General features: G+C 48.7%; 3 protein-coding genes across 3 annotated transcripts; 2 read left to right on the top strand and 1 right to left on the bottom strand.

Moving 5' to 3' along the window:
* Positions 1-44,395: 44,395 nt before the first annotated feature.
* LOC135829161 (uncharacterized) lies at positions 44,396-45,528 on the bottom strand. Its single transcript, XM_065341567.1, has 3 exons — positions 45,524-45,528; positions 44,676-45,479; positions 44,396-44,576 (listed from the first exon to the last, which is right to left on the bottom strand). The coding sequence occupies exons 1-3, from the start codon at positions 45,526-45,528 to the stop codon at positions 44,396-44,398; spliced, it is 990 nt and encodes a 329-aa protein (XP_065197639.1).
* Positions 45,529-45,553: 25 nt separating this feature from the next.
* Positions 45,554-51,347, top strand: LOC135829731 (uncharacterized). The gene is made up of 3 exons (XM_065342123.1): positions 45,554-45,785; positions 48,141-48,269; positions 49,654-51,347. The coding sequence occupies exons 2-3, from the start codon at positions 48,182-48,184 to the stop codon at positions 50,589-50,591; spliced, it is 1,026 nt and encodes a 341-aa protein (XP_065198195.1). The 5' UTR covers positions 45,554-45,785; positions 48,141-48,181; the 3' UTR covers positions 50,592-51,347.
* An 8,165-nt stretch (positions 51,348-59,512) lies between these two features.
* On the top strand, positions 59,513-64,801 carry LOC135829160 (uncharacterized). Its single transcript, XM_065341566.1, has one exon. The coding sequence runs from the start codon at positions 59,513-59,515 to the stop codon at positions 64,799-64,801; it is 5,289 nt and encodes a 1,762-aa protein (XP_065197638.1).
* Positions 64,802-71,895: the final 7,094 nt, after the last annotated feature.

Here is a 71,895-nt window from a genome sequence, read left to right as displayed (position 1 = left end):
GGACGGTGAACTTTTGACCTTTGACGCCCTACGTAAACATTAGACATCTGTTACATTTACAGTGTGGATCAGGCCCTTTCACGGAGCCGTGCCAGATATGGTACGACTACCTGCCGAGATCTACATGTATTTATAGGAGGATTCCCTTGCCTTTGTCACAAACAACGGACTCTGGACGGTGAACTTTTGACCTTTGAGGCCCTAGCGGTTTTATGCAACAGTTATGCTGAAGGATCAACTAAATAATTATGCTCGGCAATGCTATTTTTCAGAAAGCCGTGATTATGCTCAAAATTATGCGGGAATTATCCGCCGATGACTTGTTATCCAATCGTTTAGAAACTATGAGAGTAATTGTGGAGCGGTCCTGAGCAATATTCCGAATACTATTCTCAAAAAGTTCCAGCCAAATTTGAAATATTTCAAAAACCCTACGCGTCTATAGTTTTGAAATGGACCATGTGGACTGTAAGTAGGTAGTTTAGTTGTTCAAGTGAAGTAAACAGCTTATATTAGCTGTAAGCTAGTTAGAGTGAGTGACTTAGAAACACAAGTCTTATCGGTACATCTCCGATCCTCGTCCCCTCCCTCGTGCACGAATGGAAGAATGGAAGAGGAATTCTCTGTCCAGCTTTTGATCGAGGTGACGGACGCGTCGACGGGCGGATATGCGCCGAACGTCGAGCAGCGGCGCGCGGTAGCATGCAAATAAATGTCGGCTTGACGGAAAGCATTTCATTTTCACGTGCACTTTCGTGCCGTATTCGTGCGCGCGCACGCATCCCGCTGTTCCCCCGTAGATCTACAACGTGTTGCTCATAGTACGTGCGACGAATATGGCATCAAAAGACCTTTCTTGAAAGCTTTCGATGCGGCTGTTTCATCTTGGCCTTGTCTGGATTCCGAAGAAGGACGAGTGCAAGCACATTGTGCATTCAGCCATCGATCTACCATGCTTACCGTACTTGACCAAGCCCAAGGCGCTAGGCTAGGCCTAGGCGGACGAGGAAATCACCACACCCCCCACCAGGTTTGAAGCTGAAGGCTGCAGCGAAGGGAAGGAGAATGGCGAACGGAGAACGAGATTGCTTGCGAAGACAGAGTGAGCTAGGCTATTATTCTGGTGTGTAGTGGTGAAGACGGAGAGATACCCCACCCTTGGCCATCTTCTTCAGGAACATTGACAACATCGGCTGCGGGAAAAGCGACAACAACCTGGCTTTATTTGCCGATCTACGAGATCCCAGAAGGAGACCCGTGAGGTGAGTTCAAGTGTTTGCTGATGAGTAAAGAAGTAGCGTCTCGGCGGCAGTCGGTCCGGTGCATAGCATAGTGTCCGCTGTGCTAGTTAGATGCTAGCAGTGTTTGGGTCTATCTTATCGGGCAGAAGATGTCCACTACTATTTTTTAGTACAGGTGGCATCCTGATAATTCGAACCTCGAAATGCCAGGAAAAAACTTCTAATTTAATAGCCGGACATTCTAATTATCCAAACATGAACCCACAACACAATAATATTATGTACATGTATATCAAAGTGCTCTCATGGTCACGCAGAGTTGTGCTATGGACCTTAGAGTGACTTAGACACAGATTTCACGGATACTGAACTGACCGGCACAGCCTGATCATGCAAACTGAACTGACCAGTACAGTGTACAGTGAACTTCGAATTACACTTTGCTAACTTCGAATTATCAGCACAAATCCCACACATTTTCTATGTAAGTGGAATCCGTGGAACTTCGAATTAACCGGACATGTCTGGTTCGAGGTTCGAATTATCAGAAAAAATCATGTGGGAATCGTATTGACAGAAATCGGTCCTGGAAAAACTTCTAATTAAAAGCGGTATGTTCGAATTAAGCCATATTCGAATTATCAGGATTCCGCCTGTATAAGAAGCGAGTGGAAGTTTGGTTAGGGCCTGCTCAGACTTCGAAATTGTCGATGTCTGACCGGGAAAACGAAGATCGTTCGGGATTAAAAGTGATCGCAATCAAACTGTAGAAGTGGGGAGAATGGGAATTCAAACTCTTTTTGAGCGTCATGTGGCAATCTAACCACGGATCCCGGCAAACTCCTTCTCAATCTCGGCATCACCAACACCTCTCTGAGTGCAATCCTGGGGGGGATACCACAAATGGGATTTCGATCTTTGGGCTGCTCTGTTTGGTGGATCCGATCTTTCCTCCCCGCCCTTCCCCACTGTTTAGGCCTTGGTCACGATACGTCAAGAAATTCTGGCCTGGCCGTTCTTGGGCGCCCGACAGTCCTGTACCAGTCTTGATGTCAGTGTGCATGTACACGATACACTCACGGTTATCTGAAGCATCCGAGCAGCAGCGGCAGCAGAGGGTAAATCAGCATCAGGCATGTGGCTGGGTGCTTAGACGGCGTGCAATTATATAGTGTATGTTTCAGATCTTTTTTTCTTCTCACGATGGCCTGTGACTAACAAGAGATAAAAAGTTCAGATTTACATCACATGGACGGCCGGGATTGGAATGCTCGGCAAAAAGGAATTGCATGATTAGCAGTAGGGCTGAAGCGGTTACAGTTTTCAGGCTATCGGTTAACCGAAATCTTAGCGGTTAACCAAACGGTTATAACCTCACCTGTTTTCATGCACCATTGCTGTACAAGACTGTCTATCCATTGTATAAAAAAAAATAAAAAAAAGAATAGAATGGGATACGGAGCTTGGGTTGGCTGTGACTCAGAGTTTCACGCCTGTGGGGATCATCAGACAGCAATGATTACAAAAACTCAATGAATGTTCTTGACATAGTGTGGTAAGGTGTATCCATGTATATCCGCGGGAGCGTGACCTCATGCACTGCCAAAGCAATTGGATAGTAGATGCATGTTCAGTGCTCCAGAGCTGGTTTAGAGTTTTATTTATTTTTATTTTGTATCATGGGTTCATTGGGCTTAGGACTGCACCGTGACCTTGCCGTTTATTCAACTCAAACTCATCATGAACGTAAGCGAGCATCGCTAACAATGGGGAGAAACCCCGGAGATGAGGGAGATACCCGTCATGCATCCACTGTGCATAGCACTCACAGTATACGCGCATGCTCTCACGCGAATAAAAACAAAAAACAAAAAAACAACAATTTACGAATATTTATGTACAGGGTACATTGAAAAAACAACTGACCATTATTGACCCAACATGCAAACGGTTAACCATTTTGTTGTCCCTGCCCCTTTTGAAGGGTGTGCGCCCTTTTTGGCGCGTGTGTGTGCTGGGTCCGCGTGGTCGTTGTGCGGACCGCAGTTTGACCACTAATTAGCAGTGAGGTGTTGTGTGTGGCATGCTGAGTGGTCTGTTTTGGCGGTGTGCTTGCAGAGGGGCTGGTGGATCTGATCTACCCCCCCCCCCCAACCGTTTAGGAGCCGCATCTGACGCCTGTTATGGGGTGGTGGCGTCCCACGGAAGCGGAAAGGTGGCGCCCTGTATGCGCCCTGTGTGCGAACCGGTGCGATTTGTGTGTGTGTGTGTGTGTGTGTGTGTGTGTGTGGAATGCTGTGTGGTCTGTTTTGGCTGTGTGCTTACAGGGGGCCGACATCAGCATCTAGCAGTAGTCGAGCATGGCAGCCATGTTGGATGTCGTTGCACCACGCCGTCGTCACCGGCCCGTCGTCGCCGCCAGACCAGCCAGTGCCGCGCTGACGATAGTGGCATGTGTGCTGCTGACTGTGGTGCACTGCGCACAGGGATTCACAAACTCAACGCCACTGTATTTCACGGAAGAACGGCTGCCGAATGCCATACCCCCTGCCGGAAGCGTGTAAGTACTAATTTATGTTATGAAGACCTTCGGAAAGAAAGTGTGTGCTCCGAACTTCGGAGCTCGCGCTTCCTGCCGACTGACTTGACACTTGACTGGCTCCCGTATATGGAGGATTTGGCGTCATGGTACAACCTGTATAAGCGAGGCCTAGCTGTTTTGAAATCTTTGAAATCTTTAGCCGTACCGGTGCTGTCGCTGCTGCTGTCGCTGCCGCTGCTGCTGCTGCTGGCGATGTTACTGTCATCGTTGTTTGGTGTTTCCCAGGACATTTTTAGGCCCGAAAATTACGACTATACCGCCTGCGATCTTCCAGGTAAATGGCGAAACACTTTCCAATCTGTAAGTTTTGGTTGCGTAGTGTGTTTGTATTCTTCTAGTAGTAATACCGTGTTTCCCCGAATGTAAGGCGCACCTTTTCGCACTAAACTTTAATTTAAAGGGGAAGTTAAGGCAAAAATTAAAATTTCACTAGTTGAAGTCTTCGGGGTGCTGAGTCGAATGGTCTTGGTCCGAGAAAGCTGAGACGCTCCCTTCCTACTTGAATCCCAATCGAACTCGCGCACTTCCACCGAAACTGGGTGAGTGCGCCCTACTAGATGGGGATTTTTATGCAAAATGTCACTAAAAGCACCATTTTGTTCTTATAAAAGCACGGATGACCGCGATTGGCCCATATGTTGTAGTCTTTTGGACGCTGAGTCGACTGGTTTTGGTCCGAAAAGGCTGCGATGCAGCGTTCCTCCTTTATTCCCAATCGAACATGGTTGAACAAGCGGTCACGTGCTCCTGCGTACACCAGTCACCTGGTCACCGTGCCTGCAGGGTACAACTTACTAGCCTGTTTGACCTTTTTTGGGTGCAGTCCTGTCACTCGAGTTGAACCTTGGTGTGAAAGTTGTCGCCTGCTGGCGTGGTGACCAGGTGATTTGGGCACCCAGGAGCACGTGACCACTTGTTCAACCATGTTCGATTGGGAATAAAGGAAGAACGCTGCATCGCAGCCTTTTCGGACCAAAACCAGTCGACTCAGCGTCCAAAAGACTACAACATATGGGCCAATCGCGGTCATCCGTGCTTTAATAAGAACGAAATGGCGCTTTTAGTGACATTTTGCATACAAATCCCCATCTAGTAGGGCGCAGTCACCCAGTTTCGGTGGAAGTGCGCGAGTCCGATTGGGATTCAAGTAGGAAGGGAGCGTCTCAGCTTTCTCGGACCAAGACCATTCGACTCAGCACCCCGAAGACTACAACTGGTGAAATTTTAATTTTTGCCTTAACTTCCCCTTTAAGAGCAGAGAAGGGGACTTCCCCTTTAAGAGCAGAGAAGAGGCTTACAATCGAGTGTGACTTCCTACTTATGTGAATGTGTTGATACAATTTTGTTCGGACCTGAAAATGGGTTGCGACTTATAATCAAGTGCGGCTTATTATCGGGGAGATACGGTGATAGAAACAGTTGGCATATAGCCCAAGGGTGAGATCACCCATGGGGTTAGTGCAGCTGTCGGTATAAGAGAAATAGAAGCGAGAAATGCACGTGCACATTCTCTCCATTCTGTTGTTGTACATGTGGCTATTGCAGGGGAAAAACCGTTGAAACCTCGATTCCATCATGAGCCTATTCTTTTCCTTGTTTGTGAATCGGGACTGTAAAAGCCAGTTGCAGGCCCAATTCCATGCCGGCGAATGTGAGAAGGGGAGACTTGAATGATTAGCGGGAAGAATAAGGAAGAGATGCAAGTTTCCCGCTGTGGTGAACGTGCCACAGGCTGACAACGTTAGTGCGCTTAAAAATTTAGAGGGCCGACGCTCTACATGAAACGCGAAGAAATCACGCAGCGGACACATGTGTTGGTTACGGTCTTCGGCGTCGCGTGTTTGGGCCTAGATTCCTCCCTGGGGATGAGGTGTGTGCAAAGAGTCTTTGGCGCACTAGCGGCCAAACCATTTCAGGTACTCTAAGTCAGCAAAATTAATATTGGGCGCATAGTTATTTTCAGCTACTTCCAGCCTGGTCATTTATTTTCGGCATAGTGTTCGTACTACAGTGTAGCAGATCACCTAGGCCAATGTGAAACATTTCCTCAGCGTTTTAATTTCGGCGTTTTGGGTCGGTGCCGAATAAAGCCGAAATCAATAGCTGTCGAAATTTTGTACATTTTTGCAGCACCCAGTTATCAACGTGCGGCTTGCACTACGGGAAGTATGGGAAATGCCACACCTGGGTTTCCAGAAGATGTCAGCTTCTTCTTTCAAACAAACGTGGCAAGATACTTTTAAAGCGGTTGCCAACGCCGATCCCCATGCCAACGCCGATCCCCATGCCAACGCCGATCCCCATGCAGCCGGGTGAACGGGCCAAACCGCTCTTGTTACTGAATCGTAACCAGCTCAAACTCTAGCGCCCACAAAGCACTCACACATCTACAACAAGACACTCTTTCTCTTCGGGTCCTGATGGCGTCGTGAGCTGCTGAGTACTGCTACACTCTGGTTGAGCACAACGGTATACGGTCAACTTTGCGAATAACGACATTCGGCGGGGCTTCAGAACCACTGTCACTCGTTGTGTCAGGCGAAGGGAACAGGGAGGCTCAAATCAAATCAAAAAGAGAAAATATAATTATCATCTCTACTGTATTTCACCCAACAAGATCCAAAACATGCAGAAAAGAAGAGAAAAAAAGGCAGAAGGCGTGATGGGATTCGAATGCCCCACACTTGTACTGGAAATCACGGATCGAAACCACGAGGCTACCAGGACCCGTACAAAAATGCACCCGCGATGGTCTGGCAGCACTGTCTCAGCAGGAGCAAAAATCCGAAACAAACTGGTCAAACCCTTAAAACAAACTGGTCAAACCCTTCAAAACAGAAATTACATGTAAAACCGGAAAACCTGGCCTAAAAATAAACTTCAATTGTAGCGAAAACAAGTACAGTCGACCTACCCTTATAACGATAACCCCTATAACGATATTACCCTTATAACGATATTTTTCTGTCAAACCAAATCACTCCATTGACTTTTGTATACAATGCCTTACCTCTATAACAATATTGCTATAACGATATTACCCCTATAACAATTATACTGACAAATCGACATTTTCCATTTTATAACAATATCCAGCAGGGAATATGTAGAGTCCACTGTCAAGGTAGGGAAAGCTTCACTTGATAAGTCGCTGGAACATGACGAAATGCAATGGGGGCACCAGTGAGCACCTTGCTGTGCACATAATTATGTTTTGGACGCTAAGAAGAGTGTAAAAAATGAACTAAATTCATGCATTATGACATAATGTGTATGAATAAACCAGTTACCCTTATAACAATATTACCCTTATAACAATATTAATTTTCTTGGTCGGACGCAAATATCGTTATAAGGGTAGGTCGACTGTATATAGCCAGAATTGTGAAGCGATGCAGAGACGGAATCTGGAGAAAAAACTAAAAATAAGGCCAAACTAAAGAAGGTGTGTGGTTCGACTAACATGGACATTTTTTTTACGGGCGGGCGGGCGGATTTTTTTTTTAAAATATATTTTTTAGTACATGTAAATACACTGTATACGCGTATCGAGTAGACTCTACTACCAGCACAAGGCAGCAGTCGTACCACTCACTGCACTGCACTGCAGTACAACTACAAGTCAAGTCCAAAAGGAGCCGCCTGCGTCCGCAGACTCACGCCGCACAGCACGTAGACGTGGACGTGTTCAGTCCACGTACGTCAGTCACACGACAGCCCGCCGAAAAAAAGTTACGGTCGGGCTGAAATTGTACGGTCGGTCGGGTGAGTCGAACCACACACCTTCTTTAGTTTGGCCTAATTAAATACATCCCATCGAATTTTGCAAAACACTACGCGTCTATAGTTTTCAAATGGACTGTACATGTAGTTGTGCTGAACACGCCAACTATTTAGAAGCAAAATAAAATAAAAAATACCCCCCACCCCCCTTGGCTGCATCTTCTTACAGTGTGCCTTTATCCATCGCCATGGGTTCTGGCACTTCTGCATGACAGGTACTTGAAATAGCTGTCAAAAACCCAGAAAGTCGTTATTCAAGCAGTGAATATGACCTCGGGGCACTAAAAGCATGTCGGTATTCGCGAATTGTCGTTATTCAGATATCAAAAAGTATTCTTTCTAGACCAAAGAGTGGTATATTTGATAACATTTAATAACGATAGAAATTTTTACGATACTTCTCCAGACGTTTCGTTGTTCTGAACAACATCGTCAGTGGATAAAACTTTCTTTATCCACTGACGATGTTGTTCAGAACAATGAAACGTCTGGAGAAGTATCGTAAAAATTTCTATCGTTATTAAATGTTATCAAATATACCACTCTTTGGTCTAGAAAGAATACTTTTTGATATTACAATGAGGGTGAATAATCAACGGCTTGTCCACCAACTCTTCGTTATTCAGATAGTCGTTATATCCAAAGTTATATGTATACAGTTAGATGGGACTTTGCTCTGGGCATGGAAATTCTGTCGTTATTCGCGGATTGTCGTTATATCCGCAGTCGTTATAAGCGAAGTTGACTGTACAACAGTTTTCACTCCAGAGCTTCGCTTTGGATAATAGTGCCACGACCAGTAGTTCGGCTTCAGCTGCTGTCGGGACCCTAGAATTCAGATCACATACATTACACACAGCGCACACGCAGTATTAGATCGGTTCACTTTGCCAAATGTAGTTTTTGTGTATGTGTACATGTGTGTGTGTGTGTGCGCGTGCGTGCGTGCGTGTGTGTGTGCATGTGCCACATCACTCTGCTGCTGTGTCTGTGTGAGTAGGGCGCTGGAGCACACCCACGTGACAACCATGGCCAGAGATGTGTACCAATACCTGACCAGCCTACACAACCTGTAAGTTGTGAGAACACAATTACCTATCACTTGTAGTATTCTCTAAAGGAGTACTCCAATGTCACGTACGTTCGGGCCTGGCTTAAATCTGGCTTTGGAAATTTATTTTTCATTGCTATCAGGTTCGGCCTCATTTCCTCTGTGCTGCGCTGATGAGTCCACAAAGAGGAAACAGTTCTGTTCGCAGATTGAGCACTCCAATTTCAGAAATGTTAGGTGCTCAAAACGTTCGCTATGAGAGCAGAAGGCCAGGTGGGATTACTGTAAAAGCCGTTATTCTAACAAGTGATCACTTTATGCATAAAATTTCCGAAATTGGGCGTTTGTTGTCCAACCGCTTAGAACTTTATACCGGTATGAGAAAATTTGCTGGAGCTGCCTGAGCAATATTCTTAAGAAATTTCTCAAAAAGCTCGAACCAATTTTGAATTATTTGAGAAAATCGTTATACTGTAGTGAAAGGTTTGCTCCCCACACCGGAGCTCGCGCTACAAATCATCGCCGAAGTCGCAACCACTACTTCATACTGTAGTGACGCGCATATAAGCACATGTGCCTATACCAGGGCATACGCACACCCTCACTAATATTCGCATGGGCTTATAGGTGAACCTAAATGCAGCCCATCCCGCGACACACACACCACAAAAATACCGTGTTCACATACTTGGTCCGCGTCAGCAATATTGTCGCTTATCTTTCGACAATTTGAACTTAGACTTTGGACATGAACGCGTGCACTTAAAGTGATAAAACTTGGAACGATGGACGGTAAGGTATAGAATGACAACTAGCTGCGAGGAATTTATTGTCCAAGGAAGGGTTCCTACTTTTTTCGTTCCTCCTCATCGCTGCTCTCGGCGCTGGTGACAAATGGTTTTGCTCGGGATCGACTCTTGCTTTTGCAAGCTCATCTCTCTTCCTCTCCGCTGCCTGGCTATTTTCTAAAGAGAAGTCGACCGTGACGGTCACCTTCTCTATAGGACTTCGCTTGGGCAGCACGACTGCCTGTGTGGTTCAAATCAGACGCCGTTCTTTGCAAGATTTTATTTTGAACGACGACGACGACGCGTACAGTACTTGCAAATCTCCACGACACGCTGGATACTCCGAGCGTTGAGCTGGAGGTAAGGGAGCTGCGATCTCAGCTTGATGAGCGATCCCTGAGGTGAGCGATCTCGGCCGTTCAGCAAAATGGAGCTGATTCCGAGTAGCCGATTACTTTCTTGTGGCTTGCGCTGCTCTTGCCTGCGCAGCGTAACACGATAATCGATTTAGATGCGGCGCTGTATCAATCAGAATCATCCACCCATCGCTCTCGAAATCCCCTCGAACTCTAGCTAGACCTTTCAGGTACTAGTCACCTAACTTGCTAACCAAAATTGCGATGAAATGGGCTGCCAAGTAAGCATTGGCGACATATAAACAAAGCTGAAAGATAAGCGACAATATCGCTGACGCGGACCAAGTAGTTCAATGTGCATTGCGGTATTGCACTATGTGCATAATTATTATGCAACCGGGTACCGGTACACTAGCAACTCAGGCGCATGCACCTATGTGTGAGACGAAGCGGCCCGCGAAAATAGCAAATAACGCAAAACCTCACTCATCAGCGCATGTGCCTTTCTGTGCCACACTACGGTAGGCCTATATTTTTGAAGTGCATTATAGGGGTGTATTTCGGAGTTCGGCTTCTGACTCGCTGAAAGCTCAGTACAGAGTGGTTTTCACGCCACTAGTAGTTCGAACCCGCACTATCGCGCCCTGCATGCATCCCCGGTCTTTAAAAATTCCTTTTTTTTAAGACATAACCTGGGATTCGAACCCGCACTATCGCGCCCTGCATGCATCCCCCGATACACTTCGCATACATACTAATTCTTCCAAGTTGCTTCACATTATGATCTTGCATTTGAAAGCCCTTTTTGAATATGCACTGTGGCCAGCTGTGTTTGATGGTACGGTACGGTAGGGATAGGTACGGGACAGGTACGATCGAGGGTAATACGACACCGTCTCCCGTACCGTACCATCAAACACAGCTGGCCACATACAGCTGCCCGCAATATTCAAATAGGGCTTTCAAACGCAAGATCATAACGTGAAGCAACTTGGAAGAATGGGTATGAATGCGAAGTGTATGGGGGAATGCATGTAGGGCGATAGTGCGGGTTCGAATCCCAGGATATGCCTGAAAAAAAATAGGAGAATTGAAAAATTTATAACATCCCTATGATTTTTTGCCGTCAGATACGGGATAGTGCCAGGCGTGACACAAACAAACAAACACACAAACAAACAAATACCAAATTAAAGCTGTGTGGACCCTGGCTAGCGCCAGACGTTACTGAAGTAACGTCTTCTGCATAGCTTCGGGAATAAACACAATTACGAGTGCAACCTCAACAGCACCGGAAGAAAAACGAGCAAAAATGGCTGTGAAAACAGTCGAGAGAGCAAAAATGGCTGTGAAGACAGTCGAGAGAGCAAAAATGGCTGTGAAAACAGTCGAGAGAGCAAAAAAGGCTGTGAAGACAGCCGAGAGAGCAAAAATGGCTGTGAAAACGGTCTAGTATGGAGCCTCGGGAGGGAGCTTTAACCGATGCTGCTCATGGCAACCGCAAATCGGGCCGAGTCGTTTGCATCTGTGGGCACTCGGTGCCGATGGCCTCGCAGACTGGCAACAGCAGCACGGATGAGGGCAAAGCTGAGCTTACATCGGATGTAGGAGATTGTGGCAGAGTACGGCTCCTGCTTCTTGTCGGCGAGCATCGATGCCAGCCGAGCATAGAGTGCTGTCGCAGCTTTGCCATACCCTCCAGTGCAGGACAAGACAACTGGTGAGAAGGAGGCGTGCTCGACGTTGGTGATCCGTTCCTTGTAGCGGCGACGCTTCTCCTGCTCATGTCGCTTGTACACAGCGGGCAAGGCAAACTTGGCGTTGGTGGGGGCGTGGGGGTTGAAGACCCGGACATCAAAGTACGAACGCTCGTACCGACCTCCCCAGACTCCACCGGCACCGATGTCCCGGCGGGCGTTGTCTTCAGTTGAAGCCGACCGTAGCGTCATCCTCTCACCTGTCAGCGGTTCCACCACAACTTGGTGTGCAACTTCCTTCATGATGGATGCTGTGAGGTCGTGTACCTCGTTGTGGCAGAGGCTAGCGTAGCCGCCGGTTGAGCAGGAGAGAGCATGGGCCACGGTGAATGATTTACCACAGCTGCAAGCAGAGGGCAACCGCTTCAGAGGCCAGCCATAGCGCAATGAAACCGCATCGTGAAATGCGCCCTTGGATAGCATGAAGCCGCATGCACAGCAGTAAGCTTGGAAAGTAGAAAAATGACAACTTGCATGCACAGCAGTACTTTACACAGACGATTCGTTTTGCCTCTCTAAATATGCTCACTTTTAAAACTCATGATGTGTGTGTGTGTGTGTGTGTGTGTGTGTGCGTGTGTGTGTGGGTGTGGGTGTGGACACCTGGTGTGTGTGTGTGTGTGTGTGTGTGTGTGTGTGTGTGTGCACGTGTGTGCACGTGTGTGTGCGTGTGTGTGTGTGTGTGTGTGTACATGTGTGTGCTGTTTCATTTTCCACGCCGATCAGGTCGCTGACGGGTAACAAGGAAATGACATATGAGGACGGAATGTTTATGAATGCCACGGAACTGAAGTCCTTGTGAGTTTGTATATTCTTTGTTTTATTGCAATTTCAAATTTGGACTTCACGGAGAATTTCAAAGTTTTTTTAGGAAATTAGAGGGCCACGTACTGCTCTTTTCTTTTTTTTTTATTGTGTTTATTTTACTTCGCACATTGTACAGGAGGGTCTAGTCGGCTAAAGAGCGCAGTGTAATGGTGGAGGTGACTCAACATTGAGATGCACCTACTCTAATCTCCTTTTTGCGGTAGATTTCGAAACATTTCGACATGTACTGCTAACATCCCACTGCACACACAGACATTCAAACATTCAAGACCAGGTTTGGGCTAGATCGGGACTCACAGTGGGTGAAATTATTTGGCTTACACCGCGCTTCCACATGGTGGGGCAAATGTGGAAGGGGCAGCTAAAGAGGTTAGGCTTACACCGCACCTCGACATTTTAGGACAAAATATGTGGAAGGGGCAGCTAAAGAGGTTAGGCTTACACCGTGCTTCCACATGGTTGGACAAATGTGGATAGGCTGCTAACACGGTTACGCTTACACCCTGACAACAGCATGGTAGGACGAATGCGGCGGGGCTGGTAACCTGGAGTTAAGTGACCAGCTCAAAGGCTTATGGAGTGCATTGCAGGCCGCCTAACAAATATCACCATGTTGTGAGTCCCTATTTATTCCCGTAGCAATGCAGAAGACGTTACTTCAGTAACGTCTGGCGCTAGCCAGGGTACACACAGCTTTAATTTGGTGTTTGTTTGTTTGTTTGTGTCACGCCTGGCGCGAACCCGTATTTGTCCCGTATTGTACCGTACCGTACCAGCCAAGACAGCTGGCCACAATATTTTGGTGTGTTTGTGCCTGGCGCTATCCCGTACCTGTCCCGTACCATCAAGAGTACGGTACAATCAAAAGAATGAGTATATATGCGAAGTGTATCGGGGGAATGCATTCAGTGCAGTAACATTTTGTGTGGATTTGTGTGCGAGGCTGAGATCCCACTAGCAGGCTGGCTGGGCCGCCTGTCGACCAGCCCGGGATTCGCATGTAGGCCGTTAGCATAATAATTATAACGTATATAGATGTATAGCAGGGATTCGTATTCTGTAAACGACTCCCTGCTGTATGGGGAGATTTTCTGGAAAGAAATACGAAGTAGGGAGACGAGTAAATGCAACTAGAATGGACGTTGGTTGCTGAATAGGTGACAGGAAGCGTCAGCAAAAACATACTTTGGAAGAGAGATCCCGTCGTATCCAAAATACTCCTGACCGGGCGAGTCAGCGCCGGTCACAGGAAACGTCGGAAGAGAGATGCCGTCGACTCCAGAACGTCCGTGATCGGCAGAGTCAGCGCCGGTCACAGGAAACGTCGGAAGAGATTCCGTCGACTCCAGAACATTCCTGATCGGCAGAGTCAGCGCTGGTCACAAGAAACGGCAGGACAGACATCCCGTCGACTCCAGAACGCCCGTGATCGGCAGAAACGAGACAGGTACGGGATAGCGCCAGGCATGCTGATGGCACAAACAAACAAACATATTGTGGCCAGCTGTTTGTGGGCAGCTGTCTTTGATGGTACGGTACGGTACGGGACAAATACGGGATAGCGCCAGGCGTGACACAAAAAAAGATAAAAAATAAATAATAAACACCAAATATTAATCCCGTAGCTATGCAACAGACGTTACATCAGTATCGTTTGGCGCTAGCCACTAGCCAGGGTCCACACAGCTTTGACACGTTACATGCTTTCATTTCGCTCTGCAAAGAGCACTTGGGGTTCCCTGTAAAAAGACGGCAACGTCTTTAGGGATTTCCCTAACAAAATAATAAATACTACTACTACTACTACTATGCATGATGAGCAAGCAAAAAAGCATAGCGTAGGGCCCTGAGCTTCCAAGCTCTCTCGTTTGTAACGTTGATATGAGTTGCTTTTGTGGTGAGTCTGGCACCATAGAAAGCGTTTAAGTTGGGTGGGTTCGGGATGGGGAAAATTCTCGCAGAGAGCTAGTTTGTGAGAAAACAGCGAGCCAGAGCAGCAAGCAAGCGTGGAGCAACAAATGCTTGAAAGTAGAATCGGTACCCCCACAGGCGGTTTAGTGAGCTAGCTACCATGCTAAGCTGACGTCAGTGAAGGGCGTGCAACCCCCGGTCGTGTTTGCAACATGTGCACGTGGTCGCATGCACAGACACTGACAAGGCCAGCGTATCAGCTGTGGTATGGGTAAGGAACAAGTGCAACGTGGACCCTATGCAAGAGAGCCAGCTGAGAGAGTGTTACGTGACTGTTAACTACAGTTAATGCTTCGCATAAACTGATATTTAACATCCCACTGCACACACAGACATTCAAGACCAGGTTTGGGCTAGATCGGGACTCACAGTGGGTGAAATGGTTAGGCTTACACCGCGCTTCCACGTGGTAGGACAAATGTGAAAGGGGCAGCTAAAGAGGTTAGGCTTCCACCGTGCTTCCACATGGTAGGACAAATGTGGATAGGCTGCTAACACGGTTACGCTTACACCCTGGCAACCGCATGGTAGGACGAATGCGGCGGGGCTGGTAACCTGGAGTTAAGTGACCAGCTCAAAGGCTTATGGAGTGCTTTGCAGGCCACCTAACAAATACCACCTAAAAATAAGACCGCCTACGGCGGCTTGAGCCCTGAACTAGCCGTTCAAACCGAGAGCGGAGCCACGCTCAGTGGGTTGCAATCAAGACGCGAGAGAGCAGCTGGAATAGGGTTAATGTTATGCCCAGTCGGCCACATAGCTAACATCTGCCCGCTAAAGGTAAGACTGTCGGAAACGTTGCGAGCCCTTGTTTAGCCACCTCTATACGCCAGGCGCAGCAGCACAGTCAGGGAATGCAAACGAGATACGTAGAGTGCACGGGGAGCAGAGCAGCCTCTTTTAACCCATTGAACGCTGATGACGTCTATAGACGTCATTGAAAATGCCCCCCATGCGCGGGATGACGTCTATAGACGTCATGGGATTATAGTGATTTCCGTCACTATCAGGTGTGTGAAAGCACTGTTAGTCAGTTGGATCATGATCCTGCCTCTTGTACGATAGGTCGTCGGTACGAATCCCACTTGGTAACACTAAGCGTATTTTTCTTCTCTTTTCAGCGATCTTTCAGCTGCAATTGCACACATTTAGCGTATTTCACGCAATTTGAGCAAACTTGCGTCCCCTATTGTGAAGCGCTATTCTTTTCGGGGACTGTATCGATTCTGTCACCCTGTGGTTGATGGTCTTGGCAATCATTTCCAAAATATTTGAGGACCCAGTTGCCAGAACCCTGGAGTTTTAGAACTTTCTATTTGCCTTGTTTTTAGCATTTTATATGCAGAGTACCATAGGCAAGGCCCAGTAGCGCTGAATGGGTTAAAGAAGCCGTACAACAGTGTTCAACTAGTCTGATCTCACCCGTGCTTTGGCGATTGTTTCCATGAGCCAAGTATGCCTTGCGCTCTAGTGGCTATGGTTGCCGCATCCCCCTTGCTTGCGAATCCAACTCCATGCCCAAAAATGATGACGGGCAGATCATGGTAGCGCCGTCCGTTGACCTGTAAGCCGTTTCACGGCAGTCGGTTGCAGTTGTGTACTGAATGGATCTGGAGATGTTGGATCACGGTGGGAGATTACGTTCAATACGCAGAAGGTACCGTCGCTGGTGCAATCTGTGTGGCCGTAGGTGCAACGGCCTGGATCTTCCTCTTCTGGCACGACCACCACCACATCGTGTATGCGCCACGGGAATGTGTAGCCAGCTGGTGACGCTTTAGACACATGTGAGGTCGCGTTCCTTAATCAGATGAAGCTGGACAAGTGCGTACACATCTCTGGACTCGCTGGGTGTGATGTAGAGCTGGTGTATCTCCAGCTACGTTGTGCCCAGCTCCAGTAACGGGATGGTGATAACAATGAAGGGCCATCAACCTTCTCCAAATGCCACTCAAACCCGTAGCTAGGAAAGCATGTTGAGATGTGGTAAATTCCACGATTGTCCAAGAGTAGGACGAGAGGCGATTCCAGTGACTACTAAGTGAAACCGCAGGCGCGCCCAACTTCATTACTGGGGATGGCAAAGGTAGCTGAGAAATGAGCTTGGTTGCAATGGTTAAGCAGGCTATACCGGCCTCTAAGATAATGAATTTGAGATAAAATTGCAAGAAGATACACAATAATGGCGTTGTGCACGCTCGAACCATCCAGTGTTGAAAGATGGTGAATTAGTCCAAGATAACTGTCTCTCTTTGGTGAAATGCCTAGCCAAGATGACTGCCCCGGACGGAATGGTGGGTTGGACACGGGCCTAGTTTGTGAAAAAACAGCGAGCCAGAGCAGCAAGCAAGTGGTAGTAGTAATATTAGTAGTATTTATTATTTTACTTGGGTATACCCAACAGGCCTATGGCCTTCTTACAGGGTGCCCAAGGAGAAATTGTGAGCAGCTAGCGCGAAAAGCAGGCAAGGTACGCTGGGATCGAATGATAGCGGGTAGTGCATTAAAGCGGTCAGCACCAAGAAATGAGAGACTGTAGATGCCTGGCCGGGACATGAGGGGGGGGGGGGGGGGAGGGGGGGAGAAAGAGACTACTGAATGCAAGCGTGGAACAACAAATGCTTGAAAGTAGAATCGGTACGCACAGGCGGTTTAGTGAGCTAGCTGCCATGCTAAGCTGACGTCAGTGAAGGGCGCGCAGCCCCCGGTCGTGTTTGCAACATGTGCACGTGGTCGCATGCACAGACAGTGACAAGGCCAGCGTATCAGCTGTGGTATGGGTAAGGAACAAGTGCAATGTGGACCCTACGCAAGAGAGCCAGCTGAGAGGGTGTTACGTGACTGTTAACTACAGTTAATGCTCCGCATAGACTGATATGTAATTATTATTTTGATAGATCGCCGTCAAAAGCGTCAGACCTCAAGAATAGCATTGAGTCTATTGTGCTGGTATGTGCTCTAGCTCAGTGTGCCTATGTATGTCATTGTGTGTGTGTGTGTGTGTGTGTGTGTGTGTGTGTGTGTGTGTGTGTGTGTGTGTGTGTGTGTGTGTGTGTGTGTGTGTGTGTGTGTGTGTGTGTGTGTGTGTGTGTGTGTGTGTGTGTGTGTGTGTGTGTGTGTGTGTGTGTGTGTGTGTGTGTGTGTGTGTGTGTGTGTGTGTGTGTGTGTGTGTGTGTGTGTGTGTGTGTGTGTGTGTGTGTGTGTGTGTGTGTGTGTGTGTGTGTGTGTGTGTGTGTGTGTGTGTGTGTGTGTGTGTGTGTGTGTGTGTGTGTGTGTGTGTGTGTGTGTGTGTGTGTGTGTGTGTGTGTGTGTGTGTGTGTGTGTGTGTGTGTGTGTGTGTGTGTGTGTGTGTGTGTGTGTGTGTGTGTGTGTGTGTGTGTGTGTGTGTGTGTGTGTGTGTGTGTGTGTGTGTGTGTGTGTGTGTGTGTGTGTGTGTGTGTGTGTGTGTGTGTGTGTGTGTGTGTGTGTGTGTGTGTGTGTGTGTGTGTGTGTGTGTGTGTGTGTGTGTGTGTGTGTGTGTGTGTGTGTGTGTGTGTGTGTGTGTGTGTGTGTGTGTGTGTGTGTGTGTGTGTGTGTGTGTGTGTGTGTGTGTGTGTGTGTGTGTGTGTGTGTGTGTGTGTGTGTGTGTGTGTGTGTGTGTGTGTGTGTGTGTGTGTGTGTGTGTGTGTGTGTGTGTGTGTGTGTGTGTGTGTGTGTGTGTGTGTGTGTGTGTGTGTGTGTGTGTGTGTGTGTGTGTGTGTGTGTGTGTGTGTGTGTGTGTGTGTGTGTGTGTGTGTGTGTGTGTGTGTGTGTGTGTGTGTGTGTGTGTGTGTGTGTGTGTGTGTGTGTGTGTGTGTGTGTGTGTGTGTGTGTGTGTGTGTGTGTGTGTGTGTGTGTGTGTGTGTGTGTGTGTGTGTGTGTGTGTGTGTGTGTGTGTGTGTGTGTGTGTGTGTGTGTGTGTGTGTGTGTGTGTGTGTGTGTGTGTGTGTGTGTGTGTGTGTGTGTGTGTGTGTGTGCCTATGTATGTCATTGTGTGTGTGTGTGTGTGTGTGTGTGTGTGTGTGTGTGTGTGTGTGTGTGTGTGTGTGTGTGTGTGTGTGCCTATGTATGTGTGTGTGTGTGTGTGTGTGTGTATAGGTGTGTGTGTATGTGTGTGTGTGTGTGTGTGTGTGTGTGTATGTGTGTCTGTATGTGTGTATGTGTGTGTGTGTGTGTGTGTGTGTATGTGGGTATGTGTGTATGTGTGTATGTGTGTGTGTGTGTGTGTGTGTGTATGTGTGTCTGTATGTGTGTGTGTGTGTGTGTGTGTGTGTGTGTGTGTGTGTGTGTGTGTGTATGTGTGTCTGTATGTGTGTGTGTGTGTGTGTGTGTGTGTGTGTGTGTGTGTGTATGTGTGTGTGTGGGTGTGGGTGTAGATGTGTGTGTGTGTGCGTGCGTGCGTGCGTGCGTGCGGGCGGGTGGGCGGGCGGGCGGGGGTGCGGGGTATGGGTATGCGTGTAGATGTGTGTGTGTGTGTGTGTGTGTGTGTGTGTGTGTGCGTGCGTGCGTGCGCGTGCGTGCGTGTGTGTGTGTGTGTGCAGTTATCTGGAGCTTGTCTTGATCTGTTTCAATCAGAATCAGATCCGCTATCGTTGCTATAAAGAGAAAATCTGTGGGTGCACATCCAGTGCATTTGCAGATTTGCGTGCTTCTCTCGCGACGGGCGTTTACATGGTGGTGCATAGTGTGTGTGTGTGTGTCTGTGTGTGTGTGTCTGTGTATGTGTGTGTCTGTGTGTGTGTGTGTATGTGTGTGTGTATGTGTGTGTGTGTGTGTCTGTGTGTGTGTGTCTGTGTGTGCGTGTACGTGTGTGTGTGTGTGTGTGTGCATGTGTGTGCGTGTATGTGCATGTGTGTCCATGTGTGTGTGTGCGTATGTGTGTATCTAGGACGTTGACACATACTGATGTGACCAAACTGCCCGCCGGACTGCTCCTGGGTCTGACACAACTAGTCAATCTGTAAGCATGGTGCATGTTTCCGTTTGGATATTACGCTGTGTGTGTGTGTGTGTGTGTGTGTGTGTGTGTGTGCGCGCGCGCACGCGAGCAAACCTGTATCGGAACAGAGAGGTAGCCGACAATGTTCTTCCTGCGAGCGCTGGTTCTGCAGTGCCGGAGGTTTGGCGGTCCACAAGTGCCCCAACTCCCGGACTCTCCCCGCGACATCGTCTCAGGCTCCATGCCGGGCGGTGGTGTCTACCATTGCTGCTCAGACCACTCATCCGCCGCCGCATGTGCGGCTCGCCCTCTCATGCTGCAAGGCCCACTGTGGAGCCTGTGGTCCGTGCTGCCGCTCTACTCGTGGATTCCAAATCCATAGCTGCCACAGATGGCTCTCTCGTCGTGCCGATTGAACATGGTCCCTGATCTCTCGGCAGACTGCCGACTTTCTGCCGTCGCTCGTCGTTTCCATGTTGTCGGCCCCGCAAGGGGACACGTGACCGTAATGGCAGTGTTTACCAGGACCAGGTGTGTGTGTGTGTGTGTGTGTGTGTGTTGTTGTTGTTGTTGTTGTTGTTGTTGTTGTTGTTGTTGTTGTTGTTGTTGTTGTTGTTGTTGTTGTTATTGTTGTTTTATTTTACTTCATCAGATTTACAGGCAAGGATGCCTTCTCACCGGCCAGGGGCCAGTTCTTAGAAATGATGAAGAAATTGCATGGATGGCTAATGATGAAGATTAACCTAATATCTAGGGTATGACAGACATACATTTTATGAATTGATAGAAAATATGCCACGTTTTGTGAAACATTATGAGAAATTATGAGTTTGTAGAATATTACATGCAGAATACGGGGTGTTGGAGAATAGATGAAACAGAAAGGTCAGTTAGTGACAGAAAGTACATCAATATGGTCCCGTCTCAAATGTAACCTTAGGTTCACAGTGCCGTCCATGCTTCGAATGTCAGCTGGAAGCATATTCAGTAAATGCTGCCCATAAACTGTATCAGCGACCGCCCAGCAGGGCCGCGAATAAAAGGTACTTGTTGAAGGTGCGTGGCTTGGCCACGGGTGGTGCGACAATAGCCTGATCTTGGTTGTTAAATTCAACGAAAAAATCGGAGAAAAGAATGCTTGTATTTGAGTGGAGGCATCTGTGAACAAAAACAATAATCTTTTCCTAATAAAGATGTACAAGAGAGGAAATATTAAGGCGGATAAAGAGAGGCGCAGTTGGGGTGGCAAGCGCAGAACAGCACGAATGCCCGATTTACTGATCTTAGTGAGCTTCTTGAGAAGTGCGGCTGTAAGGCTGGGGTAAAATGCATTCGATGCATAGGATAAATGACTGGTTATCATGCTGATGTACCATGACCGGCGTGCTGACAGTGTTAGGCACCGCCCATGCCGCCACAATTGGCCAACAGTCTGCGCAGTCTTTCTTACAACATGCTCTACATGAGGTTTACATGTCAATGTGTCATCAACAACAACGCCTAGGTACTTCGCTGTGGATGTCACGTCCAGCTTATCAGTGCCACAGAACACAGGAGGTGGTTGGACAGTTGCTCCACGGGGCTGAATAAACAAGACCTGTGTTTTGCTGGCATTTATGAGCCGGCCGATATCATTGAGCCAAAGTGCAGCATCCGTCACAGCCTTCGTGAGAGTTGTGCTGAGTTGTGCGATATCAGAGTTCGAGTATTCAATTATAATATCGTCAGCAAACTCTTGATGAGGGACAGCATGGGGTAGCACAGAACCCAGTTGGCGAGTGTAAAGCACAAAACAAAATCGGCCCAAGAACACTCCCCTGTGGAACGCCCCTTGTGCAGTTAACAGAAGAAGACAAGTTGTCCACCACACGAACTTGTTGTGTTCGATCACTCGGGTAATGGCTGAACCATTGGAGGGCAACTCCCCCCGGCAATGCCAATGGTGTAAAGCTCGTCCAGAAGTCTTGTGTGCTGGACTCGATCAAATGCCTTTGACATATCGAGCATAGCAATGCCAGTGTACTCCCGCCTGGACCTGGCTGCCTGCCACCGGTTTACTGCTAAGACCAATGCATTCTCTGTGGAGTGGCGGAGTCTGTAAGCAAATTGGGTAGGTTGGTAGAGTTCATTCTGGTGTAGGTAATCAGTTACTTCGAAGTAACTGTTTCTTGACGCATTGCTCGAGAATACGGGACGTGATGGGCGGAAGAGAAACGGGGCGGTAATTGCCTGCTGATGAAGGATCACCGGATTTGTAGAGAGGATTAACATGGGAGTGTTTGAAGCACTTTGGCAGAACACCACGAGACAAAGAGGCATTGATGACTTGCGACAGTGTCGGGGCAAGAATGCGAGCACACTTCTGCAAGACAATCCCGGGGACTGAATCGCTGCCAGTTGCTTTGGTTGGGTCCACCGCTTTTTTTTAAAAGTATGTCGCAACATCTGCAACCGACACAGGGTGGAATGCTTGCAGACTGTTTTCAGGCATCGGTCCACACGGTATTGGGATGATAGCTGGCCTCGTAGGATCATGAACAACATTACCGAAAGTCTGACTGAGTTCCTGTAAAGGGGCTTGTGCAGATTGTTGTTTCTTCATTCGTCCAGTTACTGTGTTCATGACGGTCCACAGTTTACGCTGGTTCGAAGTGGTGCATTGATGCAAGAAGTACAGATTTTTCAGCTTCCGATACATTCATCGGGCAGTCGCACGAGCAGTTCTGTGCCGGCCACGGAGACTATCATCATGCCGGTTACGTTGCAGCTGGCGGTGCAATTTATTTCGTTTCCTGACACATTTCACTAACTCGTCAGTCACCCAAGGGCAAGGTCGACGAGCCCTTTTCCGTACTTGGACGAGTGGAGCATGTTTGTCCAATATAGCCGTTATCCTGTCTATACTATTAATAGCAGCAGCATCTATATCCTCATGTGGTGGTAGTGTGTTCAGGGAAGTGCTCAAATCATGCTGGAAACAATTCCAGTCTACTTTATATATCTGTCGGCTGACTCGAAGCGAAGTATTAGTGATGGGTACTGGCCTTTTTACAGGTAAATGTGCTAGCACGGCATGATGGTCACTAATGTCCAGGTGGACTGTTTTGCAGGTACCAGAAATGGGACTTGATGATAGGAACACGTCAAGTGTGGTGACAGACTGATTGGTCACTCTAGTGGGTGAAGAAACATAGTTCTGGAGATCAAGCGGGGCCATCAGGTTGCTTAAATGTGGGCCCTGGGCTGCAGGTGTATTTCCACAGTCCACATTCAAGTCACCAATTAGGACTATGGATTCATGCCGACACTGATAAACATTGTGTAGTACCTCCTCCATGTCATCCCAGTAGCTAACAGGCTGGTTTGGCGGTCGATAGGCACAACCAACCAGCACCGGAGTGCGTGATGAACAGATCTCTATCCACATGCCTTCCAAGTGCGCGACTTCAAGATCATGCCACCTCCGTACTGGAATGGATTCATGGCAGTATATTGCCACTCCCCCACCATGCCAAGCTACACGGTCTTTCCTGCAGAGACGGTAGTGGGGCACTGTCAACTCTCCATCGGCTATGCAGGGTTTCAGCCAGGTCTCCGCAATACCAAATATATGGATGCCACGTCTAGATAAATATTCCTGCACCTCATCAATCTTGTTTCTTATACTTCATACATTGAGGAATGAGATGATGATCGTTGATAGAGTTGGTTGGAATGGTGTGGCGTTTGGATTTAGTGGAGACTTGACGTTATTGGCCGTGAGTCTGGCAGTTGGGTTTGACTCTGTCATAGATTATGTGAAAGAAGATCAAATCAGTACTCAAAGGTTATCCCACCGATTGTAACATTCGCCAGGCTGCTGTCTGCATCCTCTTGTGCATCTGCATTTCCAACTGGCAGTTCATCACTTTCAGATGAAGAAAATCCTTCATTGCTGTGCAGTGCAGTCCTGGACTGTGCTGAGAAGGTGTGTTTCCCAGAAGCCAGAGTGAAGCCCTCAGCGTCAGGTGACTGGCGAGCTGTCTTTCCTCTGCAGAATTTGTTCATATCCTGCATTGAGGTTCAGCTCTGACTGGTGGTCTCATTGCGAGCCTGCTGCAACAGTTCCGATATATTCCCAGTGTTCTGCTTGTCCTTTGGATCCGCTTGGGGTTGCACTGGGTCCGTACAAGGTTCACGAGGTCGAGATGACATCTCTGACTCTGCATCCGTAGATGTACTCGAGGCGCCATGTACCGGAAGTGGTGGCTGAGGTTCAGAGCTGTGGTGCACAGAGTTGTTGGCTTGACCTGCGCTTGACCCCTATCATACTGGAGTACAGCGTACCAGATGCAGAGTTCTTGCCACGTTGCATAATATTTGGCGACGAAGTCCTTGATTCAGCTGCCACGATGAGCACAGTAAAATCATTGAACCCGTTTGATCTGGAACCGCCTGAGTCGGTTGGCCCTCGTTGGGAGAAATGGCTGGCTCGTTTCGATAATTATTTGATTGCAGCAAACATCACGGAAGACGAGCGGCAGAGAGCCCAGCTCTTGCACGGTGGCGGTGAGGACGTGTTTGACGTCTACCTCACCTTTGACAGCAGTAGCATTACAAGTTACGACGACTTGAAGGATGCTCTGACGGCTCACTTCAGTCCGAAGCGCAACAGGGAATACGAGGTCTACTTGTTCCGTCGTGAGAAACAATCTCAGTCGGAGACCCTTGATAGCTACGTAACTCGTCTTAGGCGTTTGGGCAAGCACTGTCAATTTGCAGATATGGACACAGAGCTAAAGTCTCAGGTCGTACAGCACTGTGTGTCGTCGAAGGTACGTGAAAAGGCTTTCATGGAGAGCAGCATGTCGTTGGCAGACCTCCTTACTTATGCACGTTCAGTGGAAGTCACGATGTCGTCTGTGGCAGCCATGGCCGGGGCCAGCAGCTTCAGCAAGCCTGAACATCCCCAAGTCCATAAAGTGGAGAGGCGACACCCATCAAGTCGTGACCAGCCCAGTCCTTCCAGTAAGGCCGTTCGCAAATGTAGCGGATGCGGGGGGAAATGGCACGACAACCGCTCGGATTGCCCAGCATGGGGCAAGACGTGCAAGTCCTGCAGCAGGTCGAATCATTTCGCAAAGGTATGCCGGTCGAAGGCTGTGCATCAGTTTTCCGAGCAGAGAGCCCCGGAGTTCGCATCACCTGACCAGACGGCGGAATACAGCGCGGAGCTGCACCACACCAGTTGCTCTGGTCATGTGCGTTCCAACGTGGATCCTTATATGTGTAGTGTGAGTCTGGCTGGCACCCCTGTTGTGTTTGAGATAGACACCGGAGCGGCAGTAACAATAATCAACAAAGCGGAGTATCAGACACTGGCGTCGAAAGATACCAAGCAGCAACTCTCCAGTCTGGAGACGAATGACCTGCCGAGCCTTAGGTCGTATGCTGGCAAGATCATACCAGTTATTGGTCGTCTCATCTGCAATGCCCGCCATGCGAAGAACTCGGCTCAGCTGACCATGTTTGTCGTCGAGGGTTCTGGTCCGAATCTGTTGGGTAGAGACGCGCTGCAGACGCTAAAGCTCAACTGGAACCGAGTCTTCAATGTCACCGGAGATCTGAGCAGTGACCTCCTGAGCAAGCATCCTGATGTTTTCAAGCCCGGACTAGGCACCTGGAAGCACGGCAGTGTCAAGCTTGCAGTCGACCGCAATGCTAGACCTCGCTTCCTGAAAGCTCGCTCTGTGCCTTATGCTCTACAGTCTGCCGTGGAGAAGGAGCTGGACAAACTAGTCGACAACAATGTCATTCAGCCAGTCGAATTCGCTGAGTGGGCAGCACCGATTGTGCCAGTTCTCAAGAGCAATGGCCAAGTCCGCATCTGTGGTGATTACAAGTGCACTGTTAACCAGGCAGCCAAGACAGATAAGTACCCATTGCCGAACATAGAGGATTTGTACGTGAAACTTGCTAATGGCTGTTGCTTCACCAAGCTGGACCTCAGTCAAGCTTATCTCCAATTACCACTGGATGAACAGTCTAAACTTCTTACCACCATCAACACCACGAAGGGACTGTTTGTGTACAACCGACTGCCTTTTGGTGTGTCTTCGGCCCCGAGCATATTTCAACGTACGCTCGACCAATTGCTAGCTGGAATACCAATGGTCGTGATCTACTTGGATGACATCCTTGTCTCTGGCACAACTCGTGAAGAACACGACAAACATCTGAACATGGTTCTGGAACGTCTCAACGCAGCTGGATTGCGTTTGAACCGCACCAAATGTTCATTTGCAAGGTCCTCTGTGACATTCTTAGGTCACATCATCGATGCATCTGGAATTAAGCCCACCAAGGAGAAAGTGCAAGATGTCATTGATGCAAGGGCTCCTACCGACGTCCAAGAGCTGAGAAGCTACCTCGGACTAATCAACTACTACCACAAGTTCATTCCTAACCTGAGCTCAGTACTTGCTCCGTTGTATGAACTATTGTCTTCCAAGAGTTGGGACTGGTCTCATCGTCAACAGTCCGCATTCGAGAGTAGCAAGAAGCTGCTCATTGACTCACCCGTCCGTGTGCATTACGACCCTAAACTACCAATTATTGTGAGCTGTGATGCCTCACCGTACGGCATTGGTGCAGTTTTGTCGCATGTTGTCAATGGCGAGGAGCATCCGGTAATCTTCGCATCGCGTACCCTGTCGTTAGCAGAACGAAACTACGCACAGATTGAGAAGGAAGGCCTCGCCATGGTTTTCGCTGTCAAGCGATTCCACAAGTACCTGTATGGCCAATCATTCACTCTTCAAACAGACCACAAACCTCTGCTGGGTTTGTTCAGCGAGTGTTGGCCCGTTCCTGCTATGGCCAGCGGTCGTATTCAGCGTTGGGCGCTGATGTTAGCCAACTATGACTATGAGCTACAGTACAAGCCCGGCAAATCGAATGGAAACGCTGATGGTCTCAGTCGTCTGCCGGCACCAACGCCAGAATTCCAGGTTCCCGTGCCGGCTGAAACAGTTTTGTCAATGACTGTTTTGGACGGAACTCCCGTAACATCATCGAGCGTTGCGCAATGGTCTCGCCGTGATCCAGTGCTTGCATTAGTTCTTAAGGGGGCTCAGTACTTCTGCGCGCGCATCGAAATCTGGGCATGATTTTATGCAAAATTTCGCGTTTGAAAACATTTTGTCCGCGGCTGGAGAAAGTTTTTTTGCGAGAAATAGTCGTGTTCAAAAGTTTATTTTGCGAGAATTCAAAGAAACTGCAGTCCTTGAACAGTTTGAACGTTTTGTGTTTTCCATTTGGTTTGCTGGATGTCGGCGATCGATGGAGTTTCGCGTCAAGTACTTGTAGTTATCAATAGGCACGGCCGTTTTCGTGGGCGCTCAGGAACAAAGCGTGTTCAATCTTCTTCAGGTCAAGCTTCTTCAGGTCGTGTAGTTCTAACTTCCAGCTCAGATATGCCCTTTTCTCAGTCTCGCCTGCCAGTGAAGACAAGTAAACCTGCAAGATTGTCCAGAGCCCAGCTACCAGTGATACATGTACCAGTCTCAGAACGCAGGTAAGTGACATGCTTCTCTCAAGTTCAAGTGCATCCACTTGAGTGGCACTTGGAACGATATCTATTTTTTCTTTTCCAGTCGCCAGATAAAAATGTTACTGACGACTGTGAGAGAAAAACTGGTCTTGTACCTGCAGTACCTGGAGATAGTGGAGTCAGAGTGTAGTGTCTGCAAGTAGGGACTTGATCTCTGTGAGTAATGAGTGTGGTCTGGAACAGCCAGTATATATAAACAGCATAGGGACATGCCAGTGAAGTGTTCTATGTGTGGGCAGGAGAATTTGGTCAGACATCTGAGTCTCATGCTGGATGGAGTGGAAAGCATGGATCCTATGAACTCTAAGGCTGCACTGGGTGAGTTCTGACATGTGCCTGTGTTTCTCAGGAGAAGGCTGTGGGTTCAAGGTAGTATGGCTGTGCTTGTATCATTGAACTATGACAGGAATCTGTATAATATTATAAAAATGAATATTGAAATATTGGCAATATGCCTTGTAGAACAACTTGAGCAGAGACAGTCACAGACACGTAATATTATGCATGGTCAAGTTGCCACATTTTCATGAGCTCGGCCTTGACCTAGACTGTAAATGCAGCATAAAATTGTGTTATGCATGTTGTGAAGAACTGCAATATTACCCAGGCAAGGCAAGGCAAGGAATGTCAACTGAAATCATGAATCACAGCAGTACACATTGCAGCACTAGTCAGGCTTCTGTCACAGTCTCAGCAAACAAGCTGGAGTGGGAGTTTCGCTGCACCATGGGTGTTTGTAGAAGTCTACTTCAACAACAACAACAACAACAACAACAACAACGTTATATATCATGCCTACAGGTACAATCATCTGGTGTTGGCATTTGAGAGGAATCAGGGAACTGGCATCCTTGGATTATTGCACGAACCGGGTGGCGATGGGCGTGTGCTAGTCACAACGAGTTCTGCTATTGCAAAACGCATAACACATCATCTAGCATCTGGAAGACCCAACACCAACACCCCTATTTTACACACTGCTCCAGACCGCACAAGTACTCCAGCAGCTGCAGGAGGTGCAGCATCGTCCCCACTTTCTACCACTCGTGATGATGCTGCAGTTATCTGCTCAAACATTCACGTTGTGCTGCACACTGGAGGCGCGAACTCACAATACCAACAGTGGCTGCTAGCCATCGCATCCAGCAGTAACCAAGCAACTCAAGTTGCTCATTGAAAGCGTTATACTTATAATCCGTTGTTTTGTACATTGATATACCCATGCATGTATGTATGTATGTATGTACATTATAGTATTATTATTATTATCAAATTTTTGATAGGGCAATCCCCACAGGCCTAGGCTAAGGCCTTCTTACAGGGTACCCTAGAAAATGTATGTACATACTCACAATATACAACAAAGATGTGAATAACACAATTCAGTTGTGACTGTTGCATGGGGTATTGTCTGGGATTGGTCTATAGCAAATGCTTCTCGCCCTACATAGTCAAAGTGAAGCTTGAATGAAGTCGATACACTCATTTTGTCAACAATGCTGAATCTGACTTTCAAGTTGAATATGCAAAATCCGTCACAAATTTTGTTTCTCACGGAGAAACGAGATGGTGGACATAAAAATCTATTTTTGTAGAGCCTTCCTATGGCCTTGAAGAGCAGATAATGACCATAAAATGGACCATGTTATTGTCTCGATTCTCCACTATTCAAACAAGTCTAAAGATCGGTCTGCTGAAATACGCGTTTTGCCAAATCACATTCTGGGCTACCTTGGCCTCTCACAGTGGTCTGGTCATATGTTGTGGACATTTTCCAAAGGAGACAGTATTGTAGGCCCCTCCATACCCACTTTCAGGATTTTTGAAGCATTACCAACTGGAATTTTACGCCTTTAGTGAGAAATCATTGAATTTTTGCCGAAAAACATAGGTACAATAACACCCCCATAGCTGGGGAACCACATAATAAACCTATCCTTGAAATAGCCCAGACCAGTTCTCTAGGTGTCTGGCCATCTGAAAACACACAGTTCAGATCGATTTACCATAATATTTTTTGCTCCCTCTTCGGGGTTGAGCCCCCTTAAGTACGTCCAGGAAGGCTGGCCTAACGACGTGCATAGTGATTACCAAGTGTACTACCGTCGTCGAAGTGAACTCTCCATCATCGATGGGTGCTTACTGTTGGGGTCTCGCGTTGTCATTCCGCCCCAAGGCCGAGAAAAGTTACTGGAAGAGTTACATTTCAGCCATCCCGGCATAACCAGAATGAAGTCGCTCGCCCGCAGCTACGTCTGGTGGCCATCGATCGATGCCGAAATTGAACTCAAGGTCCGCAGCTGTGAGCCATGTCAAGCAACCCAGAAGTCTCCAGCACTACAGCCATTGCATCCCTGGGAGTGGCCAGGCAAACCCTGGACCCGACTGCACATTGATTATGCAGGCCCTGTGGAAGGCAAGATGCTACTTGTGATCGTCGACAGCCACAGCAAGTACATCGACGTGCACGCCGTTCCATCTGCTACGTCGACAGCTACCATTGGCAAGCTTCGTGAGTGTTTCGCTACACATGGTCTTCCGCAACAGCTTGTCTCGGATAATGGCTCAGTGTTCACCAGCTCGGAGTTTCAACAATTCTGCTCAAGTAACGGTATCAAGCATACCTTGGTTTCACCCTACCACCCAGCAAGCAACGGTCTTGCTGAACGAGCAGTTCAAACAGTCAAATCCGGCTTGAAGAAATTGTCAGGCGCTGGTGGAGACCTAGCGTCACGGTTACACCGCTTTCTGTTTCATTATCGCTTAACGCCTCAGTCAACAACAGGCCAGTCACCATTTCAGCTGCTTATGAACCGCACGCCACGTTCTCGTCTTGACCTGACGTTTCCAGATACATCAGCACGTGTCTTGAACAGGCAAGGTGCTGCTGTTGACCGTCGCACAGCTCGGGCGTCGGATCTCTGTTGTGGTGATGCTGTTTGGGTGATTAACTTCACATCGACGCCTAAATGGATGCCTGGTGTGCTGGAAGAATGTCTTGGTCCAGCCACGTTTACTGTACGTCTGGATGATGGTCGCATATGGAAGCGCCATGCTGATCACATTAGACGCCGTCTTCCGTCCGAGGGAGGAGAAATGCTACCCGAGAGTGCAGGCATATCCGACCGGTCATCACCGCCATCGACTTCAACTTCAACTTTGGCAACTGCACAGCCGCCGTCACATGCAGATGCCGAATCACCACAGCCGTCACAGCCAGAGGTTGCCGCCAGCCGCCAGGATGTGGAATCAACATCGCTATCCTCTTCTGCATTTGCTGCACCTTCTGCTGAATCTTCTACTCAGTCTTCTGCTATCTCTGTTAATTCTCCTAGCTCTAATCTGCGCAGGTCTACACGCTCAAGGAAGTCCCCTGATCGTATGAACTTGTAACTGCAGACCTGCTGGGTTTTGCGTTCAGCTCTCTGTTGATATTTGCAGTTCCTTAGTGTGTTACATTGAACTCGCTTCTCGTATCAGCAACAAATTATAGTGAACTCATTTCTCATACTATTGCTTATGTGTTCCTCATCTAATGGTGGAGGGATGTGATATCCGTACTAGTGAGCTACCTCACGTGATAGATCATTATCTTTCTACTCCTCTACTCTAAGTTGTATCAGCCGCGCATGCTTTTCCGTTGTGCTGCTGAGCTTCTCTGTCGTTCTAGTTCGACGTTCTAGTTTCGATCTTGAAGTCAACAGTTCCCCTTTTGTCTTGTCCTGAACTGCTCTGGTGTGATCATAATAATCTGCTGAGTGCAATTCCTGGACACGTGGTGGCTTGACCCACACTTATAGCATGTTGGGGTCTGACTCTTGTGCCATACACGGATTCTCTGGTGTGACCCAGGCAAGACAATCACAGAGGGGAGAGCTACGGTCTTTACTGACGTACACCGTTCCAGTGGTGAAGGTACAGGCTTCGATGGTTTTCACCTCCCGCTTTGGTTTGCCGATCACAGTGCCGAATTTCTCGATTGCAGAGAAAATGGAGGGGAGGGAAACGTCTTCAGCCACACCAAAAGCATGGACTGACACTACAGCACCATCTCCAACCACCAAGGTCAAAGGCGTTCCGTTAGCCTGCAGGCCTTTTGGAACAACATTGCCCCTTACTTCAGTGCTGCAAAATGTAATTCTGCAGAATCCACGTCGGCCATTTAGATCTACTTGCTTCACATCTCCTGGTTTTACTCCAGCAGATAGCAACAGCTTTACGTAGAACGCATGATTGTTCCTTGGATGGTCCTCCCCTAACTGTATCGAACACACTCTCGACATTTTAGAAACAAACCCAAAAATCCCATGGATTCTCGGAGGTCAAAAACTTGCTGCCTACTCTAAATCAGTCGTCTCAACTTGTGTGTGTGTGCGTGTGTGTGTCTGTGTGTGTGTGTGTGTGTGTGTGTGTGTGTGTCTGTCTGTGTGTGTGTGTGTGTGTGTGTCTGTGTGTGTGTGTCTGTGTGTGTGTCTGTGTCTGTGTCTGTGTATGTCTGTGTCTGTGTGTGCGTGCGTGCGTGCATGTGTGTATGGTGCAGTGGTATGTGCAGTCGATTTCCAATCGAGAGGTTGCGGGTTCAATTCCCGACGATTATGGTCGCACACGTCTTTCTTCTCTTTCTCGGACTCTTCCTGACTTTTCTTTCATTCTCCTGGATGGTTACCAACAGCCAGTGTATGCCGGAGTATGTGGTGTGGTGTGTGTGTGTAGAAAAAATGGGAAAATGAAAAAATGGAAAATAGGGATTCACTGGCCAGAAAAAGTCACTTCAAACAGCTGTGTGGTGGATACCAGGCTAAAAATAGTGGTGGTCAATTCATCAGCCTTGCAAGCTGTTGAATGGTGTAATCCCAGCACAAGTTGCTATGTCTAACATAGCTGTTCGCTATCATCGCTTCCGCGATGGGCATGTCTGAGGCGTCTGAGGTATGTGTGTGTGCGTGTGTGTGTGTGTGTGTGTGTGTGTGTGTGTGTGTGTGTGTGTGTGTGTGTGTGTGTGTGTGTGTGTGGTGCATTTCCAGGACTAGTTGCTATGACTACTGCATTATGGGCTTTTTATTTCATTTTATTATTTTTTACTATGTTCACATAACCAGCTCGAAAAGAATAAGGAAAGACAATGGTTTAGAACTACGATCGACACTTAGTCTCTCTGCATCTGCATTCCCGTCTTCCATCTTTTAGAGATCTATCTCACAACAGCCTTTTGACTCTGCCGGCTGATTTCTTCACGTACACACCAAGCGTGAAGCATCTGTAAGTCCTGCGAGTGTGTACTAGCTTTCCCTGTGACTACAGTCCATTTCAAAACTATAGACGCGTACCTAGCAAAAACCGTTATGCCAGCATCTATACCACATAAAATCTGTGATCACTTTGTGCATAATTTTTTCCAAATTGGGCGTCTGTTATCCAATCGTTTAGAAACTATACTGAGAGTAATTGTGGAGCGGTCCTGAGCAATATTCCGAAAACTATTCTCAAAAAGTTCCAGCCAAATTGAAATATTTCAAAAGCCCTACGCGTCTATAGTTTTGAAATGGACTGTAGCTACAGCTAAAGCTGCTGCTGCTGCTGCTGCCCATTCCGTGCATTGTGAAAGAGCAGACGTGCTTGCACAGGCGAATGCCTCGCTCGCCTTCCCATCTCCGTCTCTCTTAACACGGACATGTGAAAGCCCTGCACAAACACGAACAGGCACCACGCCTGTCCTGTCATCCAGCGCTACCGCCAAAAGGAGGCCACCCTGTAGCCTAGGGCACAGCAGGGGGCAAGTCAACAAGGACTACCGTACGCGAATGACTGTTGGGACATTCTTCCAAAACATGACGTCACAGAGTTCGTAAAAAAAGACAACTTTTGTCGCAAGCGGCTAACCTGTCGCGAGACTCGTCGGGCGCGCTCGAGCTGCAGCAAATGCAAAGCGCGACGCACGATCCGTAGAGAGATTTACGTATGAAAGTTGCCCTCGCTTCCCGGCGTGTACGACATACAGATTTTCATACGTACAAGTAAGTACGTAGAGCGAAACCTCCCTATTTGCAGTGTCGGTTTTGGCAGTACGTGATAGTCTTGAGGTCTTGGCGAATTTCTTGTTTGAAATCTGCGAAGAGCACTTGCAAGTTCGCCACCAGATCCTGGTGCGTACAATCGCTTGCGCTAGCTGTTACAGCAGCGCTGCCCAATTTGCGGACCACTTTCGGCGGGCCTGGCTGACTACAGGTGTCATCAGTGCTCGCGTCCGCAATGCAGTGCAGACTTTCCGTCGGACTTTCAGGCTTGCGCTTGCCGCAGAGGGGCTGAGGGCTAGACCTACAGAACACTTCTGATCCTACCTCACTAGGCCTAGTCTTTCTGAAACTTGCATTCAGTTTCGGCGGGACAATGCCCCCGACACACGACCAACGTGCAAACTCGGCCTAACGGACAAAGTCAAACAAGCACCTGATGTTGACACAGCCTGGTCAGTAGGGAGAAGCGAAATAACCTGAACATTGTGAACAACAAACTGTGAAGTCTGATATAATGCGGAGAAAGCAATAAAATGAAGAAAAAAAATGATGTCACGTTCGGAAATTGTAATGGGTGGTCATCCCGTTTGAATGTGCGAAGTAAAATTAAAACAACTAAATGTTTGGGTTGATCTACACTGCACTGTAGAACCGACTCTCTCACCTTTCTTCCTTCAGCTATGCATGTGACACCCTCCTTGAATCTGTGAAACACTAGTGGCAGGCCACGCGATAATGAGAATGCGCGCAGCCAAGATTAGGCCATCATCTCCTTCATCCATCATCCCGGAGGTAAGTCCGCCAGTTGAATACCGGTATCCAACACCACTCCCCAGGAAAGAGTAAGGCACGAGACTTCAAGTTCAAGGGCAAGGCCAATGCCAATGGCACTGATTTTTGCTGTCAAGTAGAACGAAAATAAAAAATCGAAGGCGATCATGTATTCCATGTCAACAGATTCAACAATCCACGTCTAGTCACACACACGTGACCCAGTTTGGGTCGCGCTCGCTGCTCGGATCGTGCGTCGCGCTTCGCATTTGCTGCAGCTCGAGCGCGCCCGACGAGTCTCGCGACAGGCTAGCCGCTTGCGACAAAAGTTGTCTTTTTTTACGAATTCTGTGACGTCATGTTTTGGAAGAATGTCCCAACAGTCATTCGCTGTACATGTACTGGATGAGATATCATAGGTTGTGGCTACGATGCGCAACATACTCTGTGCCTGGTGATAAGTGGACAGAGAGCACACGTGCGTGTGTGCGTGTTCGTGTGTTTGTATGTGTGTGTTTGTATGTATATGTGTGTATGTGTGTGTTTGTGTGTGTGTTTGTGTGTGTGTGTGTGTTTGTGTGTGTGTGTGTTTGTTTGTGTGTGTGTGTTTGTATGTGTGTGTGTGTGTGTGTGTGTGTGTTTGTGTGTGTGTGTGTGTGTGTGTGTGTGTGTGTGTGTGTGCGTACGTGCGTGCGTGCGTGTGTGTGTGTGTGTGTGTGTTTGTGTGTGTGTGTGTGTGTGTGTGTGTGTGTGTGTGTGTGTGTGCGTGCGTGCGTGCGCGCGTGTGTGTGTGTGTGTGTGTGTGTGTGTGTGTGTGTGTGTGTGTGTGTGTGTTGCGAAATTTGATACGCTTATTATTTGCACCCGTTGTTGTCTCTGGTCTCGCTGTCTTGTCCTGTCCGGTGTAAAATATGGTCTGCTGTCTGTACGGGTGTGGTGCGTGGTGTGCAGTATATGGGTGTGGTGCGTATGACATGGTATATGTGGTGTATGCATTGTCAGAGTGTGCGGATCTGCTTCCGCCTGTGCGAGTGCGTTTGTTGACTAGTTGTTGCGCATGCGTGGACTATGTGGAGCATGCGCTGTGCGAGTCAGGTTCGGGTGCGAGAGAGTGGTGTGAATCGTCCACGGTGTTGTTGTCTTGGTTCTTGTCACATGTATCGTACGTACTGGTCGCTCATTGGTCGTTTCGATGTGTTCGCCCTTTTCTCTGTTTATAACTGTTGGTTGTTTGTTATTTTCTTGGTCTTTTTCCCCCGTTCTCTCGCCCACCAGTTAGTTAGTTATTCCAAGAGATATTGTTCAAGTAACTGTGTCGTCCTCTTGCCCGCTTGAATGAGTCAGAGAGTGGTTGTGTGGCGGGGAGCGGGGGGAAATTCCACATCATGTGTGCGTGTGTGTGTGTGCACGTGTGTGTGCGTATGTGCGTGCGTGTGTCCATACTTGCACAAGCGTGCACGATTTTTCCAGACGTGTGCCAGTTCTAAAATATTTCATGTCCGCTTTTCAACCCTTGCGTAAATGCCGTTTCGGAAAACTGAATGACAACCGGTTGACTAATCTAAGTGCTCATTTATTCCAGGAGCGAGCTCACCTCACCAAACTGTAAATTGTGGGAATGCATTGCAGCATGTTGTGTGCTCTCCCTCGCCCATTTAATATTACAGTACTGTCGGTGGCCGAAGAACTGGGATGTCAGCCTCCTAGTCTAGATCGTTCTTACTTTCACGTATCACCGTCCATGCACAGTCGAGTCACCGTCTATACATTGGTATGCTGTGCTTGGTGCTACCCTAGTCCGGTCGTTCTTCGGCACTCCGTTCGTCGGCGCCCGGCAGCACTTGCCGTGGCGGTGATGCCCTCCACGAACAACTGGTCCAGGACCAGTTTTCTTATCGTTGGCGCGCTAGTACTGCTTATGGGCTCACGACGTGCATGCGGGCGCGTTCGAACGGGGAAAATGTTCAGAATGCAAAGTTTGTGCGAAAACTCGCCGAAATGTTCGTAAGGCCAGTCGCGAAATGTTCGTACGCTTTTTTTCTTTTTTCCTGAACCTTTCCAATGTGTGCTTGTGTGTATGCGGTGGATAGAGCTAATCTGGAGCAAAAGAACCCTCGGTCGTGCATGCAAACAGAGTCGTTATTCATGAGTTGTTCCTATTCGTGATGTTGAAAGTGCCTGTATGCAGTCAAATGGTACCAAAGTCTGAATATTGTGTCGTTACTCGCGACTTGTTGTGACCAATGTTGTTATTTTTTGTGACGTTGACTGTGTGTGTGTGTGTGTGTGTGTGTGTGTGTGTGTGTGTCTGTCTGCCTGTGTGTGTGTGCGTGCATGCGTGTGTCCCATATGGTGCAGTGGTATGTGCAGCGATTTCCAATCGAGAGGTTGCTGGTTCGATTCCCGACGATTATGGTCACACACGTCTTTCTTCTCTTTCTCAGACTCCTCCTGACTTTTCTTTCATTTTCCTGGGTGGTTACTAGGGCTAAAACGAATGCTCAATGAAGCGAACAAATATTCTTTTCCGAATACATGCGAAACGAAGAATATTCCGAATATTTTAAACCCGGCATGCAATTTCCATGGATACCTAGTTTTATACATGGTAACCATAGACCATTAACTGGCATACACCCCAATTACAAGAGAGACATCTGAAAAATCATTTGTCTTGCTGATTATAACACACCGAAAGAGGCAAGCCTACTTATATTTCGCACCAAATATGCTTGATCGATGTCAAAAAGGCGAGTTTCTGTACATTTACGAATATTCCTATTCTACTTTAACGAAGAGTATTCTTTTTCCGCCTTGCACATTTCGAATATTCGAATAATTCGAATATTCCTTTCAGCCCTAGTGGTTACCAACAGCCAGTGCATGCCGGAGAATGTGGTGTGATATGTGTGCGGAAAATAAATGAAAAAAGACCAAAAATTAGGGATTCACTGGCCAGAAAAATCCACTTCATAGCTGTGTGGTGTCGATCAGGCTGAATAGTGGCGGTCAATTCTTCAGCCTTGCAAGCTGTTGAATGGTGCAATCCCAGCACAAGCTGCTATGGCTTCTGCCGTAGCATTGCTATCATCGCCTCTGGCGATGGGCGTCAAATGGTCAAATGGTGTGTGTGTGTGTCTATGTGTGTGTCTGTGTGTTTGTCTGTTAGCCTGTGTGTGTGTGTCTCTGTGTGTGTCTGTTAGCCTGTGCGTGTGTGTCTATGTGTGTGTCTGTTGGCCTGTGCGTGTGTGCGTGCGTGTGTGTGTGTATGTGTGTGTATAATAATGTGTGTATGTATATGTATATCTGTCTGATGATCGGTTAACTTAAAACCGTGAAACTCAGAGTTACAGAAGAAACGCTTTTCATCCCTCTCAAGTGTGTTTATGTGTGTATATATGTTGTATATGTATATACACACAACAACAAGGTTGTCAGTTTCGTAATACTAAAAGCTTTTCACCCATTTTCATCAGTAGTTACATGGGAATGAGCAAGAACGAAAACGAAGCCAGAATTTATACTGGGGGTAGAGAATCAGCAAGAATATTCTTACGCGCCTCAAGTTCACACTTACCTACCATAAGAATGTATGTAGCAGTGGAAAAATGCGGGAAACAACACATGAAGGGAATGCAGTACCAGAACAAACACGTGATAAAGTTGTCAGTCCGGTTGCAGCCTGAACAGCCGCAGCACCTTGGTGTGTACAAGAAGCCGCCTGACAAACGTGTGGCAACAAGTGATAGCGCCATCACAAAGCATTTGCAAGCGCAACCTGAATGCATCCCGCAGGAACGCAACAGCAGCTTCAGTGTCATCACACCAGCCCGGAACAGCGCGCACCGATTCACACTGGAGGCGCTGTACATTCGCAGTTTGAGGCCAGAGCTGTGTCGACAAAAGAAGCACATCAAGGTGCTGCGGCTGTTCAAGCTGCAACCGGACTGACAACTTTATCACGTGTTTGTTCTGGTACTGCATTCCCTTCATGTGTTGTTTCCCGCATTTTTCCACTGCTACATACATTCTTATGGTAGTGTAGTGTGAACTTGAGGCGCGTAAGAATATTCTTGCTGATTCTCTACCCCCAGTATAAATTCTGGCTTCGTTTTCGTTCTTGCTCATTCCCATGTAACTACTGATGAAAATGGGTGAAAAGCTTTTAGTATTATGAAACTGACAACCTTGTTGTTGTGTGTATATAAATTTTGTTCGCCTACCTCTCTATTTAAGTATATGTATATGTATATGTATATTAACTGGTTTGAGGGAAAGAGACAAACGTATATGTATATGTATATGTATATATTATAACAAGGAACCGACTGTATATAGAGATATATACACCAGTATGAAAACCGAGGCGAAGCCGAGGTTTTTTATAACTGGTGTATAGATCTCGATATACACGAGGTTCCTTTGTTATAATATATTTATACCTCTCCATATTCACCGTGTGTGACGTCCTAATGGCTTGTTCCTTGCTGACAACTACTGCTAATTCCCCTTAGCGGTGTATATGGAGATATATACACCACTAAGGGAGAGCATGCCTAAGACTGTAAGTGTATATGGAGTGAGGTATAAGTGTGTATATATGTATATGTATATGTGTGTATGGGTGTGTGTATGTGTGTATGAATATGTGTATATATGCGTGTACACGTACCTGTTGCAGAGACCTGAGAAATAACAAGATCAATGATATGCCTATTGGACTATTGGAGCCACTTGACATCTCCTATCTTTCACTGTGAGTGAGTGCATGCGTGCGTGCGTGGGAGGGAGTGAGTGAGAGAGAGAGAGAGAGAGAGAGAGAGAGAGAGAGAGAGAGAGAGAGAGAGAGAGAGAGAGAGAGAGAGAGAGAGAGAGAGAGAGAGAGAGAGAGAGAGAGAGGAGGGAGGGAGGGAGGGAGGGAGGGAGGGAGGGAGGGAGGGAGGGAGGGAGGGAGGGAGGGAGGGAGGGAGGGAGGGAGGGAGGGAGGGAGAGAGAGAGAGAGCGAGAGAGCTGAGTGCTAAGCCTGTGCAGGAGCAGCGTGGAGCATGGCAATGTGATCGCTGTGGCCATTGATTTCTTAGCTGTGGCGTTCTTTCCCGTCACAAGTGTGTGGCTCAGCCCCAATGACAGTGGAGCCGTGTTGTGGTGAACACTGTGTGTCCTGCGATCGCTGCTTCCGTTCGGTCCAGGGCAGGAATAGACACCGCTGCTCGAGCTCTCCCCGGCCATACGTCGGTCTCATGGCAGATGACCCGAACTCTCGTTTTGTGTGTGTGTGTGTGTGTGTGTGTGTGTGTGTGTGTGTGCCCGTGTATTTGTATGTGTGTTGCTCCATACGTAGACAAACTCTTGTTTTTGTGTCCCTGGCGCCGTGGGACGGCGTTCTTCCATTCTCTCTCCACTGCCCCTCCAGGCTCACGAGGCCCTTGTGGCAATGGCTCGACAGGGCAGGGCAGGTGTGTGTATGGTGCATGGTGTGTGCTGGCATATCTGTATAAACATGTTGGACAGGAATTTGTTCACCCACGACGTTCACGGAAAACCATGCCAGGTGTTGCTGGAACGTATGGAGTCTGCGAGCACTTACAATAACTTACGTCATGTCACAACAAAGAACGGTGCAGTGTTTGACCCTCATGTAAACATGATGGTGATGGTACCTCACCTAAGCTATCCTTGAAGCTAGAAAGAACATCAGGCCAACAGAATTGTACCAGAGGAAAGCAACTATTGCACAAACTTCTTCATATGAAATGAACAATACCCTTCTCCATAGAGACAACATGCAGATGAAGTGTATGGACAAATATATAAATATGCCATTCAGTGAGGGCATGTAATGATCTCTACGTGAAGATTGGATAGACACATGCACGTCTGCAAGGAAAGCATTTGTTCATGGGTTAGCTTGCTGATTGAGTTCACATGGCCTACGTTCATACATGCCATCTCTCCTGAGAAATATTCAGCAAAATATCAAAACAGACAACATTATTTCGTTCGCTAAATCTCCGCTACCCGTCGTCTCATGTGGCTTCAGAATATGTTAGGAGAGATAGAAGAGTCTCCAGCAGGCAGCGCATTCATCGTCAGGAAGTGGAAAGAACAAACGGCATGGTCATTGGTTGAGGTAAATGCTGAACGTTTGATTTGTCCCAACCAAGATTTCAGCACTTGGTTCGTGACGATTTCCGCTTGCCAGCTAACGTCTCCGCGCTCCAGCTTTCTCCTGTCAGTGTCACGTTCCAGTACACAACGGAGAGGACTACTAATAAACAGTTCACATCACTAACAGCATTGAACACAGCACTTCTTTCACTTCGTGAATACAATAAGACAACTGAAAATGACACAATTCTGCAGTGATCGACCTTGTCTCTCACGTAGCTAAGCAGAGTGTGCGTCATCACCTGTAGTCGCCATGGAAACGCAATCAGAAAATCGGCGATATGGCAAGTTTGCAATATCGCATGGAGGCGAGAGATATACCATCGGAACCGATATCAAATTGTCTTTCATCTGAGCCCTACTTGAAAACTCGATGCACTTCCCCTTTTTGGTTTTCAACAGTGGTGACATTCACCCACGCACAGAGAGAGGCGACACAAACTGTCTAGCCACAGTCAAGAGTTTGACGCATGAACTGCAGGGGCGTAGGAGGGGTTTTGGAAGTGGTAGGACCGAAGGCTGTATTGGAGGGGGGTCCGGGGGACCTCCCGCGGGAAAATTTTGTAAAAAAAGTCAAACAAATCCTGCATTCTGGGAACTTCTGGCGCAGTGTGCAGTCGAGTACAGTACTCAGTACGACTGCAGATGCATGGCAGATCTACGAGTACGAGTCCAGAAAAGGGTCAAAGTCTGATGCGCATATGCATCGATGGATCCTGATTTTTTTATTACGGTTTTGCACGTTTCGGACGGACCACACTTTTCGAAAAGTGGTACGGCCATGGTCGTACCAGTCGTAGCGGGTGCTATTCCCCTGAACTGGTCAAGTAGAATTACTATCACCCGGAGTCACAACTGCACTTTTAGACAGTTTGATAACTGCTCTTCTCAACACACGTGTATGCATCAGTGTGTGTGTGTGTGTGTGTGTGTGTGCGTGCGTGCGTGCGTGCGTGCGTGCGTGCGTGCGCGCGCGCGCGGGCGTGCGTGCGTGCGTGCGCGCGCGCGCGTGGGTGGGTGGGTGGGTGGGTGTGTGTGTGTGCGTGTGTGCGTGCGTGCGTGCGTGTGTAACTACGGGTCTGCACCAAGGTACGGCGTCATGCGTACGTAGAGTTGGTGCGTGCGCTTGTCACTGTGGAGCGAAGGGCAGTCTTCGTCTTGAGTTTGTCTTTCTCCTATTCGAGCACTGTCTCGAGTTACCACAACCTGTGCCAAGGCTATGGCATGTGTATGGTATGTTTGTTTGTTTGTTTGTTTGTTTTTTCACAAGCCCCAATTCCTCACATTTCCCGTCTTTGTCATTTTCCCATGCCTAGTAACATCTCGTATAATTCACTGCCTTACAATGGCAAGCTGTGTGTACTACTCGGCGTGTCCAAAGTTTTCGCTGAGTCCATTGTCAAGTCATATATTCGAGATGGTAGGATGTCAGCCCCGGCTCTGTGTCAGTGTGTGTGTGTGTGTGTGTGTGTGTGTGTGTGTGTGTGTGTGTGTGTGTGTTTGTGTACACGCACGTGTGGGGATGTGTGGGGGTATGTATGTGTGTGTGTGTGTGCTTGCATGCATTCATGCGTGCGTGTATGTTTTTGTTTTGTTTGCACTCGTGGCTATATGTGTGCATTTCATGCTAAACAAGACTGATTTGAGGCAATGTGTTTCCATCTGTGGATTCAGTATTCTCAACTGCCTTCTCAGTGTGTGTGTGTGTGTGTGTGTGTGTGTGTGTGTGTGTGTGTGTGTGTGTGTGTGTGTGTGTGTGTGTGTGTGTGTGTATGTGTCTGTGTGTGTCTGTGTGTGTCTGTGTGTGTGTCTGTGTGTGTGTGTGGGTGCATGCGTGCGTGCATGCGTGTGTGCATGTGTGCGTGTGTGTGAGCAGTTATCTGTCGCAAGTCTTGATCTGTCTCATTCAGATCTTGTTCGCTACCGTTGCTATAAGAGAAAATCTGTGGGTGCACATCCATTGCATTTGCATATTTGCGTTCTTCTCTTGCGACGGGCGTATACATGGTACATGGTGTGTGTGTGTGTGTGTGTGTGTGTGTGTGTGTGTGTGTGTGTGTGTGTGTGTGTGTGTGTGTGTGTGTGTGTGAGTGTGCGTGTGCGCGCGTGCGTGCGTGTGCATGTGTATTGGCATGCTTGCATGCGCATGTGTGTATGTACGCATGCTGCTGTCTTGTTCCCGACAGCTTTAGCTGGTGTGGATTGCTTCAGTAAATGTACCGCCGTATCCCTAACCACGCTGGGATGTCCAACGCTCTCTTCGTCACATGACCTGCCCAGCTGCACGGGTACCATAGGCAACTACACTTGCCCGAGGATGACTGTCCCCATGACGACTGTGCCCACGACGACCACCCCCGTAGCAACCGCCTCTCCGGTGATTGCGACCGCGTCGACCGTTCCTGCGACGGCTATTCCCACGTCAGCAACGATGCCGACAGCAACGCCGACACCTGTGCAGATTGCCAGCGTTACTGATGACAATGTATCTAGCATTGCTGATGGTGCTCCAACCACTGGGGACTCGAGTGTTACCAAGGTCAGAAGCATTGCACAGCGCACATCACAACACAGGCCTACGGAACTCTCAAAGGTATTGGAGGGAAGTTAAAATTCGTTGTTTGTTTGTTGACCTTTATTTTACTTCACCAATTGCACAGGTATGATTGCCTTCTCACCGTCCCATAGGTCCGGTTTTCACAGAAAGATGAAGGAAATTATAATATGATTCAACTCGGATGGTGAGCCAATTAAATTATGGTGAAAAAAGGAGACTGAGGACAAAATGTTACGAGTTATGACTAACTGTCCAGTGTCTACCAACGTAACCAGATCTTATACAGTCAGCGAATGCGACAAAATGGCACAAGACTGACAAGGAGTGCTGAGACATTCGGCGACCTGACACCTAGCTCGAACACTTCTCCAAGGCGCAAACCAGCAACCTTCCAACTTGGAGGGCTCAGGTTCGGAAAGGTCCAAGAGGGGAAGGAAAGCGCAACGAAGAAGAGCACGAGCTACGCATCACGGCAACAAAGAATGCCGAAAGTTACTGGATGATGACGAAACTAATAAGACTATTGGACAGCACTATTGGACTATTGGACAGTACGCCGCTCTGCCTGAATCAGGCATTGAGCACTTTTGCAGAACCAAAGCAGATTGCCTCTGTATTGGACAGTTAGTCATAACTCGCAACATTTTGTCCTTCTTTTTTCACCGAAATTATATGAGGAAATGTATAGAGTTTAAACTCGGATGCTGAGCCAGTAATAAAATGTAAAAAAGAGAAGAAACACATGAGAACAAGTTATGCAGCAACTATCCACGACTGTAACAAGATGACATTTTCGCTGCGCTCACCTTCCCCTCTTTGGTCCTACGTAACCATGAACCTTCCAAGTTGGAAGGATGTTGGTTTGCGCACTGGAGATGTGTTGGAGCTAGGTCTCGGGTCGCTGAATGTCTCAGTAGCCTGTCAGTTTTGTGCCCTATTATCGCACTTTCTGACCGTTTATCATCTTGTTTCAGTCGTGGATAGTTGCTGCAGAACTCGTTCTCATGTGTTTCTTCTCTTTTTATTTTACAAATGTATAGAGATAAAGACAGGCAAGCGGTATAATTATTATTATAGAAACGAAATAATAATAAATTATGTCTTCAACTGGGCTACTAGGGTCATACAAGTACAAGCATGCCCGGCGGAACTGGTCCGGTTGGTCGGGCCGTAGCCGGACCAACCTTTTGGCTACCAACGTGTGTTTACTGCTGAGGAGGTCATGTGTGTCTCCTCCATATCATACACAAACTGTATGAAAGTCATGTGACTACCCTCCATATCATACACAAACTGTATGAAAGTCATGTGTATACCCTCCATATCATACACAAACTTTATGAAAGTCATGTGACTACCCTCCATATCATACACAAACTGTATGAAAGGCTAGGGTATGGCCTGACCAGTCAAAAACTGCTTTCACCGCCGGTCCTGTCATGCATGTGGGTGAATGTTAGATATGGAGTGTGAACGACGCCTCGATGAATTGCTACTGCCACGTCTTGGTGTAGGGGTCTGCATCAGGGCAGCCGTCAGCACAGAAAGAGCGGACGGCGGGCAGAACGGGTCGCACGGCGGCAAGGCTTCTCCAAACAACATGCTGCCTTCTGAACATGATGCAGTACAGCCTGCGAATGCTCCAATTGCACAATCACTTCACCTCTCAGACCTCTCAGGGCGTCGGGAAAGTATTCAACATTGGCGCGGCAATGAAGAGGTGTGGCTGTGAACATTTTTTGGAAAATGTTGCACTAAATAACCTGTATTTGATTGCTTCAAAATCACAATATTTTTACATTGTTGGTGCGGCCTTGGCCACAGCTGCTGCACCAGTTCCGACGCCCCTGTAACCTCTTTCCCCACGTCGCTTCGAGTTTGAATACAGCACAGCTAGCGGCAATTGCCTTCAGATGCAACTCCTTAGTCCTTGCATGGTTTCTCTTTTTTCTGTTCTCTCTCATCTCTCTTTCTTTCCACTGAGCAGGACACAGTGGCTGCCACGAAAGTTACCACTGATGGCATTAGCAGGACCGCCACTAGCAGCAGCACCAGCAGCAGCAGTACCAGCATCAGCAGCAGGACCACCACTAGCACCCGCAGCATCAGCAGCAGCAGCAGCAGCAGCAGCAGGCCCACCACTAGCAGCAGCATCAGCAGCAGCAGCAGGCCCACCACTAGCAGCAGCAGCAGCAGCAGCAGGCCCACCACTAGCAGCAGCATCAGCAGCAGCAGCAGGCCCACCACTAGCAGCAGCATCAGCAGCAGCAGCAGGCCCACCACTAGCAGCAGCATCAGCAGCAGGACTAGCACCAGCAGTAACAGCAGCATCAGCAGCAGGACTAGCACCAGCAGTAACAGCAGCAGCGGCGGCAGCATCAGCAGCAGCGGCGGTAGCATCATCAGCAGCGGCGGCAGCATCAGCAGCAGCACCAGCAGCAGCGGCGGCAGCAACAGCAGCAGCACCACCAGCAGTAGCAGCAGCAGCAGGCCCACCACTAGTAGCAGCATCAGCAGCAGCAGGCCCACCACTAGTAGCAGCATCAGCAGCAGCAGGCCCACCACTAGTAGCAGCATCAGCAGCAGCAGGCCCACCACTAGTAGCAGCATCAGCAGCAGCAGGCCCACCACTAGTAGCAGCATCAGCAGCAGAAGGCCCACCACTAGTAGCAGCATCAGCAGCAGCAGGCCCACCACTAGTAGCAGCATCAGCAGCAGCAGGCCCACCACTAGTAGCAGCATCAGCAGCAGCAGGCCCACCACTAGTAGCAACATCAGCAGCAGCAGCAGGCCCACCACTAGTAGCAGCATCAGCAGCAGCAGCAGCAGGCCCACCACTAGTAGCAGCATCAGCAGCAGCAGGCCCACCACTAGTAGCAGCATCAGCAGCAGCAGGCCCACCACTAGTAGCAACATCAGCAGCAGCAGCAGGCCCACCACTAGTAGCAGCATCAGCAGCAGCAGCAGGCCCACCACTAGTAGCAGCATCAGCAGCAGCAGGCCCACCACTAGTAGCAGCATCAGCAGCAGCAGCAGGCCCACCACTAGTAGCAGCATCAGCAGCAGCAGCAGGCCCACCACTAGTAGCAGCATCAGCAGCAGCAGCAGGCCCACCACTAGTAGCAGCATCAGCAGCAGCAGCAGGCCCACCACTAGCAGCAGCATCAGCAGCAGCAGGCCCACCACTAGCAGCAGCATCAGCAGCAGCAGGCGCACCAGCAGCAGAAGCACCAGCAGCAGAAGCACCAGCAGCAGCACCACCAGCAGCAGCGGCGGCGGCGGCAGCATCAGCAGCAGCAGCAGCCATGTAACAACGGTTGCTGTGGCCAGGGCAAATGATGGCGGGACAGGTAAATACTAAATATACGCAGCTACTGAGTGCAACTTCTTGTCATGAGTCACTCTGATGCTTGCTACGTAGTGATGTAACGATTCTACTGAATAATCGATTATTCCAATTTCCTCAATCTCTTGGACCTCAATGAATAACTGATCCGATAAAATCTAGGTCGAAGATTCTAAATTCAAATATTCGCAGGCGGGCGAAGTCCGTGCGATGCACACCGCGCGTGCGCGCGCCGACTCAACGACTAGACGACGCGTGGGAGACCATTGTGGACTCTACTCTGACTCACGTCTGAGTCTGAGCGCCGCTTGTGTTGTGTGATTGCTGCCTGGACAGTTCGAAGTCGCAATAGTTCTTGATAATTGTCCATAATGAATTCTCTTGCAGAACAGTGGAATAATCGTCCGTTCGCTTGAGTGGTATTCGCTAAATTATTCGTTCGTAAAATTCATTAATTCATAGTTCGTTTCATCACTATTGTTACGGCCGCAAAACCTGACATGTGCACACTTCTAACAGTGTGTATGCACAATGCAGCGTTTGCGACTGGCCAGCTTGTTGCAGTCTTTGGTTACAGGTGTCCGTGAAGAGAGGATTACGGCCATTGTGCAGTCACAACACGTTCCGTTTGATTAACACTAGTTCCTAGGCGCGAGGTCCCCAATTCATTTCGCCAGGAACTTAGCACACATTCCTTCATCTTGAGCACCCTGTAAGTTAGAAGACCTGAGGGTTTGTTGGGGAACTTCGCAATGCCCACGTAAAATAATAAAATACAATACAGGTGATCAATGTGACATCAGCAAACTACTTTTGTTGGCTGTTGATGGTGCTGGTACTACAATGTAGCACCTGCATTGCAGTTGGTCTGGCCAATTAGGGCACTAGACCGGAATTGAACATCATACTAACAGAAAACCCGCTTTGCACAAATAATAATAATTGGGCGGGTTAATTTTTTTTGGGAAAAAAACCGGTCCGGTCATAGTAGTCGGAGCGGCCAGGCCTGGGCCCATGACTCTGCGCTAGTGTAGCGGGCCGCAGTCTCTCGGAGGTGGTTCGAATCTAACAAATTTAAGTGAACCACCGCTGCCACCAATTTTGTACGGGGATACAGTAACGTACAGGGATACGCTATACGCTACGCTAGCTCAGGTGACGAAGTCTCCATCCATGATGTAGTTGCCTGAAGGTCTCTTGCCGCTTGCGCTGTCAGTGCACTTTGTGTTTTCACTGTGCCACTGACATTAGGACCTGTCCATTGGTTGCGTGCCTCCCTCCCCGCCCCCCCCCCCCTTTTACACAAGATAACCACAACCCCTCATGGTGCAAACGCCGGCAACCTTGCTGCTGACACTAGCGGCATTGCTTACTTTCTTGTAGAGGCGACGAGGAGACAATAGCTGTATTACAGCAACGAATACAGTAAAGCATGTCAAGGCGACCACCTGTCCTAAAAGACTGCTGGAACCACGGCCAAGGGATGCTATTTCCAGTTTAGAATGACCCTGGATAAGGAGACCACCTGGTAACAGAGACCACACTTTGAATGTCCCTTGAGCGGTCGTCTTAGACAGGTTTCACTGCACTGGTATTTCATGAGGTGGACATTATGAAAAAAACCAAAAAAAACCAAAGAGATAATGAACTTAGAAGTTGCGACTTCCGCAGTATTGCTGTTAGTCATGAAGTTGGTTGTTCCTTGCCGAACTTGACACTTGACTGACTCACGACTGCCATCCTGAGCACACGAGGAGCATGTCGCACCTCCCACTCGGCAAACCTGCAAGAAATCACCACTCCCTTCTCGATACACAGTGTTTCGGGGAATCCCCCCCTCATCAGTGTCAAGTTCGGCAAGAAGCGTGTTTTCCTTGTTGGAAAAACCAACTTCGAAGAGAATTATGGTGAATCTAAATGCAAATTTTCCTAATCGATTTTTCATGAGACGCTCGTCAGGGAAACACGTCTCAACAATAGAGTGGTGTTCACATCAGTTGGTCATGTGACCAAATTTTGTGCTGAAAGTGACCACCGTGTCCTGTGGATAGTGGAACCAACATGGCCGACATCATGTGACCCCTGCATGCAGGGGTTGAGTGGAGTTGGAACCAACATGGCTGTCCTGTATAGTCATGTGACCCATAGATGCAGGGATTGAGTGGAGTTGGAACCAACATGGCTGTCCTGTATAGTCATGTGACCCATAGATGCAGGGATTGAGTGGAGTTGGAACCAACATGGCTGTCCTGTATGGTGGTCATGTAATAGATGTGTGAAACGCACTGTAGTACAGAAGCCTTGCGTTCTTCTCTGTGCTCTGTGCTCTGTGCTCTGTGCCCTGTGTTGTGACGGGTAGATACTGGTGATGACGCTCTGCTCAGCCAGTTCACAATCCTCATGATGTCAGTGTGTGCCGCCATGGTTCTGGTGGTGGCCATTATGAGCACCGTCTACTTGAAGCGAAAGAAGCCGGAGTGGACGTCAGGTTAGTGCTGTGATTGTGTCATGTGACTGGTCATGTGACTGGTCATGTGACTGGTCATGTGATTGGTCATGTGACTGGTCATGTGATTGTTCCATGTGACTGATCATTCAACTGGTCAGTGGTCATGTGACTGGCTGGTCATGTGACTGGTCATGTGATTTTGCCATGTGTCTGATCACTCTGATGTGTAATGTGATTGTCCCATGTGACTGATCATATGACTGATCATATGACTGATCATATAACTGATCGTATGAGTGATCATATGACTGGCCGTGTGATTGTGTTCTGCACATTTTAGCAGTTCACACGTGCCCACATGAGCGTGGTGAACCGGCTGAGCACTTGCGATCTCACAAAACAAACTTCATTTCGCATGTCATGCAAGTGTTCAATAGTGTCAGAAGTTGTGAACGTTTGCGTGAATTCATGAAGTAACACGTTAGTTTCTCACTTCATGTCGTAGAGCGAAAGTTTGTACGCATTTCGTTTCGGAGAACCTCTAGCTCTAATAGCTCTAATAGCTACATGCCTGTATCGTATGGGGTAGCCTTGCCTATGCCATTTCCTGCCTGTAGCTGTGTGTACAGTCCATTCAGAAAAAGATGGACTTCTAGCTTTTGGCCATAAATGGGTCAAACTTTGAGTTTTTTTAGAATTTTTTTCTGCAATCCCCAATGGATTCCTCTTCCAATTATGTTTCTGAAGTCTATTTGTCCAAAAAGCAAGCCATAACAAGAATAGGATATCGGCCAGGTTTTGCCCCAGAAGCATTGAATTGGAAAAAACCATCAAAATCCAGGCCGTTTGACCCTGCCTGCAACAGTGCATTGTGGGGTTCGAACCCCAGTTCAGGTACCCTTTTTGGACTCTTTTTCAAAGTTCAAATTTCGCAGCACTGCACTGTGTACAATGAAATCACGAAAAATCGCCAAATACGGGAGCTCGCCAGAGCCAGGGCCCATCTTTTTCTGAATGGACTGTAGTATGGTGTAGCCTTGCCTATGTCATTTCCTGCCTGTGTGTAGCTTCATGTGCGCTGCATACACGCGGGCTACGGGCCGGGATTCCCGCCGTCCGCCTTCTAGACATAAACTGATTTTGCTAGCAATTCTGCTAGCAAAATATTGAAGAATTTTGATCAGAGAATTTGCTGGCAAAATGGAGCGAAATATCGGTATGTTAGCTAATTGGGAGATTGTACACTTATACGGTGCACGCGACTCATTTTCACACGTTTTTTGGGTTTGTATACAGTGAGCTGATTGCAGTGCGAATGTGTGTGTGTGGGGGGGGGGGGGGTGCATGTGTATGTCTGTGTGGGTGTGGATGTATGTGGGTGTGGATGTGGGTGCATGCTCGCTTTGCCGTCTCTCGTTTCCAGCAACGTCAACGACGTCCGGCGACGGTAAGACCAAGGTCTTCAACACAAACTCCTCGGCAACACTCTGCGGCGTGGAACTGTCGGAGAGCTATTGCAAGGCCGGTGGCGAGTGGGCGCCACCATCACCCCTTCTCGACAGAGCGTCGTCCAAGATCGTTTCCAACAACTATAGCGCCCCACCGCCGCCGGTGGCGGTGCTGCAAGCGAAACAGAGCGATCCCGGCCAGACGCTGGGATGCGGCAGGAATTCGAATCAGCCGCTCTACGACGAAGCGTACGAGTGCATCGTGCCGCCGCTCTACGGAGGCGCGGCAGGCTCGCCCCAGGAGATGGACGACAAGCTGGTCCAGCTGACCAACCAGTGTTGGGAAGCGCTGGACAATGTGCCACGCTACGCCGTTCCCGGCGTCTTTGGCGACAAGAGGGAGAAGGAGCTGCCGGTGCCAGCCTATGTACGGGAGAAAAAGCACTGCCTGATCCGCTCGCTCAGCGAGCCGATCGAGTTCCACACTGACAAAGAGCTGAGCAGATCCTACGGGTCGGTGGTCAAGCGTCAGGCTATGGCTGATGTCCCAGCCCTGGCCAAATTTAGTGAAGCTGCGCCGAACCCGGCCTACGTGATAAGTAAGCCTCCGTCCCGGGATGGCATGAACTGCCCCACCGCCAGGCAAGCGTGGGAACCAGCCGCCGCCTCGGGAAGCAAGTCAGACCCGCTAGAGGCTGAGGCCGGTGGAGGAGGAGAGTGCTTGCCCCCACCATACACCGACCTGTACTATGAGAAGAGGAAGAAGAGACCGGTGGCGGATGAATGCCATGGCAACTACAGTGTCATCGACAAGACATTCTCGCAGCGCGCCAAGCGATCGAGGAACACAAGCACGAACAACAGCTGCAACATCAGCAGAGCCAACAGCGCGGGCAGTTACCAGCTGCACTAACCATGGCAGCTTGGACAAGCGCAGCGGCCCCAGACATGAACTACAATGCATTCAATGAGCTGGCTCCACACGGTGGTATCAGTGAAAGTCGTGCTTCACTGCTGTCCAGTATTGAAGATTGCACGGGCTAGAATTTCTCCTAGAACCGCATGCCCATATATGCACGTACGCGGCGACTTAACTGTACGTAGACTGTAGCGTTTGCCACCACCATCCCCACGCTTTAACACCGTAAAATTGGGCTCTTCTTTCTGGAAGCAGTGCACTTCTTTGTCATTGCACCCTCCACCCCTGCTGGAGAAAATAAAGCGCTTGGGGGTTTCCGAAAAAGGAATCTGTCTCTAGCTGGCTCTGCTGTTTGCGGGCGCTTTTTGTTGTTGTGTAATTCCTTTTTTTTGTCTCATGGCTACAGTGAGTGTTCGCTCGTTTCAGACTTGATTTAATTGAAACCGTCTAAAGATTGTCTAAAGCGCTGTAGACATCACCACACCACTATCACGGTGTGCTCTAAGTACAACTTGATGATGCAACTCAGAGTTTCAACTCTCACGTTCTGCTCGCCAATAGAGGTGCGGCGCTGAAGGCACACTGAGATTTTTGTGCAGACTTTTTCGATATCTTCCGTATTCAAAGCGGCGCCATGCCATTAATTTCTGTCTTTTTCTGAAATATACTATGCGATACCCTGCTTGTAATATTTTGCCTGTTACTTTTGTACTGCAGTGCCGGGTATTGTGTGTGCACACGCGACTACAGCTGGCATTCGGTGCAAGCAAAAGAGGTCGTTAAAGCCAGGTGGGCTTTAGCACCCGGTACCACAGTGACTGCGTAGAACTGTCAGTGCATGGAAAAATGGTCGTTAAGAGCAGGTGGTCGCTAGACCCAGAGGTCGTTTACACCAGGCTTTACTGTACATACCGTATTTCCTCGATTAATGGACCATGCTCGAATAACAGACCATGCCCAAATATTAGACCCTCCTAGAGGCCTCACGGAAAAAATAGTAGACCATGCCCGAATAAGAGACCCGGTCTCTTATTTTTGAGTTCATCGCTTTGCGCATGCGCACTAAGAAAGCACGTGGTGGATCAAAAAAGGACGCGATTTTAGGTTGCGCAACTACAATTTTTGTAGTGGCTAGTGCTTTCTTTCATTAATAATTTGAGCACGGTCCACTATATTTTCATCGGCATAGAGCTATGTCGCTATATCAGACCATCGGCATAGAATTTCTATAATTTTTATGACGTGTTAAAAATCCACCATTTCCAGCGATGTGCCGATGAAAATATAGTGGACCATGCTCAAATAATGGGCCATGCCCAAATAAGAGACCAGGGGTCCAACCCTCTTCAAAAAACAAAAGACCGGGTCTATTAATCGAGGAAATACGGTATACATGATTGTTAGATTGACAGCATGAAACAAGGTGGAGGACACTGTGTTCGGAAACAGTGACCTTACTACAACCTTCCGCGGTTGGCAGAGCCCCGGTCCCTGCGTACCATTTGAACCATATGGGTATCGCACCCGGTTCTCACCCTCATTATGCTAGGGGGTTAGGAGACTACTCCTGATGTCATCTTGTTTTCTTCCCTCTTTTCTTTAACTTGTATAAAGACTTCTTTGAGTTGAAGTTCTTTTTCTTTTTTCTTTTTTCTTCCAACTTCTGCCCATGGTCCGCAGGGACCGGGGCTCTGCCAACCGCGGAAGGTTGTAGTAAGGTCACTGTTTCCGAACACAGTGTCCTCCACCTTGTTTCATGCTGTCAATCTAACAATTGCGTGAACTATAACAAGGTTTATCTAATACTGGTTTTTAACCAGTGTTAGGTTATATCATATGTACATGATTGTACCAAGATACTGTCTGTCCCCGGGGAAAATCGAGGAAAAAATTCCCAGAATTTGCAGTGTAATTCGCGGGTAAATATGGCATAATTTGCGGTGAATTTGCGATTTAATATGCGGTAAATATGCGGTGAATATTATTGACATGCGGCAAGTTTGCAGTTGATATGAGGCAATTTTCAGTGAGTACCGGTATGTAGTGAAATCAATCAGTTACAAGTCTGGTGTATTCACTCGTCATATTTGAGTACAAAGCCGCCACGATGAGACGTTGCTGACCGAACAGTGCACTGTGTGTACGTGTAGTGCAACAAAAAAGTTCAAAAAACGCGGGGGAAATCGCGGTCTTTTAAAAAATCGCAAAAAACGCGGGAAAAATGCGGCCGTGGAATCGCGATATTCCCCGGGGACAGTACTGTACTGTAACTCAACAAAATGAATATGATATTCAACGAATATTAATTTGTTTTCGGCTATGTTCGGCCTGATCTGCTGAGCCGGCCGGGCTTCGGGGCCTAACATTTGCTTCTGGGCTGAAATAATTTTTTTTGCAAGGTACATGTAGCATTGTAGGTCTACAGTGTGACAGAGAATACGGGCAGGGGCGGTGACAGGCTAAGATTTTGCGACCGAAAAGTGTTTTCGATCTTTGAGGCTGAAATACAGACGCTCTGAAAATTTGTTGATTTACACCAGGCTCTCCATATGGCCATGCACGTACGAATAGTACCACTGGTATAAGCCCCCAGCCCCTATTATATAGGCTATAGTCTATAGACTCCTTTTAGTATTGGTTGTACCGATGCTTGTCACGTGACTAAAAAAATTATTTGTGCAGAAAGAAGGACTATCAATCAATGTGTGAACGGCACCATTTGGCTGTTCAATAATGCAGCAATCTCTCCTCCTCTCCTCCGTGCCCTCTCCTCCTCCATGCCCTCTTCTCCTCCATGCCCTCTCAGCCGACCAGTAACCTGAAACCCCTTTGTCGTTGTTTGGATTTTTTGCTGTGTGCAATCAACGCCATCATGGGCCAATGCAGGGGCGTAGCGCAGCCAGTCCGGCCGGTCCACAAACCCCGACCATTTAAACACAATTCCCAAAGTGCCCAGAACGCAGGATTTTGCACCCTGATTTCAATTTTTTCATGGCGGACGATTAGATAACCTGGATACCGGTAAGTGGAGTGAAGAAAAAGCAATGAGCCTAGGAATCTCTCAGGGTAAGGATCATCTTAACATTGGCCATGACTTGAAGTGAACTTTCAATGGACGTGTGAATTGAGATGTGGTAGGGCAGGACAACTAGAGGGGAATACGCGGCTGTGAGATCCCGAAGTACATCTACATGTACGTATTTTGTATTTGTTTTATGTAATGCATTGCAAATCAAACGGACAATCATGCCCAAACGGATGAAAGATAGGATAACCTGGATAGATGGAGTATATAAAAACAGTGAGCCTAGAGATCTCTCGGGATAGCGAACGTCCTAGTATTAACCATGAAAGCAAACTTTCAATAGACGCTTGAATCGGCATGTGGTAGGGCAGGACTTTAAAGAGGGGGGGGGGGCAAAAGATTCCACAACTTAGCAGCAGCAAATACTGGTCTGTGAGATCCCGAAGTACTGCGGATGTTGGGAAGGGGCAGATTGAAGGTATCCGGACCTCTGGTGGCACGGGGCAGCGAACTGTATTCCAGGCGTGATTTGAGCAGCAAACTGACATTGACGTGAAGAATACGGTGCATGAGAAGCAGCAACTTGCAATCCGCCCGCTCAACAGCCGGACAGATACCGAGTTGGGCATACAGCTGCATAGCGTGGTAGGCATGGGCGGGTAATGCTAGCATTATGGCTGGCATTATAGTCCCTTTTATCCAGGTGGCATAATGCTGGCATTATAGTGTAACACCATATCGCATGCAAAATTGGCATTACAAGCATAATTGCCGGTCGACAACGGTGTCATGCATGAAGCTGGCTAGGTCCAGTTTCGAAAATCGTGCATCTGAACCCGTCCGGCTTCGTCCGGAGACTTGACGTTGCAAATCAACCTTCTCAGTGGATTTTTTCAGACAACATGCTCACTGCTGTTTAAGTTTTTTTCTTCTACGCTTTGGCCTTGATCCAAGACGGCCTTCTTAAATCGACTTTTCCAACTTTCAAACTGGCATTATGGAGTAGTGTGAGCATTATAAGTGGCATTATATCCTCATATTTTGAGCATTGCCTTTAGCATTATCGCAGCAAATAACTAGCATTACCCGCCCACGCCTATAGCGTGGGCACTTGAGGGCTGGGTTGTGATACAGCGTATGCAGCGCTTATCCAGTCTGATGAGGATTTGTTTGAGGCTTGCTGAAAGGCAGGCGAAGTAGGCGTTCGAGGAGGTCAGATCTCTTAATTTCCTGGCAAAAAGTCCTATATGATAGGATTTGAAAATGTGTGACCTGTATGCCGTTGTTATTGGTGATCATGAGTCATTCATGACCCATAATAACGACATAATGCGATTAATGGTTTTCATAGAAGCTGTAAATATGTTTGAGGCCTGAATTTTCAGATTCATAGGTCATCATGAATACCCATTTTGAGCAAGCATTGGAACCTTGAGCAGCATTGTTCAGCTGCTGTCATGGAAAGGACTGAAGCAGTGAATGTGCAAAAGAACATTACAGGTGTGGCACGGGGTGGTTTCATGACGACATATCGCACATGTCGTCGTGAAACTACCAATTTTAAGGATAAAACAAGGTCCAGTAAAATCTCAAACCTATAGGATTCGAAAAATAGGGCACAGTCCTTAGAAATATTGCGGAAGGAGATGAGCTTTAGATGTTAGACAGTTAGTATTTGAAAAAATTATCTTATTTAACTCTCCATATCTACTGTTGTCGCCACTCACCTGTTCTGTAAATATTTCAAGACAGCCTCTTGAATGATTCTCGTTTTGACCTTACCTTGTCTGTTTATTTATTCATCTTCCTCTGTCTCTGAGTCACATTGCTGCGAGCGCGCACGTGGAGATGCTCCAGTTTTCAGCCATGTCGTCTGTTCCGTTATTACGAGTGTCCATGCATGCTATTGTTCTACTGACGCTGATAATTCTCTCCTTCTGTCTAGGCGTGTTCTACTCTGCTTCTCTGTCTCTCTTCTATTCTGTTTCTGCTTCGAACGTGTAGTTGTTTGAGCTGCTCTCATTTAGAAAAGCGATCCTGTCAGCTTTTCTATTATTGTGTTCACATGGCGCTACCTAACGACACCGCTATTCAGACACGTTGTCTACGTAGCTACGTAAGTTTCTACGTAAGATGCTCGGTACCTGGTCCTGGACCAGGGAGCTACTCCATGGCTCCTGCCATCGCGCGGCCGGCTGGCCGCATGCGTGTGCATTGCAGACTTTTTGTTGTTGCCTTTTCGGATGTGCATGCACGACGAACTTCCTTCTTTGGAACTGCTTCTTGCATGAGCTGTTTCGGATATTTCGTCTCCTGGCCTGGCTTATTTCGTTTCGGCGCTGCTGAGACCTCCTTTCGCGGAATATTACTCAATGACAGGTGAGTTGACCAGTTCACTTTGATTCATTTGCTTGTGTTGACTCTTTCATTTACGAAAAGTGTGCTGATTTTGGGCGGAATGAAATAAATAATGGAAAAGCTGACAGGATCTCCTTTCTAAATTTAGCTTTTCCGCTGCCGAGGCCTCCTTTTACGGAATACTCAATGACAGGTGATCTCTGAGTTGACCAGTTTCCTTCGATTCATTTGCTTATGCTCACCCTTTCATTTACGGAAACGTGTGCTGATTTTATTCGGATTTAGATCCATTTTTATCTCTTTGCCCTTGCCTACAGTGTGCGAAGAACGCGCGTTCACCTTCTTGACGGTAAGGCTTATGTTAGATGTGTTGTCGAAATACTCATATCCATTGCACATTATTACGTTACAAGTAAGGCTGGTCAGTGGCATACTATCGTTGGCAGTTCCCAATCTGGAGGGAAAGGTTCAAGGACTCATCGACCGAGTTTGCCAAATAAATTCGCATATCAAGGAAAATCTCCATTGTGCACGGCTGTTTTTTTGTGCGATTTCACGCCACTTAACAATATGGCCGCCGAAAGTCTCGATTGGGCTTCAATGGCAAGAAAATTTGAATTTTCAAATCGTCAGAACACGAGTAGGCCATGGTTTCCACTGGATTTTGGAGACTAGTCAGCCCGGACAGCCCGGGGAACACGCTGATCATCTGCGTCTTGTTTCAAGCTTTCCGCTCGTACCTCACATGACTGCCTTTCCTTCAAGAAACATTTGTTCTGTGTCGTGCGACTTTGGCTTCGTTCTGGAATACTCCTTGTGTCGTCGCTGACAAACTCGGCTCTGAGAAGCCCTTCCCGATTTTTTCCCAGCTTGGATCGATTTTTTCCCAGGTAGAGGACTATCCTCTGGTTGTCTTCCCCAAGTGTCATTAGAATACGCGCGTGAACTTCTAAATACGCGCGACGAGTCAGGAGCCTGTTTTCTCTTGATTTGGAAGACAAAATGGTGTGGCCCTTTAGTTGCTGTTGAGTGTAGAAGGCTGCTTCCTGCTGTAAATTGCTTAGTCGGCATGTGGGATATTGTAGAAGAAGACAGCAGCCGGCCAAGTGAGCTTGAAATTGTGATATCTACCCTATTGTGCGTTGAACGATTACGAAATGTCTAACTTGAATGTTGTACACGCGAGCACGCCAAGCAGAGGCTGACAATCACTGGCGAGATCAATCTCCAGACTGCCAGGAGTACTTCGAGCAAGTTTGAAGCGGAAAGACAGCTAACTGGGCAGGCCAGGACGCCTTTCCACCCTCTTTCTCTCTCAAATTGCCGAAAAGTCGAGTATCTCGCTCGAGCGCTTTCAAAACCTTTCTCTTGGTTTCGCGTCCCAAATCGTGGAACCACGCGAGGATCGACATGAGTTTCTTGCAAAAACGCAAACTCATCGCGTATTTGTACTATTCGCACAATGTTACATAAATCGCACCGAACGACGCCATATTGATAAGTGCTTGCACTTGAACAGCCGTGTGTGGAGAGGTTCAGTAACCACTGGTAACTTTTTTGCTTCATACGAAACGAGCCAATGGGTGCAGTCTCGTGAAAATCTCGTACTTGTATGATTGCATTTGTTTACTCGAGTCTGGGCTGTTTGATTTGTGAGTACCGCCGAGATTGCACTGCCCCAAATCAAGTTTCGTGCCGCTAATGCAAGAATTACGATCTGCAATCTGTTTGTAGTACCTGTAGTACCTGCAAGAATGTGCAGTCCGTGTATCGTACTTTCTCTGTTGCTGTTTCAGTTGCTGTCATGTTGCTAAAGAAAGGTTCAGTAGAGAGGTTCTGCAAAACGAAAATTCGAACGAAGTTTCGCGACAGTCCTTGCGAAAGTGTGTACGAATTTTTGCACGAACTTTGCGTTCTGCACATTTTCGTAGTTTGCGCGGGCCAAGTGCACGTACGCCATGACCTGATCTCACGAAATTTCCTACCACAGTTCATTTCGTGTTCCCTGCAAGTTTCGCTTCCAAAGTTACGAAAGTTCGTGCGAAGTTTCGCACCTCCTGATGTAGAGGGAAAGTTTGTACGCATTTTCGTTTTGCAGAACCTCTCTAGTGACTCTTTTGTTTGATAGGAGACGAGTCAATGAGTCGGTGTGGCTTAGAATCTTTCGCTGTAGAATAAATCTATTCGTATGTCTATTTGAGAAATAATGGACCGTATGCGTGTTAAAACAAAATGGCGTCACGATTTATTGAAAGTGGTATAGTTGGTGGAACGAGTGTTCAAAACCATTTGAACTTCATACTGTTCGTCTTCTTTTTGACATGCTCTCTTTCCATCGTCCTTAGCTTTTGTTTGTTGTGAGCTGTTTTGGGTTTCTCCTATACCTCTGGGGGATACCAAGTGATGGTTTTGATAGGCTGGTGATGGCTGTGAGTGAGAGGTTGCCGATCGGCGTCGTCCTCGCTATAGCGATGAAAATACTAGTTACTGCAAACCTGGCAGATATCACAACACGTCGGAGCGTCCAGGAGCAAAGGAATCTTGGTGTTGCTGCATGACAGCACTGACTCACGGCACCCTTTTCGTTTGTGCTTTGCCCGATTGGGCACCCACTGTAAAGAGCACGATACAACACTTTTCCATACATGTCCGACTCACTTTGCACACTATTTTTCCTATAATCACACAACTCCCGAGAACAGGGACAGATCAATAAAGAACACCTTCTAACCAACAAGAGAATTAGGAGCTTGTGTCTGTGACGAGGGTTGTGCCACGGGGCACTAGGATCTCACGAAAACATTGGTCCTTCGAGCCGGATTCTCTGCGGAGAGGGTCCGGCATCGCCATACTCGAACCAACCAGAGAGCTGAGGAGCGTCGCGGATCGACGCCACAGCGAACCTATGTACACCACACGGAGTGGCCGTCTGTCTCGTGCACCGACGCGATTCGGAGACGACGACAACGCAACAGCAGCAGCGGCAGCCCAGGACGACGCCGGCAAGTCAACGCAGATGGCTGACATCGTCAAGACGGAACAAGAGGCTGAGCTAAGTGAAATCACTCGAGGTGGAGCTGGAGAAAGCACCAACCAGTTAGGTCCTGGTCTCCACACACCAAATAATTATATGCCTGTTTGTTCTGCTGTTCGTAATACTAATGTTAGTAGTTCCACGAATGAGTTTGTTCATGAAAGTCATGAAAACAATTTTGAAACATGTAATGTTCCCTCTACAAGTAGGCCGTTTTCATATTCGCACACACGCACCTCCACACAAATGCATGCAAACAATGATCCCGTACACGCACCACATCATGTTGCTGTAGATTTAGCACCTCACCAGCCGTACGCTGGCCAGTCCTTTTTAGGTTCCGATTTGCATGACACTCACACGCGCTCTGCGACCCCGGCTGTTCCTTTTTTGCCTCATGCACACCAAAAGCGTGTCCAGTACACAAACGACGCGCAGATCGGCGAAAATGCAGGCCTTGCTGCAGCCAGCGCAGGGTACCAAAACGGGAGCAGGTCGATGAGCGCTCGTTCACTCACTACTTCATCAGCAACGTCTTGCAGCAGCCGGCGCTCGCTCCGCTCGATCGACGAGCTCGACGCGGAAGCGGAACGTATCGCCGCGGAGGAGCTTGCAGAAGTAGAACGAAAGCTGATCCGCAAGAAGCTAGAACTCCAGAAGAAGTTGAACAGAAACCGGTCAAGCGGCAGCAGTAATGCCAGCGTCCGATCAAGTTCGTCCCGTCGATCACGGGAGACCGGCAACGGATCCGAGCTGACATGCGCGGATCGCATTAGCCTAGCTGAGCGCGCACAGCGCGCCGAGCGCGCGGAGAGAAACATGGGAGCAGCGCTTGAGGAAGCCAATGGTCAAATCCAGGATCTGTTACTGGACCACCAAGTCCAAGGTGAGCAGGCTTCAGGGAACGAGCCCAATGGCACACGTCCTACCCCTACAAGTGCAAGGCAGTCACACCCCATGAATCTCACCACCCACCATTTCATGGCAAGGCAGTCCACTGCCAAGGACTTGCCTCAGTTCTCTGGACATGCTGACGAGTGGCCAGCATTCATCTTCGCCCTGGAGCACACGACCAGAGAGTGCGGATTCTCGAACGGGGAGAACCTTGGACGACTGCAAAAGGCGCTGCGCGGAAAGGCAAAGGAAGCTGTACAGGGGATGATGACTCTCCCCGACAATGTAGGGGAGGTCATCTCCATCTTGAGGATGAGGTTCGGCCGCCCGGACCAGATTGTCCAGAATCTCATTCTGAAGACGAAATCACAGAAAGGCATGAAGTCGGAGGAGGCCATCGAGGTCCTGATTGAAATCAGCGCCCTGTGCCGAAACCTTGTGGCCACTATGCGAAGCACAAAGTGCACCGGCCATCTCTACAACCCTCAATTGGTCAAGGAGCTAGTTGGCAAGCTGTCTGGGGGGCTTCGGATCCAGTGGGGAGAGTACGTGCTTAAAACCGGCACAGACCCGCACCTGGACACCTTCTCTGCCTGGCTTCAACAGAGGGCCAAGGCTGCATGCCTAGTCGCTCAGCCGAGCCCATGTGACGTCACTCAGGCCACTCTACGCACAGGCCAAACGTTCACAGTCGTGGAGGCCACCGCCGGTAAGCCACATTGCCTATTCTGCAGCAAAGCTGGGCACACCACAAGTAGCTGCCGTCAGCTAGCCGCGGAGCCACTTAACGCCCGTCGGCAGTTTGTTAGTGACAGACGGCTGTGCTTCCGCTGCCTTGGCGAAGGCCACCTGGCGAGGGTATGCGAGGAGAAGGCCTGCTCGTGTGGCAAACCCCACCATCCGCTACTACACCGTGATGGCCGCGGAAGTGTAGCACCGCTAGGACGCATGTCAGAGACGACATACACCTCGGCAACCCACGTGTCGGAACACAGTGGAAGGGTGCTGCTGAGGGTGATTCCGGTCACGGTACGAAACGGAGACACAGCGGCTGATACATACGCACTCCTGGACGAAGGCTCAACAGTGTCCTTGATTGAAAGCGAACTGGCGGAGGAACTTGGACTTGCAGGACCAACGCGGCCCCTGAGGCTGTCATGGACGGATGGCAAGCAGCACCAGGAGTCCAGCTCCAAGGTAGTAACATTCAGCGTAGCTGGCAGGCAGAGACAGGACAGCTTCACCTTGACAAACGTCCACACTCATGCCAAGTTCAACCTGCCAACACAATCAATCAACCCTCAACGGCTGAAAAACTGCCCCCACCTGGAGGGACTTGAACTACCAACGCTGTCTTGTGCCAAGCCCAGACTCCTAATCGGACAGGATAATTACAGCCTGATCGCACCACGGGTGATCGCGGAGGGCCCTCCAAACGCACCCGTAGCTACACAGACCAAGCTAGGGTGGGTTGTTCATGGCAAAACGATCGCCGACCGCTGCAGAATCGATGAAGGCGTGGTCCTCTCCACCTGGGGTCTCGACAGCGACCTCCATGACCTGGTCCAGCAGTCGTTCGCCCTAGACTCCCTCGGGGTCAAGCCTGCGAAAATCCGCAGCAAGGCTGACGACCGCGCACTCCAGCTGCTAGACACTCTCACCACGCGTACCGGACGCCGGTGGCAAACGGGGCTTCTCTGGCGGGAGGACAACATCACCCTTCCACGGAGCAAGGCAACGGCTGCCCAGCGTCTCGAGCAGCTGGAGAGGCGCCTGCGGAAGGATGACACGCTTGCACAAGGCTACCAGAGCAAGATCGACAGCTATTTGGAACAGGGGTATGCCCGGAAGCTGTCACCTGAGGAGGCCACCCACCAGCCAGAGCGGACATGGTACCTGCCACACTTTGCTGTGTACAACAAAGAGAAAGGCAAGGTGCGACTGGTGTTTGACGCCGCGGCAAAGTCGCATGGAAAGTCTCTAAACGACTTCCTCCTCACCGGCCCCGACCTCCTGACGCCGATCACACAAGTTCTGTACAACTTCCGACTGTATGAGGTTGCCTTTGGTGCAGACATCAAGGAGATGTTCCACCAGGTGAAGATGCGTCCCGAAGACCGTCATGCACAACGCTTCCTCTGGCGCGACATGGATGCAAGCAGACCAGCTGATGTGTACCAGATGGACGTGATGACGTTCGGTGCAGTCTGCTCACCAACCGCCGGCCAGTTTGCGAAGAACATCAATGCGCACGACTTGGCTTCCGGAGATGCGCGAACCGTGACAGCCATAGAGGAGTGCCACTATGTCGACGACTATTTCGACAGCACCCCAACAACCGAGGAAGCTGTAGCACTGACTCGCAAGGTGATGGACGTCCACGAGGGGGGAGGGTTTGTGATCCGTAACTGGGTGAGCAACTCTCCGACGGTCCTCGAGAGCCTTCCATCAGATCTGAGGTCACCAAGAATCGTGAACGTCCACAGCCACGACCTCCCCATCGAGAAGACCCTGGGCCTCCGATGGGACCCTGCGAAGGACACTCTTGGCTTCTCCTGCGGCACGAAGCCAGATCCAAAGGCACCAGTCACGAAGCGAAGCGTCCTGCGACACACAATGTCGGTATTTGACCCACTCGGCCTGGTGTCCTGCCACTCCATCATCGCACACATGCTTCTCCAAGACGTGTGGAGAGCTGGCATAGGCTGGGATGATGAACTCCCTGCATCTCTTGCACTGAGATGGACAGATTGGGCTGCAGAGCTAGATCAGGTGGCCACCGTAGAAGTGCCACGGTGCTACACACCGTTGATTGCAGTCGCTACAGACATCCAGCTGCACGTGTTCGCTGACGCAAGCGAGAAAGCATACGGCGCCGCTGCGTACTTGAGAGTAGCGAACCACGGTACTCAGCTGGCAGTGTCCCTAGTTGCAGCGAAGGCACGCGTTGCTCCACTGAAACCGGCCTCGATACCCCGTCTGGAACTCCAGGCTGCGGTCCTCGCCTCGCGCCTATCCTGTACCGTACGAGAGCAGCTGCGTATTTCAATTCCACGGGTCATATTCTGGACAGACTCCAGAACGGTGCTGTTGTGGATACGCTCGGACGCCCGGCAATTCAAACCATTTGTGGCCCACCGGATCGCGGAAATAACAGACACAACAGAAGTAGATCAGTGGCACTGGGTACCGACAAGACTGAACCCAGCCGACGACCTCTCCAGAGGCATCTCTGCCCAGCGCTTGCAGCCGGACGATCGCTGGTTTGGCGGCCCGGACTATTTGAGGCAAGGCGAAGCAGACTGGCCCGCCGAGGAGACTCGTACGCCGGACCCGGATGATCTCGAGCTGAAGCGTGCGTTCAGTGGCGTCCACGCAGCAGCCGGAGACAGCTCAGAGCCACCCAGCCTGAAGGCAGCACTACCAGAGATCGAGCGCTTCTCAAGCTGGTGTCGCCTGGTAAGAGCAACCGCCTGGGTGCTACGCTTCACTCGCCACCTGAGACACGGAGGAAGAGACACTGCCAAGCCGTCACTGACAGTCCCCGAGCTACGAGCCGCGGAGAGTCTTTGGTGGAAAGCTGCACAAGCGGAAGGCTTCCCAGAAGAACTCGCTGCGCTCCGCAATGGCAAGCCAGTCAACAAGGACAGCCGCCTGGTCCAGATGACACCCTTCATCGACGACAATGGCATCATGCGCTCTGACAGCCGCGTACGGAACGCAAAGGTTGAAAACAAGAACCTGCGCCAACCTGTCTTGCTCCCGCCGAAGCACGCCTTCACTAGGCTGCTCATACAGCAACACCATGTCTGGTCGTTACATCAAGGACAGGATCGCGTAGTGAACGAGCTGCGTCAGAAGTACTGGGTACCCGGTATCCGCACAGCGGTAAGAAGCACCTGGAGCGAGTGCCAGCATTGCAAGAATCTCCGTGCCAAGCCGCAGCCACCAATCATGTCGGCCCTGCCAGAGTGCCGCACTGACGCCTTTCAGCGACCCTTCACACGGACAGGACTGGACTACTTCGGCCCGCTGTCTGTCACTGTTGGGCGCAGACATGAGAAGCGGTACGGCGCTCTCTTCACTTGTCTCGCCACCCGAGCCGTTCACGTGGAGCTGGCGCACGACCTGTCCACAGACTCAACGCTAATGGCCATCCGGCGATTCATCAGCAGGCGAGGCTGTCCACTGGTGATCCACTCAGACAACGGAACCAACTTCAAAGGCGCCGCCAAAGAGCTCCGCCAGGCCATTCGTGAGCTGAATGAAGCCCGCATCCAGGACCAGCTTTCTCATGACGGCATTACATGGTCGTTCAACCCGCCGGCGGCACCCCACATGGGCGGAGCCTGGGAGCGGCTCGTTGGATCCATCAAGACCGCACTTCACGCCATCCTCAAAGAGCGCCATCCCAAGGAGGAGACCCTCCTGACCGCACTGGCAGAAGCAGAGGCACTCGTGAACAGTCGACCTCTCACACATGTCAGTCTGGATGCCGCCGATGACGAGGCCTTGACTCCGAACCACTTCCTGATCGGTTCCTCGTGTGCCATTCTTCAAGGAATCGCGCAGGCAGGAGACGTCTCGCTGCGGCGCCAATGGCGCGTTGCGCAAGCCCTTGCAGATATGTTCTGGCGCCGTTGGGTTCGCGAGTACCTTCCAACTCTCGCTCGCCGCACAAAGTGGAACCGCCAAACGAAGCAGCTCGTCGTAAACGACATTGTCATTATCGCGGATGACAACGCACCACGGGGTTCCTGGCCCAAAGGTGTCGTCTCAGCTGTCCATCCAGGCCGCGATGGTGTTGTCCGTGTTGTCGACGTCAAGACCGCATCAGGTAGCGTTTTTCGCCGACCCGCCGCGAAAATTTGTGTACTGGACGTGCGTTCGTAGAGCTGTCATGCCTCCCGCACTTCTGAGCTGCAGCTAGCTGCGCTGTTTTTTTCTCTTTTTTTCTTGTTTTCCTTTTTCTTGTTTCGTGCGTCCATGGACCGTCCACCCTTATTTCTACTCGAATAACACGATGGTTGCTAGGTTTAATACAGTCTTCTTCGCTTTTCTTCTGTTCCCTTTTTTGCATGTTTATGTTAACTCTCCCACGGTTCGTAACCAGGGGGGAGAATGTTGCTGCATGACAGCACTGACTCACGGCACCCTTTTCGTTTGTGCTTTGCCCGATTGGGCACCCACTGTAAAGAGCACGATACAACACTTTTCCATACATGTCCGACTCACTTTGCACACTATTTTTCCTATAATCACACAACTCCCGAGAACAGGGACAGATCAATAAAGAACACCTTCTAACCAACAAGAGAATTAGGAGCTTGTGTCTGTGACGAGGGTTGTGCCACGGGGCACTAGGATCTCACGAAAACACTTGGGTTTTCACTGGAATCTAGTTCCTCCAGCATCGTGTAGCCCACCGTCGGTGAATGGCCGTCCAGAAAGGTCGAACCTGGTCTTCTGCAGCATCTCGCAGTCCTGCGAGGCACACTGAATACGCCTGTCATGTATTCTACAAATAAAAATCACGAAGTAGTGGATTCTATAGTGATGAGTCTATCCTGTACGCTGCAAAAGACACAGGAAATGTGACTGGTGTCTGTACACTGGACGCCAATATCCCAGTCTTCTCCTGCAGGATCTGTTTGGCATTGACATACCGGTATGCAGTGGGTCGACATTGGCCTGGTTTGGCAGGTATCTGCCTGGGTGGATGGAGCAGGTTTGCATTGGCTCGTCGTCCAGTCCGACATTTTCCTGTAGCTGTGGAGTACCAGCAGGGTTTGAGAGGTTGCTCATGCTGTGAACACATCTCTACTGCCTGTCTCGTCCTGGAAGTGCCGTCTCGCCGCTTCCTTGCTCTACAGTCGCGCTTATTTCGCTTTGTTTCGTGGTGCAGCTCAAAACCTGCTCAAACAACTGTGAGCTCGCAACATGGTATGGACAAATTGCGCCACTCATGCTGGATGACTAAAACCGGGATAGTCGAGTAAGCGAGTTTACTCCCTGGGCCATGGCAAGATCTGTTCAGCGCGGGCTATTCCAACCTCCAAGTGCATAGTCACCGATCGATCCATGCGATGGTGGTTGACCTACAAAGAGCCAAGGTCTACGAGTACTACTATTGGATGCTGTCTACATGCAGTCAACAAAATCAAAGTACCTCAGTATGCCCCAGAATAGGGCATGTGCATCTATAGCATGACACAACAGGGGTTCTGGCGGCACCTGTCAAACAAGCAGTAGCGACTAGTGCCAGCTACCTATTGGAGGCTAGCCGCTACAGTCTGTCACTGGAGATAATTATTATGTTCACTGTTTAGACTGAGCACAATCAATGATGTCCAATCAATCTGCCCAATGTGTGTTCTGTTCCACCTAATTATAACGTCCCATCACATCAACCCTACTACACGCACATGTCGTCACTCTAGCATGACTTGTGTTATTGTTTATTTTGATTCGCACGATAAATAGAGCACAATAAACGTTAACTTGACCGAAGGTTAAAGGCGACTGCAGATAGAGGAACACATCGAGGTACAGGTACCGGCATCAATACAGTATCAGAGAGAAACAAACAAAAATGAGAGGTACGCAGAAAAAACTCTCGTAAGCCCAAGGGGAAGTGGTTGATGAGGGATGAATGCACTCTCCACGCTCATCTACACTGTTCGTGGAATGCACACATACATACAATAAAATACAACATAGCAATAGCATGCACAGAACCGAACAATTTCATGTTCACACATGCAAGCACAGACCTGAACATTAGTACCAAAAGCCGATACAGACAATATCCCCATACACACAGACGCACACACACACACACACACACACACACACACACACACACACACACACACACAATGTCCCATGTATGCGCCCGTGGCGAGAAAAGCACGCAAATCTACAAATGCACTGGATGAAAACCCACAGATTTTCTCTTATAGCAACGATTGCGGATCTGATTCTGAATGAAACACACACACACACACACAATACAATCATTGAATGCCCATCCGCAGATGATGGCAGGTCCTGAAAGAACAGGCAGTGTTCCAGTAATGGGGAACAGAACTTCGAGTGGCGAGTGAGGTATACACACACACACACGTGCGTGCGCGGGCACACACTAAAGTATTCAGAAATAGAATCGACATTGTAGTATTCATTGGTTGGGGAATGGAAAGAAAAAATAAAACATTGCTGTAGGTTATTGTTGTAAGGACACTGGGAGCACAACAGAAAGGTAAGCAACTTGCTTTGAAGCAAAGAAAGTTATTATTCCACGGATCTCAGAAGGAAGGAACGTTCCAGAATGCTGCACTGGCAACAGGCGGTCTGCATGTGCGCGGCCCCTGCAGTCGGTCCAGCTACCGGCCTTGCAGTGCTGAAAAGAATGTGCAGTACAGCATGTCACATAGTATCGCAGCCTGGACAAATAGGCGCTGGGAAGTCCTAGTTATGTGCTCACCTACACCACGATGCACCAATCTTCTGAGCTACTTTGGCAACAACTTTGTCCACTTGAGACTCCCATGGGCTGAGCCAGTTGTTGAGGGCTGCACCAAGGTGGACGGCAATGACCGCTGATGGCATAACACACAGTCACTAGGGCATCGTCAACATGGCGCTGAGGCTGGATCAATAAAATCAACCTTTAGGCTGTCGCGGGGTTGACAACGAGGCCACTGTCTCGAAGCTAGTCAATCAGCCTGGTCACCGCCATTGACGAACCAGTCGCCACCGCCAGCAGTGGCGGTAGGTCGTGACAAGTGTGGTGCAATATTGTCAGCAAATTCAGTACTTAGGATAAGATGAGTGACAAAGGGAACGTTGTGTTTGATAATATTGAAGTGAACAGGGATGATCACAAACCCTGCGCGTACTCCACCGTGAGTTACAAGAAAATTCCGGACTGGACGACGAGCAAACGCCAACCTGCTACATCCAACCAGGCAGATACTATTACGATAGCTGCCAAACCAGGTCAATGCCGACCTACTGCATAATGTCAATGTCAAACAGATCCTGCATGAGAAGACTGGGGTGTTGGCGTCCAGTCACTGAGTGTACAGACACCAGTCACATTTCCTGTGTCTTTTGCAGCATCTAGGCTGAGACACATCACTGTAGAGTCCACTACTGCATGAGTTATATTTGTACAATACATGGCAGGCGTACACGGTGTGCCTCGCAGGACTGCGAGGTGCTGCAGAAGACCAGGTTCGACCTTTCTGGACCGCCATTCACCGACGGTGGGCTACACGATGCTGGAGGAACTAGATTCCAGTGAAAACCCAAGATTCCTTTGCTCCTGGACGCTCCGACGTGTTGTGATATCTGCCAGGTGCGCAGTAACTAGTATTTTCATCGCTACAGCGAGGACGACGCCGATCGGCAAACTCTCGCTCACAGCCATCACCTCTCAAAACCATCACTTGGCATCCCCCAGAGGTACAGGAGAAATCCAAAACAGCTCACAACAAACAAAAGCTAAGGACGATGGAAAGAGAGCATGTCAAAAAGAAGACGAACAGTATGAAGTTCAAATGGTTTTGAACACTCGTTCCACCAACTATACCACTTTCAATAAATCGTGACGCCATTTTGTTTTAACATGAATATCGCGGGTTGTATTCACTGGTTATAAAATAGGTTAAGACAAACTCACAGAATAAATACCATCGGTCCCTTGGTGTTCGTCCTAAAGAGGTTCGACTGGATATCATTCATACTCACCAAAAGATGTGTAAGATTTTATTATCATGGAGTGCCTTGTTTATCTCTCAGTATCAGTACCTCCAACCATAGCCTTGACCCTTTTATCCTCAGGATCAGTGTAGTTGTTGGAACGAGGTGTCGGACTCAGCAATGTATTTGTTTACATTTTAATACATGTTTATTGTTCCTCCTTTGCTGTGTTGTTTTAGAAAATCGTGGACTAACAGTTTGAAGTCATTGAACTACTTCCAAAAGTTGTATCGACATCAACAGGATTACGATTTCAGTGCAATATGATGGTGGATGACCTTATCACGATAACCCATGATTATAAACCAATATAAACACAGAATCAACAAAAACATCTGCGACACGCACCTGGCGCATGGCTACATTTCTCAAACAAATCTGATCGAGGGTGGGGAAATCTGAAATATCTGAAAGGCACGACTCATGCATAACCTTCCTAGGGGCTCCCGTAAGAAGACCATAGATCTGTGGGAAGCACCCTAGTAAAAAAAAATTCACGGTTCGCGTGAGACTCTGCTGGAAGCCGGGCTTTCCGCATCCGTAGGAACGCCACCACCCTTCAAGGATCAAGGCGCAGCCTAGTAAAATAAAAGTAAATAATAATAATAAGACAAATTTATGACAGAGTCATGAAATTCTGCAACAGCAACATGCACAGAGTGAACTCTGTATAAAAAGGTATAACCACCACTACTCACATGTTCACCTGCAGGAGAACATGCATTATCATGCTAGTGCCATTTTCTGCCAGAAAAGGCTTGCACATCAATGCGTATAATACGGTATTGATATGATCAAGAGTGCATAAACCTCTTGATATGATGTGAAGGCCATCATTTACATAATTATTGATACAGGCAAGAGTACATAACCCCGGGGTTATGTACTCTTGATATAGGGCATTCCATTGATTGGTGACAGAAAAAACAAAAGAAATTATAGCAATAAAAACTGCTTTATGGCAGTTTTCTAAAAAAAGTTATTGTGTTCTAGTCCATGGACCCCGTCCAAAAAGTAAGAAATTACCGAAATGTGATAGCTGGAAATTAAAATTTCACACAAAACCTCACAATAATCACACACAGAATTAAAAGCTACATGTAGAAGACCTTTTCCCCTCGTGATCCTCTTTCCTATGCATGCATGTTGCCAATTGTTGGTGCAGTACAAGTTAAAGTTGAAAGCAGCATTTCAAGTGTTGTGATTATTGTGAGGTTTTGGGTGAAATTTTAATTTCCAGCTATCACATTTCGGTACTTTCTTACTTTTTGGACGGGGTCCATGGACTAGAACACAATAACTTTTTTTAGAAAACTGCCATAAAGCAGTTTTTATTGCTATAATGATAATTTATTTGTAGTATTTTTCAAACCCTTTGTACCCGCGATCATGCGCTTGTACAACTGCGCTGTGCTGTATGACTGAGCTATGACTATGACTCAGTATGAGTCATGCTCGCACTAGCTATGATGCCTTTTGTGTCACGTGTCCGTGTATGTCGTGGCGCAAGCGCGCTGTGCCTTTGCTGGCCCTTTTTTGCTTCCTTTTGCAGTTTTTGGTTTTAGAGTTATGCCGGTTATGGTTGAAGTGTGTTTGCAAGGAGAAATTCCAGAACGTCTAGTATAGTAATGGTGTGTTGTCCCATTTGCGTTCGGAGAGTGTGCCTGTGCACGTGTATCGGAATTTGAATTCCTGCCTGTAACACTAGTAGTGTAACATCTACTAAAACCTAACACGGAAGAATTGGTCACATACGTTTCCCTATGCTCATGCCACACCCATTTTGAGTTGAAAAATATGACCAAAATCCTATATGGACTCAGACGGAGAGCCAAGGTTTAATTTATACAAAAGAGAACTGAGACCAAGGAACAGTCAGTCAGTCGGTCAGTGTCGTGCAATGTTATCGCATGAGCTGATTGTTTAGTAACTGGTGGTATTTGTGGACAGTATAGCGTAACTTGTACTGTTCCTTGGTCTTTCTCTGTTGCATAAAATCCTATAATAGGATCTAGCAAATTAAGAGATAGGATAAGAGCTGTGTAGTAAAGGAGGGACTGCGCGCGGGTGATGTCTGCTCTGATGTTGCGCAAGACTCGGAGTTTGTTGGACACCTTCTTTTCTACAGCAGCCACTTGACCTGCCCAGCTCAAACGCTCGTCCAGATAAATACCGAGGTATTTGGCTGTGCTGGTTTGAGCCAGAGGAGTGTTATGACATGTAACTGCAATCTCTAGTCTGTTTCACCTTCCAGCGGAGATGCCCAGAACCTGGGTTTTCTGCGCGTTGAGGGTTAACCCCTTTACTTGTCTGCTAGAAATGTTGCAACCCCGGACACTGCGGAGTACTACGTGTGTATCTCGTAACTCCTCCTTTTCTCCTCTTCATGCTTTCTGTAGCTGCCAGCGATCGTTGGTTTCCGATTTGAGGGGGCAAATGGGTTGAAAACCCGGACATCTAGAAAGGTCCTCTCAAACCGTCCACCGTGTAGACCGCTGACAACTACATCCAGCCGAGCTTGTCGCAGCGGAAAGCGCTCACCGGTCACAGGCTGGAGGTGCGGCTCAACATGAACATCATGTGCGACGTCGCGTAGCAGTGCTGCTGTTAGGTCTCGGACCTCGTTGTGCCGTAACGAGGGATAACCACCCATGGCACATGACATGGCATGGGTGGTCGAGAATGGCTTTCCACACGCGCATGTTGCAGATACGCGATCAAGATCCCATCCATACCTGAGGCATATGGCATCGTGGAAGGCCATGCCTTCGCAATGGCCGACATGTCAGCCAACTTGAGGCGCCTTTCTCTGAGGCAAGCTGTAGGGTGCGTTGCAGGTCTGGCTCGAGTTGGGCCATCAGGGTGACGACATGGTCCTTCTCCTTCTTTCCAGCGGCTGTCCTAGCTGTTGCCTTCAGTACCCGCATCCGCCCTGAGATGCCTTCCATGGATGACTGCTGTTGGATGATGTAGTCAATGAGTGGATGGGTGATGGACAGAGAGCGCTGATGTTCATCGCTCAGCTGACTGGGGTCAACAATACCGAGACCACCGAGACGACACTGAAGGTCAAGCACAGCGCGGATCACCGAATTCGGTGGGTGACGCCCTGTCAATGCCGGAATGAAATCATTGCGGATCACATCCTCAAGTGGCTACGGTAGCAGATCTGCTGCTCCTGGTACAGTACGAACCAGAAATGACCATGCTTGAGGCCTTGG

This window comes from Sycon ciliatum, chromosome 13 (assembly GCF_964019385.1).
Source record: "Sycon ciliatum chromosome 13, ocSycCili1.1, whole genome shotgun sequence".
Classification (NCBI taxonomy): domain Eukaryota; kingdom Metazoa; phylum Porifera; class Calcarea; order Leucosolenida; family Sycettidae; genus Sycon; species Sycon ciliatum.
Note: the sequence above shows the minus strand (reverse complement) of the source record. Positions and strands in the feature narration are given on the sequence as shown.

Bases quoted from the DNA above. Each gene is read 5' to 3' on its own strand.
- LOC135829160 (XM_065341566.1), top strand. From the start codon at position 59,513: ATGAGCGCTCGTTCACTCACTACTTCATCAGCAACGTCTTGCAGCAGC.
- LOC135829161 (XM_065341567.1), bottom strand. The intron at 44,577-44,675 runs GCCTGCTGCTGC...TGCTGCTGCTAG, and splicing joins GATGCTGCTGCTAGTGGTGG to TGGTGGGCCTGCTGCTGCTG.
- LOC135829731 (XM_065342123.1), top strand. From the start codon at position 48,182: ATGATGTCAGTGTGTGCCGCCATGGTTCTGGTGGTGGCCATTATGAGC. The intron at 48,270-49,653 runs GTTAGTGCTGTG...TCTCGTTTCCAG, and splicing joins GAAGCCGGAGTGGACGTCAG to CAACGTCAACGACGTCCGGC.